Source organism: Oncorhynchus masou, chromosome 29 (assembly GCF_036934945.1).
Source record: "Oncorhynchus masou masou isolate Uvic2021 chromosome 29, UVic_Omas_1.1, whole genome shotgun sequence".
Classification (NCBI taxonomy): Eukaryota; Metazoa; Chordata; class Actinopteri; order Salmoniformes; family Salmonidae; genus Oncorhynchus; species Oncorhynchus masou.
In genome coordinates this window covers 66,753,212-66,815,456 of record NC_088240.1, presented here as the reverse complement: position 1 = coordinate 66,815,456, position 62,245 = coordinate 66,753,212, and the positions used below count along the sequence as shown (strand labels likewise).

Genomic DNA, 62,245 nt, shown 5'->3' with positions numbered 1-62,245 from the left:
GAAACGGGTATAACTGCTGATGATAGAAACGAAAAAGTAGAAGAGGAAACAAGTAGAAGATAAGTATTCAGCACTCTCACACACACCAACAAGGCACTCTGACAACCCACAAGGTAAGTTCATGTATTTTACAAATTGATGTTAAACCTGTTGCAATGCAAATAACATCACCTTGTGTCACGCCCTGACATTAGAGAGCCGATTTATTTCTCTATTTGGTGAGGTCAGGGTGTGATGTGGGGTGTTAGGCCGAGTGTGGTTCCCAATCAGAGGCAGCTGTCTATCGTTGTCTCTGATTGGGAATCATACTTAGGTAGCCTTTTTTCCCACCTATGTTGTGGGATCTTGTTTTTTTACAGCTCTTGTAGCCTATGGAACGGTACGGTCGTTTTGGTTTCACTTTGTTATTTTGTTGCTGGTTCTCATTTAAATAAATATGATGACCATAAATTACGCTGCGCCTTGGTCTCCTTCAAACAACGCACGTTACACCTTGAATCTAAATAAAATGGTCCGCTTTTTAGCATAAAGGGCAAATGTTTTTCATCACAGCTATGATAAATGGTACGTTACTGTTCTGCTCAGTAGCATAAAGGGCAGATGTTTTTCATATACATTAAGAAAGTTAATTAAGACAATAACCGTTTTTTTATTCTTACGAGATGGAGAAATTCCTACTAGTAATTGTGGTGATTACAACATGCTGTGCTGTACCTCAATGTAAGATAGTCACTGTGATAACTGCAATGAAATGTGACAGTAAATAGTAGATAGTAAAACTTATTCTGTTTAGATATGTTTAATGGTTTGTCTTTGATCACTAGTACTTAAACTTTTGGTAGAGTACACAATTTGCGCCTGTTTATTTTTTCAAGTCGAATGAAATGTAAGCTGAAAAATGCACATAGTCTTTTCTGCTTGAAAATAAAGCATCCAACATTGAACAGAACAAGAAAGCATTCCATTACGGAACACAACATGTTGCTGTTTCCTATTTCAAGATCAGGATTTGTTCAGCGGGCGTTTCAACCAGCATTCGTCATTTGTTGGCCTACTGACAGACGTCCACATTTGGGACTACGTGCTGTCTCCATGTGAGATCCAGAGGTACAGAAACCAGATGAAGTTGACCACCAGCGACATGCTCAACAGGCCTTGCCTTCCAGACTAAAGGCAGAACAGACAATCAGACTGTAACCATTAACCCTCAAACTAATTACAACCATGTATATTTTATGCTATCTGGTAACTTTCCATAATTGTGTAAATTGAAAAGGCCATGACACTAGATGTCGTTCAGCTGACAGTATACCATAAGAAACTGAAATGTCAATAAACGGTGAGCTTACAGTACATACTGTGTCGGTTGCGTGATTTAGCTGTCAGTGGTTCTATCATGCTAGGATAAATATAACCTTGTTACGAATGTCAGAGCTGCTCGAAGGCGTGAAATTAAACATTAATGCAAAGGCAGGATGTAAGCCAGTGTCTTTCACAATGTTGCTGGTGTCGTTACAACTTAATACCGTCCTGAAGATATGCACTGATATCTAATTTTGTAGATCAGCGTTCACCCATGCACTACACACACACACACACACAAATCAGAACCACTGACAGCCACATCTTATTTAGCTTACCTTGATTGGACTAAATTGTTTTTGGTGTCTTTTAGTTGTCACTGTTTTAGACTCATCAGAGGCAATTTGATGTTGGAATGGTGCTGGAATAGTGGAGGCAGCTCCTGTTTTCTTTGCGACTTGCAGTAGAATCACTCTCCGTGGTTGTAAATCAATGATTGTTTATTAGTCCGAAAACATTAAATTACTTGACCATGCTGTAGGTCATTTTACTGTTTGTTACATTTAATATGTTTTGTGGACTTCACTAGACAGAGGTTGCTCTCTGGTGTTGTGATGAAAAAAAGGTGTGGTTGTATATTATTCTGCCACTGTGTCTTCATATTGTCCCAAGGCAAATTAACTAACAGTTTATAACAGTTAATTATCACAACACAGGTTGTAATTTGGCTATTTTTTTACTGGCTTAGCTTCCCCAGTGATTTTTTTTTTTCTCCACACGCTGGTTTAATGTGACTAAGAAAACGTTTAAAAAATATTTTTGCATCTGAGCTCCTAGAGCGTGCGGCTCTCCTTTTATTTTAAGTGTTCCACTCCGCTAGCCAGCACCTCGCCTAAATAGGTATGCATTTCTTTCGCCTCTAGATTACTGTAAACTAAGCCCAGTCTAAATCTTGGGTTCACTAATTCTACTGTGCTCTGACCCCACCTCAAGCATTTTGATTGTTCTTACTTTCTTGAAACCAGTGTTTCAAGACACTGTTCGTGGTGATGTGACACAGTTTTTCTGGTATTTCACATTCTGTGCTTTTTGAAGATACAAGCTTATTGTTGCACAGTGGAATGTTGGCATCTTTGAACAAAAGCCATTAGAGGTTAGGTAGTATTACAACAAACCAAAGTGCATCTGATGGTGTGTTATTGTCATGAACTGTGGACCAGTGCTTGTGTGAACCCAGAAAGACCACAGTGATCTGGCATCTCTCCAGGTCTGGTATTCCACTATTATCTAACCTCACTGCTTCCCAGAAACCACTGGCCTCTCCTCAGAGACACTGAAGAGTGAGTGCCATGGGTTTCCTTCCCACCCACACACACACACACACATGCAAAAACACACCGCTCTTCTTCCAAAATAGTTTTCGGCATGGCAGAGAGACTACTCCCTTCCCTCCTCCCTCCAGGAGCAAGCCCAGACACAACTAAAGACTCACGTCTGTAGTGTCAGTCAGCCTTTCATCTGGAAAACTCAGAGGAGCTGCTCCAACTCTGAAGATTATTGTTTGGGACATGTAATGCCGAAAACATTTTAATGTCCTAGCATTTATTGACAATGGTCTGTCTGGACTGTAACTCCGTCTAGAGGAGGTGTCTGCTGAAGAACTTAGCGAAGTGAAAGGGACGTTCATCCTGCGAGCTCCATTTCTGTGGATGTACTTTTTCTGTGATTGCAACTTCAGGAAGGTATTTTCAATTCTTTGGTCTTTCTGACACTTTCTGTTGACTATCTACGACTCGAGGAGATCTTTGCCTGTCTCTGTTCAGGCATGACGGGTCAGGAGAGGAGTGAGGAGAAGAGTGAATGTGTGTCCCTGTCTCCGATGAGGGAGGCTGTGCCTGCCCCACCTGAGTGTGAGAGGGTGTGTGTGTTTGGGACGGGGGACCTGGGGCGCTCTCTGGGCCTGCGTCTGCTGCAGGCAGGGTACGGGGTGGTGTTCGGCAGCCGACGGCCCCACAGCAGCAGCAGCCTCATACCCCACGGAGCACAGGTACAAAATAAAATAGATCTGGTGACACGTTTTTACTGTGTTGTAATGTATTTCAATATATTTGTTTATGTTTGAAGGAGTATATGTGAATATACTGTATTTGTGTTTATGTGTGTATCAACATGTTGATGATGTATATGCAGGTCCTGGGCCATGCTGCTGCTGCTCAGTCAGCCCATCTGATCTTCATTGCAGTCCAGAGAGAACACTACGACTTCCTGGTACCACTGGCCAATCAGCTAAAGGGAAAGGTAGCATATATGTTTTATTACTTTTGCAATATGTATGAATGTCTGTTTTGTCAGCTTGTAACTGTAAAGTTTCCGAATATAATGTATATCCCAGCGTATTTACCCATTACATTTACATTTACATTTAAGTCATTTAGCAGACGCTCTTATCCAGAGCGACTTACAAATCGGTGAATTCACCTTCTGACATCCAGTGGAACAGCCACTTTACAATAGTGCATCTAAATCATTAAGGGGGAGGGGGGGGGGGGTGAGAAGGATTACTTATCCTATCCTAGGTATTCCTTGAAGAGGTGGGGTTTCAGGTGTCTCCGGAAGGTGGTGATTGACTCCGCTGTCCTGGCGTCGTGAGGGAGTTTGTTCCACCATTGGGGGGCCAGGAGCAACGAACAGTTTTGACTGGGCTGAGCGGGAACTGTACTTCCTCAGTGGTAGGGAGGCGAGCAGGCCAGAGGTGGATGAACGCAGTGCCCTTGTTTGGGTGTAGGGCCTGATCAGAGCCTGGAGGTACTGCGGTGCCGTTCCCCTCACAGCTCCGTAGGCAAGCACCATGGTCTTGTAGCGGATGCGAGCTTCAACTGGAAGCCAGTGGAGAGAGCGGAGGAGCGGGGTGACGTGAGAGAACTTGGGAAGGTTGAACACCAGACGGGCTGCGGCGTTCTGGATGAGTTGTAGGGGTTTGATGGCACAGGCAGGGAGCCCAGCCAACAGCGAGTTGCAGTAATCCAGACGGGAGATGACAAGTGCCTGGATTAGGACCTGCGCCGCTTCCTGTGTGAGGCAGGGGCGTACTCTGCGGATGTTGTAGAGCATGAACCTACAGGAACGGGCCACCACCTTGATGTTAGTTGAGAACGACAGGGTGTTGTCCAGGATCACGCCAAGGTTCTTAGCGCTCTGGGAGGAGGAAACAATGGAGTTGTCAACCGTGATGGCGAGATCATGGAACGGGCAGTCCTTCCCCGGGAGGAAGAGCAGCTCTGTCTTGCCGAGGTTCAGCTTGAGGTGGTGATCCGTCATCCACACTGATATGTCTGCCAGACATGCAGAGATGCGATTCGCCACCTGGTCATCAGAAGGGGGAAAGGAGAAGATTAATTGTGTGTCGTCTGCATAGCAATGATAGGAGAGACCATGTGAGGTTATGACAGAGCCAAGTGACTTGGTGTATAGCGAGAATAGGAGAGGGCCTAGAACAGAGCCCTGGGGGACACCAGTGGTGAGAGCGCGTGGCGAGGAGACAGATTCTCGCCACGCCACCTGGTAGGAGCGACCTGTCAGGTAGGACGCAATCCAAGCGTGGGCCGCGCCGGAGATGCCCAACTCGGAGAGGGTGGAGAGGAGGATCTGATGGTTCACAGTGTCGAAGGCAGCCGATAGGTCTAGAAGGATGAGAGCAGAGGAGAGAGAGTTAGCTTTAGCAGTGCGGAGCGCCTCCGTGATACAGAGAAGAGCAGTCTCAGTTGAATGACTAGTCTTGAAACCTGACTGATTTGGATCAAGAAGGTCATTCTGAGAGAGATAGCGGGAGAGCTGGCCAAGGACGGCACGTTCAAGAGTTTTGGAGAGAAAAGAAAGAAGGGATACTGGTCTGTAGTTGTTGACATCGGAGGGATCGAGTGTAGGTTTTTTCAGAAGGGGTGCAACTCTCGCTCTCTTGAAGACGGAAGGGACGTAGCCAGCGGTCAGGGATGAGTTGATGAGCGAGGTGAGGTAAGGGAGAAGGTCTCCGGAAATGGTCTGGAGAAGAGAGGAGGGGATAGGGTCAAGCGGGCAGGTTGTTGGGCGGCCGGCCGTCACAAGAAGCGAGATTTCATCTGGAGAGAGATGGGAGAAAGAGGTCAGAGCACAGGGTAGGGCAGTGTGAGCAGAACCAGCGGTGTCGTTTGACTTAGCAAACGAGGATCGGATGTCGTCGACCTTCCTTCTTTTCAAAATGGTTGACGAAGTCATCTGCAGAGAGGGGAGGAGGGGGGGGGAGGAGGATTCAGGAGGGAGGAGAAGGTGGCAAAGAGCTTCCTAGGGTTAGAGGCAGATGCTTGGAATTTAGAGTGGAAGAAAGTGGCTTTAGCAGCAGAGACAGAGGAGGAAAATGTAGAGAGGAGGGAGTGAAAGGATGCCAGGTCCGCAGGGAGGCGGACCTGTCTATGTCCCAGTGTGTTTCAAATCAAATTTGTATTGGTCACATACACATGGTTAGCAGATGATATTGCACATCGAGTGAAATGCTTGTTTATTTAGCCAATGTATTGTATGTACCAGTGCATTTAGCCAATATAATGTGAATTCCAGTGTTTTTGGCAAATATAAAGTATGAATCAGTGTATTTGATTCCATATTGAATTGCAGGTGTTGGTGGACCTCAGTAACAACCTGAGGAAGAATCAGTACCCAGAGGCCAACGCAGAATACCTGCAAAGGTGAGCGCTATACAGTAAATGTTGTTATTATGTATATGTTTTTTTTGTAAATTAGGAATGTTTTAATATGTTGATGTGTATGTTGATGTAATGTAAATGTGGTTATATGTACATGAACAGCCTGGTCCCTGGAGCTGAGGTGGTTAAAGGCTTCAACACCCTGTCTGCCTGGAGTCTGCAGAATGGACCTTCAGATGCCAACAGACAGGTACACACATCAAGGTTCAAGCCATGCCCATGAAACCAATTGGCTGCTAGATTCAAGTCTATATACACTGCATGTGTAGTGTATACACTACATGTGTACAAAAGTATGTGGACACATGCTCGTCGAACATCTCATTCCAAAATGATGGGCATTAATATGGCGTTGGTCCCCCTTTGCTGCTATTACAGCCCCCAGTCTTCTGGGAAGGCTTTCCACTAACATTGTTGCGGGGACTGGCTTCCATTCAGCCACAAGATCAGTAGTGAGGCTCTCTGTCAGTGTTCCAATTCACTCAAAAGGTGTTCAACGGGGTTGAGGTCAGAGCTCTGTGCAGGCCAGTCAAGGTCTTCCACACTGATATGACAAACCATTTATGTATGTAGCTCGCTTTGTGCACAGGGGTATTGTTATGCTGAAACAGGAAAGGGCCCCAAAGTTGGAAGCACAGAATCGTCTAGAATGTCATTGTATGCTGTAGCATTAAGATTTCCCTTCACTGGAACTAAGGGGCCAAGCCTGAACTGTGAAAAACAGCCCCAGACCATTATTTCTCCTCCGCCAAACTTTACAGTTGGCACTATGCACTGGGGCAGGTAGCATTCTCTTGGCATCTGCCAAACTCAGATAAGTCCGTCGGACTGCCAGATGGTGAAGAGGGATTCATCACTCCAGAGAACGTGGAGCCCATTGGTGGTCAGCTTTACACCACTCCAGCCGATGCCTTTTATTGAGCTTGGTGATCTTAGGCTTGTGTGCAGCTGCTCGGCCATGGAAACCCATTTCATAAAGTTTCCTACGAACAGTTCTTGTGTTGATGTTGCTTCCAGAAGCGAGGACAGATGATTTTTACTACGCTACACACTTCAGGACTCAGCCACCCCGTTCTGTGAGCTTGTGTGGCCTACATTATCACGGCTGAGCCGTTGTTAATCCTGGACATTTCCACTTCGCAATAACAGCACTTACAGGTGATGGGGCAGCTCTTGCTGGGCAGATATTTGATGAACTGACTTGTTGGAAAGATGGCATCCTGTGATGGTCCCATGTTGAAAGTCACTGAGCTTTTCAGTAAGGCCATTTTACTGTCAATGTTTGTCTATGGAGATTGCATGGCTGTGTGCAGATTTTATACGACTGTCAGCAACAGATGTCGCTGGAATTTCAGAATTTCACTAATTTGAAGGGTTGTCCACATACTTTTGTATAAATAGTTCATCTACAGTGCCTTCAGAAAGTATTCACATCCCTTTACATTTTGTTGAGTTACAGCCTGTATTTAATTTGATTTACATTTAGATTTTCTCTAACTGGCCTACACATTACCCCATAATGTCAAACTTCTACACTGTATCGGCAGCCTCTGGTAAGACAAGGGGTTGAGGTCTACGTATATTTGTAAACAACAGCTGGTGCACGATATCTAATGAAGTCTCAAGGTTTTGCTCGCCTGAGTTAGAGTATCTCATGATAAGCTGTAGACCACACTATCTACCTAGAGAGTTTTCATCTGTAATTTTCGTAGCTGTCTATTTACCACCACAGACCAATACTGGCACTAAGACCACATTCAATGAGCTGTATACCACCATAAGCAAACAGGAAAACGCTCATCCAGAGGCGGCGCTCCTAGTGGCCGGGGACTTTAATGCAGGAAAACTTAAATCCGTTTTACCTCATTTCTATCAGCATGTTAATAAATGTGGGGAAAAAAACTCTAGACCACCTTTACTCCACACTCAGAGAAGCATACAAAGCTCTCCCTCCATTCGGCAAATTTGAACATAATTCTATCATCTTGATTCCTGCTTACAAGAAAATATTTATCCAGGACGCACCAGTGACTCGATCAATAAAAAAGTGGTCAGATGAAGCAGATGCTAAGCCACAGGACTGTTTTGCAAGCACAGACTGGAATATGTTCTTGGATTCTTCTGATGGCATTGAGGAGTCCACCACATCAGTCACTGGCTTCATTAACAAGTGCATCGATGACGTCATCCCCATAGTGACTGTACGTACATACCCCAACCAGAAGCCATGGATTACAGGCAACATCCGCACTGAGCTGCCGCTCCTGTCATCCAGGACCTCTATACCAGGCGGTGTCAGAGGAAGGCCCTAAAAATTGTCAAAGACTCCAGCCACCCTAGTCATAGACTGTTTTTTTTACCTTACGGCAAGCAGTAACAGAGCGCCAAGTCTAGGTCCAAGAGGCTTCTAAACAGCTTCTAATCCCAAGCCATAAGACACCTGAACATATAATCAAATGGCTAACCAGACTATTTGCATTGCCCCCCCCCCCCCATCTTTTACGCTGCTGCTACTCCCTGTTATTATCTACATTTACATTACATTTAAGTCATTTAGCAGACGCTCTTATCCAGAGCGACTTACAAATTGGTGAATTCACCTTCTGACATCCAGTGGAACAGCCACTTTACAATAGTGCATCTAAATCATTAAGGGGGGGTGGTGAGAAGGATTACTTATCCTATCCTAGGTATTCCTTGAAGAGGTGGGGTTTCAGGTGTCTCCGGAAGGTGGTGATTGACTCCGCTGTCCTGGCGTCGTGAGGGAGTTTGTTCCACCATTGGGGGCCAGAGCAGCGAACAGTTTTGACTGGGCTGAGCGGGAACTGTACTTCCTCAATGGTAGGGAGGCGAGCAGGCCAGAGGTGGATGAACGCAGTGCCCTTGCTTGGGTGTAGGGCCTGATCAGAGCCTGGAGGTACTGCGGTGCCGTTCCCCTCACAGCTCCGTAGGCAAGCACCATGGTCTTGTAGCGGATGCGAGCTTCAACTGGAAGCCAGTGGAGAGAGCGGAGGAGCGGGGTGACGTGAGAGAACTTGGGAAGGTTGAACACCAGACGGGCTGCGGCGTTCTGGATGAGTTGTAGGGGTTTAATGGCACAGGCAGGGAGCCCAGCCAACAGCGAGTTGCAGTAATCCAGACGGGAGATGACAAGTGCCTGGATTAGGACCTGCGCCGCTTCCTGTGTGAGGCAGGGTCGTACTCTGCGGATGTTGTAGAGCATGAACCTACAGGAACGGGCCACCGCCATGATGTTGGTTGAGAACGACAGGGTGTTGTCCAGGATCACGCCAAGGTTCTTAGCGCTCTGGGAGGAGGACACAATGGAGTTGTCAACCGTGATGGCGAGATCATGGAACGGGCAGTCCTTCCCCGGGAGGAAGAGCAGCTCCGTCTTGCCGAGGTTCAGCTTGAGGTGGTGATCCGTCATCCACACTGATATGTCTGCCAGACATGCAGAGATGCGATTCGCCACCTGGTCATCAGAAGGGGGAAAGGAGAAGATTAATTGTGTGTCGTCTGCATAGCAATGATAGGAGAGACCATGTGAGGTTATGACAGAGCCAAGTGACTTGGTGTATAGCGAGAATAGGAGAGGGCCTAGAACAGAGCCCTGGGGGACACCAGTGGTGAGAGCGCGTGGCGAGGAGACAGATTCTCGCCACGCCACCTGGTAGGAGCGACCTGTCAGGTAGGACGCAATCCAAGCGTGGGCCGCGCCGGGAGATGCCCAACTCGGAGAGGGTGGAGAGGAGGATCTGATGGTTCACAGTATCGAAGGCAGCCGATAGGTCTAGAAGGATGAGAGCAGAGGAGAGAGAGTTAGCTTTAGCAGTGCGGAGCGCCTCCGTGATGCAGAGAAGAGCAGTCTCAGTTGAATGACTAGTCTTGAAACCTGACTGATTTGGATCAAGAAGGTCATTCTGAGAGAGATAGCGGGAGAGCTGGCCAAGGACGGCACGTTCAAGAGTTTTGGAGAGAAAAGAAAGAAGGGATACTGGTCTGTAGTTGTTGACATCGGAGGGATCGGGTGTAGGTTTCTTCAGAAGGGGTGCAACTCTCGCTCTCTTGAAGACGGAAGGGACGTAGCCAGCGGTCAGGGATGAGTTGATGAGCGAGGTGAGGTAAGGGAGAAGGTCCCCGGAAATGGTCTGGAGGAGAGAGGAGGGGATAGGGTCGAGCGGGCAGGTTGTTGGGCGGCCGGCCGTCACAAGAAGCGAGATTTCATCTGGAGAGAGAGGGGAGAAAGAGGTCAGAGCACAGGGTAGGGCAGTGTGAGCAGAACCAGCGGTGTCGTTTGACTTAGCAAACGAGGATCGGATGTCGTCGACCTTCTTTTCAAAATGGTTGACGAAGTCATCTGCAGAGAGGGAGGAGGGGGGGGAGGGGAGGAGGATTCAGGAGGGAGGAGAAGGTGGCAAAGAGCTTCCTAGGGTTAGAGGCAGATGCTTGGAATTTAGAGTGGTAGAAAGTGGCTTTAGCAGCAGAGACAGAGGAGGAAAATGTAGAGAGGAGGGAGTGAAAGGATGCCAGGTCCGCAGGGAGGCGAGTTTTCCTCCATTTCCGCTCGGCTGCCCGGAGCTCTGTTCTGTGAGCTCGCAATGAGTCATCGAGCCACGGAGCGGGAGGGGAGGACCGAGCCGGCCTGGAGGATAGGGGACATAGAGAGTCAAAGGATGCAGAAAGGGAAGAGAGGAGGGTTGAGGAGGCAGAGAAAGGTTGGAGAAGGTATGAGCAGAGGGAAGAGATGAAAGGATGGAAGAGGAAAGAGTAGCGGGGGAGAGAGAGCGAAGGTTGGGACGGCGCGATACCATCCGAGTAGGGGCAGTGTGGGAAGTGTTGGATGAGAGCGAGAGGGAAAAGGATACAAGGTAGTGGTCGGAGACTTGGAGGGGAGTTGCAGTGAGGTTAGTGGAAGAACAGCATCTAGTAAAGATGAGGTCGAGCGTATTGCCTGCCTTGTGAGTAGGGGGGGAAGGTGAGAGGGTGAGGTCAAAAGAGGAGAGGAGTGGAAAGAAGGAGGCAGAGAGGAATGAGTCAAAGGTAGACGTGGGGAGGTTAAAGTCGCCCAGGACTGTGAGAGGTGAGCCGTCCTCAGGAAAGGAGCTTATCAAGGCATCAAGCTCATTGATGAACTCTCCGAGGGAACCTGGAGGGCGATAAATGATAAGAATGTTAAGCTTGAAAGGGCTGGTAACTGTGACAGCATGGAATTCAAAGGAGGCGATAGATAGATGGGTAAGGGGAGAGAGAGAGAATGACCACTTGGGAGAGATGAGGATCCCGGTGCCACCACCCCGCTGACCAGAAGCTCTCGGGGTGTGCGAGAACACGTGGGCGGACGAAGAGAGAGCAGTAGGAGTAGCAGTGTTATCTGTGGTGATCCATGTTTCCGTCAGTGCCAAGAAGTCGAGGGACTGGAGGGAGGCATAGGCTGAGATGAACTCTGCCTTGTTGGCCGCAGATCGGCAGTTCCAGAGGCTACCGGAGACCAGGAACTCCACGTGGGTCGTGCGCGCTGGGACCACCAGATTAGGGTGGCCGCGGCCACGCGGTGTGGAGCGTTTGTATGGTCTGTGCAGAGAGGAGAGAACAGGGATAGATAGACACATAGTTAACAGGGTACAGAAGAGGCTACGCTAATGCAAAGGAGATTGGAATGACAAGTGGACTACACGTCTCGAATGTTCAGAAAGTTAAGCTTACGTAGCAAGAATCTTATTGACTAAAATGATTGAAATGAAACAGTACTGCTGGAGTAGGCTAGCTGGTAGTGGCTGCGATGTTGACACTACACTAATCATGCATAGTTACTTTAATAACTCTACCTTCAAGTACATATCAAATCAAATGTATTTATATAGCCCTTCATAGCCCTGTCTGTACAGGGTTTATGAGAACTGAGGATGGATCAACAACATTGTAGTTGAGTGAAAAGAAGAAAGCCTGTACAGAATAAAAATATTCCAAAACATGCATCCTGTTTGCAACAAGACACTAAAGTAATACTGCAATAAATGTGGCAAAGCGATTCACTTTTTGTCCTGAATACCAAGTGTTATATTTTTTACCACTCCATCTATTTTCAAGCATAGTGGTGGCTTCATTGTGTTATGAGTATGCTTGTAATCATTAAGGACTGGGACATGTTACAGGATAAACAATTAATGGAATAGAGTTAAACATCAAAGCCTACTTCATTCAAACATACCCTCGTAAAACTGACTATCATACCGATCCTTGACTTTTGTCATTTACAAAATAACTGCCAACACTCTACTCAGCAAATTGGATGTAGTCTATCACAGTGGCATCCGTTTTGTCACCAAAGCCCCATATACTACCCATCACTGCGATCTGTATGCTCTCGATGGCTGGCCCTCGCTACATATTCGCATATTCGTCACCAAACCCACTGGGTCCAGGTCATCTATACGTCTGTGCTAGGCAAAGCCCAGCCTTATCTCAGCCCACTGATCACAATAGCAACACCCACCTGTAGCATGCGCTCCAGCAGGTATATTTCACTAGTCATCCCCAAAACCAACACATCCTTTTGGCCACATTTCCTTCCAGTTCTCTGCTGCCAATGACTGGAACTAATTGCAAAAATCACTGAAGCTGGAGTCTTATATCTCCCTCTTTAACTTTAAGCATCAGCTGTCAGTGCAGCTTACCGATCACTGTACCTGTACACAGCCAATCTGTAAATAGCACACCCAACTACCTCATCCCCATATTGTTATTTATCTTCTTGCTCTTTTGCACCCCAATACCTCTACTTGCACATCATCATCTGCACATCTATCACTCCAGTGTTAATGCTAAATCTTGCAACTGAAAGGTTGTTAGAGCGTTGGGCTAGTAACTGAAAGGTTGCTAGATTGAATCCCGAGCTGACGAGGTAAAAATCTGTCGTTCTGCCCCTGAACAAGGCAGTCAATTAACCCACTGTTCCTCAGCCGTCATTGATAATAAGAATTTGTTCTTAACTGACTTGCCTAGTTAAATAAAGGTTAAAAAAAGATAAATATAGATTTTTCCTGTTGTGTTATTGACTGTACGTTTGTTTATGTGTAACTCTGTTGTTGTTTTTGTCACACTGCTTTGCTTTGTCTTGGCCAGGTCGCAGTTGTAAATGAGAACTTGTCCTCAACTGGCCTACCTGATAAATAAAGGTGAAATAAAAATACAATAAATAAAAGCATGAGCAAAATCCTACAGGAAAACCTGGTTCAGTCTGCTTTCCACCAGCCACTGGTAGCTGAATTCACCTTTCACCAGGACAATAACCTAAATCTCAAGACCAAATCTACACTGGAGTTGCTTACCTAGAAGACAGGGAATGTTCCTGAGTGGCTGAGTTATAGTTTTGACTTAAATCTGCTTCAAAATATATGGCAAGGCCTGAAACTGGTTGTCTGACTTTCTCTCCTCCGTGCTGAATAAGTACAGCTTCATTCTGGAGCTAGAAACCTGTATTGTGCATTGTGGGGGACAATTAACCAATTCTTGGTGGATTTTATTAGTGCTTGGGGTTATTGTCTTGCTGGAAATACACTTTCATCCGAGTTCCGGCGTCCTGGTAGAGGCAATCAAGTTAATTGTAAAAAAAATCCAGGTACTAGGTAAAGTTAATGATGCCATTGACCTTAACAAGGACCCAAGGACCAGTGTAAGCAAAATATCATCTCGATTCTGTCTTATGTAGCAACATTTGAAATTGTGTTTTTTTACATTTTACAAAGTAGAGGCTCAGAGCTAGAAAATAGTATATCATACAATACAGTTGAGAAACAATGGGAAATTAATTCTGCTTTGAAACCTCAGTTTTAAGAAAGAACACCCATTCAGCATCATTCACTTAAGCCTTAGCCCCACCCATCTCTTTTCGGATTCACGCGAGGCCAAAGATTTCAAGACTAAAGGTTAGTCTATCTAGTCTAAGTCTATCGACAGTTGTTGCATTGACATCAGGAACATTCTATTGTCGTCCGGCATCAAACCTGTCGTTGTCGTTAGGAAAAAGTATAAACACAAAAACGAAAGGCTGCCTTAGCAGCTTGGTGGTCCAAAATAGCATAACTAATGTATTTAAATAACTTCTTAGGGCTAGGCCTCTTTTTTTTCTCAATTTCCGCCTGAATGACATGCCCAAAGTAAACTGCCTGTTGCTCAGGGCCTGAAGCCAGGATATGCATATAATTGGTACCATTGGAAAGAAAACACTTTGAAGTTTGTAGAAATGTTATAGTAATGTAGGAGAATATAACACAAAAGATATGGTAGGAGAAAATCCTAGCCTAGCCCTTAACACCAATAAACCCACCCATTTAAAAATGTATTTAGTATACGTCAATCTAGCAAACCAGGCAACTAAAAGCAACTTTCCAAACAATGTTTTGACCTGTTTCTAGCTTGTTAGCTAGCTAGCTAATATTAAGTTAGCTGGCTAGCCAGTTCAAATAATGACCATATCATAAAGCTGACAACATCTTAGCTTATTTGTCTTCATTATTACAGGAAAAGAAACTCGCAACAAGATCGTTATTTACAAGTTGATGGCGAGCCAATTACAGAAAATAGCTTACGGTTGTGAGTGTGACAAAATAAAAGCAGGTCATTCTACCGTAGCATTTTAGTACTTGGACAATGTCTCGTTGGCCTAACATTATACCCTAATTTGACTTTGGTGCAGGTCATGTTCTTCACATTACCATCTCTGTTAAAAACATACAATATCAATTAAAATCAAAGCTACTTGCATAGTGGAGTCTTCTGTTTAGACATGTAGTGAGCCAGCCAGCTAACGTTAGCTAAACAATGAACCATAATCCCAACTCATAATGTCCCGACCCTTCATGAATCTGCAGGTAGCTAACCAACCAGGTTCAATATTATCTAGCTAGCTAATGTTAGGCTATAACTAGCAATGCAAATGGCTCAGAGATACAAATAATAATACTACACATAACGTTAGTAAGCTAGCCAGCCAGCCAGCTAAAGTTAAAGTTAGCTAAAGTTAGCTAGCTAGCTAAATATACGCTTTCATTTGAAATGAAAACAACTTGACAAAATAGAAACATATAATATCTGAAAATGTAGCTAGCTAGAATATCTTACCTGGATAGATGGATAGACACTTCCCCCTCTCTGTCACGGATACCATGGTTGTCCTTAGTTTTAAGATGCATTTTATATGTGTTCTCTTTTCGACTCCCTCTGCATATTTGCAATCAAATGCCAGAATTTACTCCATCTCCTTCGCTATCATAATCTAATTCCACTGGCATTCCACTGATTTTAAAACTCGGTCCTCCAGAAAGTGGTGAACAACACTTTTGCAGTTCTACATGTACTACGTGATATCTTTTTTAAAAAGCCACATTCGAAAGGATTACCTACACAAACTGACCAGATCATGTTATAGACAGAAGCGCTACATGGCAACCAATCCGAATAATGGATGGGCATGTCCAGCCCATCCATTATCTCAGCCAATCATGGCTGGCGGGAAGGTTCCTGACTTTTCCATAAAGAAATCAACTAGGCAATTGTATTTGTATTTACTGATGGCATACACATTTGTTATTAAGGCACATGAAAGTTCATATGTTCCAGAAGGCATTTCTGACTAAAAAAGCATTTGGAATTCTTTCATAAAAATTATATTCAAATGTTTCTCCTGTGAAGTAGTGACGTGCAACATACGCCTAGTGTCTTGAAATGAGTCAAATATTTAACAGTGGGTTTGAAGTACATTTCTGCATATGCTTGTGTTTTTCAATGCCAAATCCACAACTGGTGTGCTCAGCCTTGATTTGGTCTTATGTAGCAACATTTGAAATTGTGTTTTTTTTACATTGGATAAAAGCAGAGACACAGAGCTACACAATGGTATATCATATACTGCATTTGAGGAACAATGGGAAAGTACTTCTGCTTTGAAAGTTGATTAACTTGTAACCTCACTTTTGAGGAATTGTTTTGGTACATACTGGAGAGCTCTAGTTGAGGTTTGCCTAGTTAAATAAAGGTAAAACAAATACTGGAGAACTGTTCTTTGTCTACGCCCATTCAGCACCTTTCACACCCTCTTAAGCTTTAGCTCCACCAATCTCTTTAAGGGTTGATCTGAGCATTCTGTCCAAACAACAGCAGTCAAGCACCCAAGCTAACTGGCTAACAGTTGTCGCAGTGACATTCTATTAAAATGGACACTTGCATAGTAGAGTCTTTTGTTAAGACATGTAGCTAGCTAGTTAACCAACCAGGTTCAATATTAGCTAGCTAACATTAGGCTATAACAAGCAAAGCAAATTGCTCTGAGATATTAATAATAAGATCATACATGTAATGTTAGCTAGCGATCCAGCCAGCTAACATTAGCTAGCTAGCTAACAGTATACTTTATGAAAATACTTTATGTCAAAATTAGACACGTGTAATATCTGAAAATGTAGCTAGCTAGACTATTTACCTATGGTCTAAAATCGGAGTAGATTGCCAGAGCGAATTTACCAGCTACTTCTATCAGCCGTTGTCACAGTGACATTCTAGTGAAATGGATACTTTCATAGTGGAGTATTTTGTCAAGGCTAGACTAGCTTACCTGTGTATACATTATGGTTGGATGCTTCTCCTTGTCATGGATGCTTAAAGATGTAATCCGGAGACAAGTGTTTTCTCTATCTCCTTAGCTATCATACTTCCACAGATTTCAAACTCATACTTCAAACTCTTATGCAGTTCTGTTTTAGAAGCCGCGTTAGACAGGATTACCTACACATACTAACCAGCTCAAGTAGACAGAAGCGTGCTATATGGTAGTCCAATCCAAACTCATCTCTCAGCATATCCAGCCCACTCGTTATCTCAGCCAATCATGGCTTGCGGGAAGGTTGCTGACTTTTCAGTGGCTAAACCAACTAGGCTGGTAATTAAAAATATATATATTTGGTATTTACAGATGGCATACAAGTTTTTTTTATTAAGGCACATGAAAGTTCAAAGTTCTTCCAGAAGGCATTTCTGCCAATAAACGCATTTTGCTTAAAAAAAGATTACATTCAAATGGCTCTTGTGTGTAGTTGTGTACCCACAACATACACCTAGTTTTCTGAAACGGGTCACATTTTAGAATAAGGCTCAATGTCGTTAACCTCGCAAAGTGAGGTATTGAAAACAGGGGTGTCAATACCTTTTTTAAAGAGTATTACTTGTTAAACAAAATATCTTTCACTAAGCACAAGTATTAGTATAAAATAATATAATTTCCCAAATTTTTGGAACATACATTATAGCAGTATTTGAATGATTTATTTTATGTAGGTATTTTTGTGCATATTTATAAAGGGTGTCAATAATTTCGGACTCCACTGTATGTGCATAAATATATGTCAGGTGTATATCTGCGGGGAAAGTGTGGAGGCCAAGCAGGCGGTGATGGAGGTAGCCACCAAGCTGGGTTTCAGTGCCCTGGACCGGGGCTTTCTCTCAGTGGCCCGGGAGCTGGAGGACTTCCCCCTGCAGCTGTTCCCCCAGTGGAGGCTCCCCCTGTACATCGCCACTGGCCTCAGTGCTGCCTTCTTCTTCTACCTGCTGATCAGAGACATCATCTATGCATACGTCACCCAGGGCAAAGACATCTCCTTCAGAATCATGGTCTCACTGGCTAACAAGGTACTGGCCACAGGCCCTCGATGTGTTTGTGTTTCTGTGTGTGTTATCAGCTGTTCAAGGTGTATGTGTGTGTGTTCTCGCCAGGTGTGTCCCATCGTGTCTCTGATCATGCTGTCTCTCTGTTACCTGCCTGGTGTCCTGGCTTCCTTCCTGCAGCTCTACAGAGGCACCAAGTACAGGTCAGACCTCTGTGTGTATGTGATTGTGTTTGCATACATGTATACAATACAATGTATGTATATGTGTGCATCTACACTACATGACCAAAAGTATGTGGGAACCAGCTTGACAAACAGCTCATTCCAAAACCATGGGCATCCACCCTATGCTACTATAACAGCCTCAAATATTCTGAGAAAGCTATCCATTCGATGTTGGAACATTGCTGCAGGAACTTGCTTCCATTCAGCCACAAGAGCATAAGTGAGGTCGGGCACTGATGTTGAGCGATTAGGCCTGGCTAGCAGTTGGTGTTCTAATTTATCCCAAGCGTGTTCCATGGGGTTAAGATCAGTGCTCTGTGCAGGCCAGTCAAGTTATTCCACACCAATCTCGACAAACCATTTCTGAGTGGACCTAGCTTTGTGCACGGGGCATTGTCATGCTGAAACAGGAAAGGGCCTTCCTCAAACTGTTGCCACAACATTGGAAGCACAGAATCATCTAGAATGTAATTGTATGCTGTAGCGTTAAGATGTCCCTTCACTGGAACTAAAGGGCCTAGTCCGAACCATGAAAACAGCCCCAGAAAATTATTCTTCCTCCATCAAACTTTACAGTTGGCACTATGCAGTCGGGCAGGTAGCGTTCTCATGGCATCCACCAAACCCAGATTCGTCCGTCAGACTGCCAGAGAACGCATTTCCACCGCTCCAGAGTCCAATGGTGGAGAGCTTTACACCACTCCTGCCAACACTTGGCATTGCGCATGGTGATCTTAGGCTTTTGTGTGGCTGCTCGCTATGGAAACCCACCTCATGAAGCTCCAGACGAACAGTTATTGTGCTGACGTTGCTTTCAGAGGCAGTTTGGAACTCTGTTGTGAGTGTTGCAACCGAGGACAGACGATCTTTACGTGTCACACGCTTCAGCACTCGGCAGTCCTGATCTGTGAGCTTGTGTGGTCTACCACATCGCGGCTAAGCTGCTGTTGCTCCTAGACATTTCCACTTCACAATAACAGCGTTTAACTTTGACCGGGGCAGCTCTAGCAGGGCAGACATTTTAGGAACTGACTTGTTGGTAAAGTGGCATCCTATGACAGTGCCACCTTGAAAGTCACTGAGATCTTCAGTAAGGCCATTCTACTACCAATGTGTGTCTTTGGAGATTGCATAGCTGTGTGCTTGATTTGATACACCTGTCAGCAAGGGTGTGTCTGAAATAGCCCAATCCACTAATTTGAATACCAGTCAAAAGTTTTAGAACACCTACTCATTCAAGGGTTTTTTTTATTTATTTTTTACTATTTTCTACATTGTAAAATAATAGTGAAGACATCAAAACTATGAAATAACACATCAGGAATCATCTAGTAATCTAGTAGTAATCATGTAGTAATCCAGAAATTGTAATCCAGAAATTGTAACCATCTCAATTTGGTAGAGGCCAGGTCATCTGATGCAGCACTCCATCACTCTCCTTCTTGGTGAAATAGCCCTTACACAGCCTGGAGGTGTGTTGGGTCACTGCCCTGTTGAAAAACAAGTGATAGTCCCACTAAACCCAAACCAGATGGGATGGCGTATCTCTGCAGAATGCTGTGGTAGCCATGCTGGTTAAGTGTTTCTAAATAACTCGCAGACATTGTCACCAGAAAAACACCCCTACACCATAACACCTCCTTCTCCATTCCTTACGGTGGGAAATATACATGCTGAGATCATCCGTTCAAACACACTGCGTCTCACAAAGATACAGTGATTGGAAACAAAAATCTCCAATTTGGACTCCAGACCAAAGGACAAATTTCCACTGGTCTAATGTCCATTGCTTGTGTTTCTTGGCCCGATCAAGTCTCTTCTTATTATTGGTGTCCTTTAGTGGTTTCTTTGCAGCAATTCAACCACGAAGGGCCTGATTCACGTAGTCTCCTCTGAACAGTTGATGTTGAGATGTGTCTGTTACTTGTACCCTGTGAAGCATTTATTTGAGCTGCAATTTCTGAGGCTGTTAACTCTAATGAATTTATCCTCTGCAGCAGAGGTAACTCTGGGTCTTCCATTCCTGTGGCAGTCGTTATGAGACCCAGTTTCATCATAACACTTGATGGTTTTTGCGACTGCACTTGAAGAAGTTCTTCAAATGTTCTGTATTGACTGACCTTCATGTCTTAAAGTAGTGATGGACTGTTGTTTCTCTTTGCTTATTTGAGCTTTTCTTGCCATAATATTGGTCTTGGTCTTTTACCAAATCAAATCAAATTGTATTAGTCTCATGCGCAGGATACAACAGGTGTAGACCTTAGAGTGAAATGCTTACTTACTAGACCCTAACCAACAATGCAGTTAAAAAATAAAGAATAAGAAATAAAAGTAACAAGTCATTAAAGAGCAGCAGTGAAATAACAATAGCGAGACTATATACAGGGGGGAACCAGTACAGAGTCAATGTGTTGGGGCACCGGTTAGTTAATATGTACATGTGGGTGGAGTTATTAAAGTGACTATGCATAGATGATAACAACAGAGAGGAGCAGCGGTGTAAAAGCGGTGGGTGGGAGGGGGACTCCGGTACCACTTGCCATACGGTATCAGAAAGAACAGTCTATGACTAGGGTGTCTGGAGTTTTTGACCATTTTTAGGGCCTTGCTCTGACACTGCCTGGTATAGAGATCCTGGATGGCAGGGAGCCGAAAGGTTCACAGCGATGTAGCAGTTGCCATACCAGGCAGTGAGTAGGTGTTCTAAAACTTTTGACCAGTAGTGTACTTTTGTGTGGATATATATATATATTGTATTGTATTTTTGTTGATTATAAGTGTTTATGTATGTTTAACATCAGGCGCTTCCCTGATTGGCTGGACCGCTGGATGCTGTGCAGGAAACAGCTGGGTCTTCTGGCACTGGGGTTCGCCTTTCTGCATGTGCTCTATACACTTATCATACCCATACGGTCAGTGGAACATTCACTCAAATGCACACGCATGCACGTGCACACACACACACAGTGGAATGTGTCTTCCTTTGGATTTTAGTAAAGAAAGTATTGATTTTGTTCCCAGGTACTATGTGAGGTTCAAGGCCGCTGAACGCACTGTCTCTATGGTAAGAACACCTACACATTTTCAAACAGTGAACAATGGATAGACAAAATAGTGTACAGATTTAAGATCTTAATTTGATCACTCTGTTGTCGCTGAGATTTTTATGCGCTGCAGGGTTTACATAAATTCACACTAATACATTATATTAAAGAGATTCTCTGGAACTTTTTGTATACTTTTTGGCCAGTAGCTCTGAAAGTAGCACTCACGAGCCAAAAGTGGCGAAAAGGAATACTTCGTGACACCACGTCATTGCTTTCTCTGTATCTGCTGTGGCCACTGAGTCGTTGGGCCAGCCCTGCAACCTCATTGGTTAATGCTGGGCTGGCCTCTTGCTAGCTGTCACTCAAATGCGAGGGGCTGAAGATCTTTGGCTAGAACTCAAATTGCTAGGGGGCTGGCCCACATGGGGGAAATGTAGGGAAAATGGCGATGCACAGCTTCAAGAAAACAGTCACTTTTCAAGTATTTTGTGGCTAATTAAGGTAAGAAAGAAATGTATGAACCACATATTGAGCCATCCAGCCAAATGCAGGAGGTTTAAAAAATCAAGTATTATCTTAGTCGCCAACATACTCAAGCATGTCTTAACAGTATAGCACTTTTCATGTAGCCTAATTTTGGCCAGCTAATAGCCTAACCACCAATCAAGTAACATTACATTGGTGGAAAATGTGAACGGACTAAACGTTCAAATGCTGTTGCTGAAGGATTATTTTTTTGCTTTGACAACACTGGTCATATTAAGATCCTACATCTGTATATTGGACACACAACTACAGTATATAGCAGTATTCAGGCACTGGTTTTGATTATAAACACTGGTTTACACCTCTCTCTTGCTCGCTCTCTCTCGCTCAGATCAGAGAGAACAGGACCACTGAGTTTGATACAACGATGGCCTGGCGTGGAGACTCCTACTTATCTCTGGGAATTCTAGGATTTAGCCTGTACGTCCTATTGGGAATCACATCTCTTCCCTCTGTCAGTAACGTTCTCAGCTGGAGGGAGTTCAGCTTCATACAGGTGGGATTACCAGGACGAAACACACTGAATGCTTAGACCAGACATTTTTACTAGCGTTGGGTGAATAAATCGATACATTTACATATCGCAATAATATTGCGTACAATATTATATTGATACTTTGATTCCAAGTATCTATTTGCCTAGGTAGCGTTAGCTAGCGCTAGTCAGCTGTGCCCCTGGTATTTTTCATCCTATAGCTTGTTCTCCATCTTCTTTTTAAATAGTGAGCCAACATGTTTTCAGCACTTTTATTTCCATGACTGATAAAAAAAAACGTTTTTCTCACCCTCTCTAGTCTTTCTGCAGCAGACATACCGTATCGCACCTAAGTATCGTGATAATGTCGCATTGTGAGGTCCCTGGCAATTCCCAACCCTAATTTGTACACTTATCTCCTTCAGTGTTTCCCTTATTAACGTATTCATGCGGGGTGCAGAGCCAACATCCAGGCCAGAATGCAATAAAACTCCAGAAAAGTAATCTGATTTTCAGCAGACAAGCCAGAGGTTATGCGCTGGGGATAATAAGCTGTGTTTCCATCGCTACAGGGAACACACACACTCATTCATAAATGCAACTGGGTCAGGAGAAACTCTGGCTCATTCTCTAATTCATTCATTTCCCTCAAATTGATGCAGTGATTTAAATGTTAAATTATTCATCAGATGTAATTTAGGAGGAATATATTACAACAGGCCAGGAAAATTTGTGTGCGCGCAGGGGTGGAATGCACCCCAAAAAATCTGAGGGGCACAAGGTACGTGAGGATAGCTGGGTGATGGCTAAGCCCCCCCATTTGGAAGTTGGAGCATTTTGCATTTGTCAAACACCTGAAGCAGCTTTTTCCTGTAATCTAGAGCCATAATCATTATGCTTAATTCCATGTATCCTCCTGACTGGTTGTTCTTTTTTTAAAGAAACTAAGTATTCTTCTCTGCATCTCTGCTAAAATCTGGGTAAAAGCTTGAAAGGAATGTGAGTCTTATTCAGTACATTTAGTAACTGCTTGCTTTTTTCAAGTCTACCAACCTTGCCAGCAGACTTGCCAGCTAAGATAGTTATACAAGCTAGCTACTTTAACTTGATTGATAGCCAAGAATGGCTTCTTGGCAGCTAGGGTGGGGAAACTTTCCAAGATAAAAACAATTATAAATCAACTAGTTAGATGGGCAATTCACTTAGATAACAATCAAGAAAATAGACACAAATTTACACAAAAAAAGTTTAATTTCTCATGGGATGGCAAAAGGGCAGGTGCTCAAGCTCCCTTAGACCTCTATCTGTGCACGTGCCTGGCATGTGTGTGGTTCATGTGGGGCGGCAATGTAGCCTAGTGGTTCGAGTGTTGGGCTAGTAACCGGAAGGTTGCAAGTTCAAACCCCCAAGCTGACAAGGTACAAATCTGTCGTTCTGCCCCTGAACAGGAGGCAGTTAACCCACTGTTCCTAGGCCGTCATTGAAAATAAACATTTGTTCTTAACTGACTTGCCTAGTTAAATACGGGTAAAATAAAATAAAAATGTGCTTAAGTGTTCTTTTCTCCCCCACCAGTCCAAGCTGGGTCACCTGACTCTGCTGTTGTGTACGGCTCACACCTACCTGTATGGCTGGAACAAGTTCCTGAGTTCCTCCACCTACAAGTGGTACACCCCACCGGGCTACATGCTGTGTCTGGTGCTTCCCTCTGTGGTGCTGCTGCTCAAGCTACTGCTCATCACCCCCTGTGTGGACCGAACCATCACCCGCATACGCCAGGGATGGGAGAGGGGGGCAGATCAGAGGAACCCTAAAGACAGCCAACCACTGATACCTTAGACACAGACACACACAAAATAACACCCTCAGTGTGATGACAGCTTTGTCTTCAAGGCATGAACTCTTGTTTCTTTGCTATTATACCCTCAAAGGTTGGCTACCATTCAATCATCGTTTGCAATGTTTCTGGGATAAAAAAAAACAACAGCAATAACATTTAATTGATATACAGTCATATTTATTTTTGTATTACACTGTAAACATTGTTGCATTGTAATGCATATTTTTAACCATACGTAAACCAGACACTATCTTTCACTGGTGAAATATCTCTCTCTCTGTCTCTCTCTCTCTCTCTCTCATCCTCTCTCTTACTGTATATCCTCTCTCTTCTTTGACTGATTGTACAGTTATCCCCACATGAAACACTGGTTTCAGAGACGTATAAAAGTGTTTCAATTTATATTTTGTGTCTGTCTGATACATCTCCAGTTGCAGGTCAGACACATAAAAACACATTTATCAGTGTGATCCTCTCTGGGGCTGAGTGTTTTTATTTCCTCCAGAAAACAGACTCTCTGAAACCCAGCAACAGGCTTCCCTTTCATCACTAGATAGACAAAGTGGCCCACAGTGTCTAATGTTATGGGGAACACTTCCTTTGTGGTGAATATAACTGGCTGTTTGTGTAAATGCCAAATATCTAAATGCATAGATGAAGAGGCAAAACACAAAGACATACTCCCATAAACAGCTTGAACCAACACTAAAAACACAGGAACAATGTGAAAACAATGTTGATTCAACCAGTGTGTGCCCAGTGAGATCTATTAGACATGATTGAAGTGACAAGGTTAATTATTTGTATTGCATCAATAAAATAAATGGCTATATATTTTTCCTCACTTAATAAAATACTACACACACAAAATATTGAGTGAAGTTCCATTAGCCTATTAGAAATTTGTGATTTCTTCATGAAAGAACAGTTAGTGGCAAAAGTGACACACAATCAGTGGCAACCCATCATTCAGCCCCACCTGTTTATCTAAATAAATGTAATGTTTTTGTTGACTGTTTTGCATGTTATTTTAATAATAATTATGTAAAAAAATATATAATTGAGTTAATAAAGCCGCATACAAAAATCTTATCTAGCAAGTTAGACAGGCAGTCATCGTCATGATTCCAGTCGATAATCTACTGGCTAATCCTTTTCAATCCTTGTCGTATGAAGAGACATTCTAGATAAAACGTATCGGTGCTCATCGGCCATTCAACATACAGTTGAAATCGGAAGTTTGCATACACTTAGGTTGGAGTCATTAAAACTAGTTTTTCAACCATTCCACAAATTTGTTGATAATAAACTATAGTTTTGGCAAGTCAGGTTAGGACATCTAATTTGTGCATGGCACAAGTAATTTTTCAACAATTGTTTACAGATTATTTCACTTATAATTCACTGTATCACAATTCCAGTGGGTCAGACGTTTACATACATTAAGTTAAATGTGCCTTTAAACAGCTTGGAAAATTCCAGAAAATTATGTCATGGCTTTGGAAGCTTCTGATAAGATAATTTACATAATTTGAGTCAATTAGAGGTGTATCTGTGGATGTATTTCAAGGACTACCTTCAAACTCAGTGCCTCTTTGCTTGACATCATGGGGAAATCAAAAGAAATCAGCCAAGACCTCAGAAAAACAATTGTAGACCTCCACAAGTCTGGTTCATACTTGGCAGCAATTTCAAAACACCTGAAGGTACCACGTTCATCTGTACAAAAATAGTACACAAGTATAAACACCCTGGGACCACGCAGCCGTCATACCGCTCAGGAAGGAGACGCGTTCAGTCTCCTAAAGATAAATGTACTTTGGTGCGAAAAGTGCAAATCAATCCCAGAACAACAGCAAAGGACGTTGTGAAGATACTGGAGGAAACAGGAACAAACGTATCTATATCCACAGTAAAACGAGTCCTATATCAACATAATCTGAACGGCCGATCAGCAAGGAGGAAGCCTGTCTCCTAGAGATGAATGTACTTTGGTGCGAAAAGTGCAAATCAATCCCAGAACAACAGCAAAGGACCTTGTGAAGATGCTGGAGGAAACATGAACAAATGTATCTATATCAAGAGTAAAACGAGTCCTATATCAACATAACCTGAAAGGCCGATCAGCAAGGAGGAAGCCACTGCTCCAAAACCGCCATAAAAAAGCCAGACTATGGTTTGCAACTGCACATGGGGACAAATATTGTACTTTTTGGAGAAATGTCCTCTGGTCTGATGAAACAAAATTAGAACTGTTTGGCCGTAATGGCCATCGTTATGTTTGGAGGAAAAAGGGGGAGGCTTGCAAGCCGAAGAACACCATCCCAACCGGGAAGCACAGAGGTGGCAGCATCATGTTGTGAGGGTGCTTTGCTGCAGGAGAGAATGGTGCACTTCACAAAATAGATTAATCACGAGGAATGGAAAATGATGCGGATATATTGAAGCAACATCTCAAGACATCAGTCAGGAAGTTAAAGCTTGGTCGCAAATGGGTCTTCCAATTGTTAAGATATTTTATCAAGGTTTAAGATAAATGATTAAATAACTCTACCCAGAAACTTAACCATTAGGGATTAGAGTTTGTCTAGCATAAACAAAGAGTAATTAAAAATAATAAACACAGCTCCAACTACAGTGGGGAGAACAAGTATTTGATACACTGCCGATTTTGTAGGTTTCCCACTTTCAAAGCATGTAGAGGTCTGTAATTTGTATCATAGGTACACTTCAACTGTGAGAGACGGAATCTAAAAATAAATTTAAAAATCCAGAATCCAGAAAAAATCCAGAATCAAAAATCCAGAAAATCACATTGTATGATTTTAAAGTAATTAATTTGTATTTTATTGCATGACCTAAGTATTTGATACATCAGAAAAGCTAAACTTAATATTTGGTACAAAAACCTTTGTTTGCAATTCCAGAGATCATACGTTTCCTGTCGTTCTTGACCAGGTTTGCACACACTGCAGCAGGGATTTTGGCCCACTCCATACAGACCTTCTCCCGATCCTTCAGGTTTCGGGGCTGTCGCTGGGCAATACGGACTTTCAGCTCTCTCCAAAGATTTTCTATTGGGTTCAGGTCTGGAGACTGGCTAGGCCACTCCAGGACCTTGAGATGCTTCTTACGGAGCCACTCCTTAGCTGCCCTGGCTGTGTGTTTTGGGGTCGTTGTCATGCTGGAAGACCCAGCCACTACCCATCTTCAATGCTCTTACTGAGGGAAGGAGGTTGTTGGCCAAGATCTCGTGATACATGGCCCCATCCATCCTCCCCTCAATACGGGCAGTCGTCCTGTCCTCTTTACAGAAAAGCATCCCCAAAGAATGATGTTTCCACCTCCATGCGTCACAGTTGGGATGGTGTTCTTGGGGTTGTACTCATCCTTCTTCTTCCTCCAAACACGGCGAGTGTAGTTTAGACCAGAAATCTCTATTTTTCTCTCATCAGACCACATGACCTTCTCCCATTCCTCCTCTGGATCATCCAGATGGTCATTGGCAAACTTCAGACGGGCCTGGACATGCGCTGGCTTCAGCAGGGGGACCTTGCATGCGCTGCAGGATTTTAATCCATGACGGCGTAGTGTGTTACTAATGGTTTTCTTTGACACTGTGGTCCCAGCTCTCTTCAGGTCATTGACCAGGTCCTGCCGTGTAGTTCTGGGCTGATCCCTCACCTTCCTCATGATCATTGATGCCCCACGAGGTGAGATCTTACATGGAGCCCCAGACCGAGGGTGATTGACCGTCATCTTGACCTTCTTCCATTTTCGAATAATTGCGCCAACAGTTGTTGCCTTCTCACCAAGCTGCTTGCCTATTGTCCTGTAGCCCATCCCAGCCTTGTGCAGGTCTACAATTTTATCACGGATGTCCTTACACAGCTCTCTGGTCTTAGCCATTGTGGAGAGGTTGTAGTCTGTTTGATTGAGTGTGTGGACAGGTGTCTTTTATACAGGTAATGAGTTCAAACAGGTGCAGTTGATACAGGTAATGAGTGGAGAACAGGAGGGCTTCTTAAAGAAAAACTAACAGGTCTGTGAGAGCTGGAATTCTTACTGGTTGGATTTTTGTTTTAGATTCCGCCTCTCACAGTTGAAGTGTACCTATGATAAAAAATTACAGACCTCTACATGCTTTGTAAGTAGGAAAACTTGCAAAATCGTCAGTGTATCAAATACTTCTCCCCACTGTAGGTTGGAGGGGGGAAGAGAGGAATGCATGTGTGTGCCTAACGAAAACAAAGAGGATCCTTAAGCAGTCCTCCAGGACTGTTTCCAGGTCTGGTCGTTTCAATTAGTGTTCAGTGGACATATTCCCCGCAAAGTGGAGTGGTCGTTCGCAACGACGTGATGTGTCAATTCTGTTCAAGATGGAAGCAGATCGACTTTTCGAAGCGTTTGTTGATGGTTGAAACACAAAGCCTGTGTTTGATGGTTGATTTTGGAGAGTGTTCACAATTTCGGCTGTTTTTTCTGCTAATGGCATAATTAGGGTTGGTATCGCTGCTGAGGTCAGAGATCAATCCTTTTATGGGTGGAGGTTCACTAATTAGCGGAGGAGTGGTGACCACCTCCTTTGATAGCTTGCACATTATTAGAAAAATGTTGAGGAAAAATGTTGGGAACATTCACAACTATGGTACACTCCTCCCTAAGGCCGAAGCCACATGGGATTCCCACTGGGGCGGGACTTCTGTCAGTACTGGATTACTGAATGGGTTTTGCAAAAACCTAATTTTACTGATTGATCAATTTAATGATAAATCAAACCTGTATAGGCTATTTTGGAATTAAACTTTAATTAACCTGAGAAGTTGCTTCATCTAGGTTAGTTTGTAAAAAGTTTACAATGTCTTATTTAGAAAACTCACCAAATTGGATATTATTTAAAAGATCTATTTGAGAATGTAAATCTGGCAATTTCACTTATTAGTTCAATTGAATAAGACATTGATATCTGTCTGGAACGAACCACGAACTGCACCGTGGTCTACTCGCGTGGAAACATAATAATAGATAATTATCGCTGGTCAAGCTAATATTTCCTGAAATTCAATCGGCTGGCTCTTTGTCCTCGCTCGAGAAATGAATAATGGCCAAGCCTACACGCGTCTGAAACACGAGAGGCAGAAATAGCCCTGCGTTTGGCCAAACGCTCTATTTCTCAGATTTCCATAATTAGCTTTATCAGCCCAAATACAGAAATGTATTCGCTTACAGTACCCACTGTCTAGGTCAGAACACAACACAGGGAATCTTTCCAGAACACACACAATAATGCTGCTTGTCTACCACTCCAAAAATGTGTATAATAAACTTAGTATATTATGTAATCTGCTTTTCAATTTTATACAGGCTGAATCAAAATGAAAGCTTCTTCCTATTTTAGACTCCTCGCACGGGGGCACCAATAATGTTCATGTTCAGACCGTTTTCGGATCATCGAACAATGTTAAATTCTTGGTTATCTTCACGAACCCTGGCTAACAAGTTGAATCAGCAATACAAAATTGGGTTTAATTATTTATTTACTAAATACCTAACCAATCACACAGAATTACATATACACAGAATTAATCATACCTTGATGACAAATTACATCATAAAGGAAAACGTCCCTAGCGGACGGAACAGATATGACAGCTCGTTACGCAAAAGAAAAGGGGGCTGGGTTTGAGTGAAAGAGCGGGATTGTCACGACTCCCACCGAAGGTGGCTCCCCTTCCTGTTCGGGCGGCGCTCAATGGTCGTCGTCACCGGTCTACTAGCTGCCACCGATCCGCTTTTCCTTTTCTATCGTAAATACAGTATCTTATGCATTCTAAATTACCGCCCATTTGGAAAAGGAAAATGCAATAAATATTTACTCTGAGCTGCGCTTCAGTAGGTTGGCCCAGCAGAGTCTGTTGTCCTTTGAAGAATGTCTCTGGTGGTAAATTGGATACATTGTAGTGTCGTCGTTGGGTGGTAGACGGAACACACTGTCTGTTCTTTCCTAGCCCACGTTTGCAGCTGCTGTTGCTAACTCAACGGCTAGGAAGTATCACTTCATTAGTGAATATGAGTTCAAAGTTCATACCATTCACAACCAAATCTCACGCTGAGGTTGGCTTAGTTCTGTAGTTGACATGTTAGTCCTTTTTAACTTCTTGACGCACCCATCCCGTTAGCGGGATCATTTTCATCAACATCCACTGAATTACAGAGCGCCAAATTCAAATTAAATTACAAAAAATATAATCTACCTGGCGTATCAGATTTCAATCAAGCTTTTCGGCGAAAGCTATCCAAGCGTTTATGTAAGCACATCTATCTCAGTAGACAAAATATTACAAACAGCTAGCAGCCAAGTAGATTGGTCACGAAAGCAATAAATTCAATCGCTTACCTTTGATGATCTTCAGATGTTTGCACTCACGAGACTCCGTTACACAATAAATGTTCATTTTGTTCCATAAAGATTATATTTTATATCCAAAATACCTCCATTTGTTTGGTGCGTTATGTTCAGAAATCCACAGGCTCGAGCGGTCACTACATCGCAGACGAAAATTCCAAATAGTATCCGGGAAGTGCGTAGGAAGATGTCAAATATTTTTTATAATCAGTCCTCAGGTTGTTTTTACAATATATAATCGATAATATGTCAACCGGGACGTAGCTTCTTCCATAGGAGAGAGAGAGAAAATTGCTGTTGCGCATGAAAAACTCTGCTGGCACACAGCCATCCACTGATGCGATGGGTTTTTTCTCGCTAATTTTTCAAAATTAAAGCCTCAAACTATTTCCAAAAGACTGTTCATAGCTTGAGGAAGCCATAGGAAAAGGACTCTTGTTGATATCCCTTTAAATGGATGGAAGGCATCCAATGGAACAGAGATCTTTCAGGAAAAACAGCACTTCCTTGTTGGATTTTCCTCAGGTTTTTGCCTGCAATATCAGTTCTGTTATACTCACAGACAATATTTTGACTGTTTTGGAAACTTTACAGTGTTTTCGATCCTATTCTGACAATTATATGCATATTCTAGTTTCTGGGCCTGAGAAATAGGCAGTTTCAAATGGGTACATTTTTTTTTGCCAAAAATGAATACTGCCCCCTACACTCAGGAAGTTAACGTATGGACCGTCATCCTCACGTCCTTGGAACAGGAGGTTACATTTTCGTCAAGGCTTTATATAGTGGAGGGAGAAGGGTGTGTTTTCATAGTTTTATAACCCATGTCTCTTCACAGGGGTGGGCCACTGATTGAGCAGAGCCTTATCCTTATGAAAACCCAAATCTCTCATTTGGAAGCTAAAACCTTTTCACCAATAATTTTATACTCAAACATTTAAATTGCCCAACAATTTCATGTGAATCTGATAACTCTAATGTGTAGACTTTCCACTATAGGGTTTATGTCATCCTATAATTGATGAGAATGTCTCAGAAGACAACCGAACTGACATCATATTCATTAAGTACCAACCCATATGTTCAACTGGTTGGTTTACCAAAATATGGTTAATTTCCCCCATTTTCTGATGTTCCCAGAATCTCTATGTTAACCAAGGGATTTTCAAATGTCACATCAGTAGGGTAGAGAGAGGAAAGGGGGGGTATTTATGACTGTCAAAAACCTACACCCAGGCCAACGTCATTACATTGGTATAATGCTATTTTTATGAATGTGTTTTGTGAGTGTTTGTAAAGTACTTAGGTATGCAGGTTTATCAATGTTATATCAAAACCTTTGACTGCTATTGTTCACCTGGATCAAATAAATATTTATATTGTTATGTTCTTCAAAACATATCTACAGTATTAATGAAAACCATGATGTAAAATTCTCGGTTTAGGAATCATTTCTTGACGAACTCAAAAAAATTAAGATCTATAAAAGTTCAAGTTGTCTATTATGCTGATGTTTCCTCTTGTGTGACTGAGTCAATATTTCTATAAGTAAGGGAACTGGGGAATAATAATACCTGTTTAGGTCAATAATGTCTGTCAAGTTTGCATTATACACCTGTTTCCTTTTTGTGTCATAACTGCTGGTGATAGAAATGAAACAAGTAGAAGATAAGCATTCAGCTCTCTCACACACACCAACAAGGCACTCTGACAACCCATAAGTTAAGATCATGTATTTTACAAATTCATGTTAACCATTGCCCTGTGTAATGTGCCGTCTTTTGTGTGGGACGTCAAACGGGTGTCCTGACTCTGTGGTCACTAAAGAACCCATGGCACTTATGGTAAAAGTAGGGGTGTTAACCCCCATGTTCTGGCTAAATACCCAATCTGTCCCTCATACCATCATGGCCACCTAATCATCCCCAGCTTCCAATTGGCTCATTCATCCACTTCACCCCTGTACCTATTCCCCAGGTCGTTTCTGTACATGAGAACGTGTTCTCAGTCAACTTAAAAAAGCTTATTTAAAAAAAAAAATAAACAGCACCATGAATCTAACTTAAATGGTCTGCTTATTAGCATACAGGGCAAATGTTTTTCACACAGCTATGATAAAGGGTATATTACTGTTCTGCTGTTCTGCTGCTCTGCCTTGCCTTCCAAACTAAAGGCAGAACTGACAATCAGACTGTAACCATTAACCCCCAAACAAATTACAACCAAGTGTCTTTTATGCTATCTGGTAACTTTCCATAATTGTGTAAATTGAAAAGGCCATGACACTAGATGTTGTTCAGCTGACAGTATACCATAAGAAACTTACAATGTCAATAAACGGTGAGCTTACTGAGTATGTTGCGTGATTTAGCTGTCAGTGGTTCTATCATGCTAGGATAAATATAACCTTGTTACGAATGTCAGAGCTGCTCGAAGGCGTGAAATTAAACATTAATGCAAAAGCAGGATGTAAGCCCGTGTGTTTCACAATGTTGCTGGTGTCGTTACAACTTAATACCGTCCCGAAGATATGCACTGATATCTAATTTTGTAGATCAGCGTTCACCCATGCACTACACACACACGCACACGCACGCACACGCACGCACACACACACACACGCACACATACACACACACACGCACACACAACCTGCTGCAACCTAAAGCAAAAAGTAACAATCTAATATTAACATCAGCAACCTGATAATATGAAAATAACACACACACACACACGCACACACGCACACACCACACACACGCGATATGGTAATATGAGAGTGAAAACTGTTGCCCAAAGCAGAACATTTCACAGACAGGAGGCATCCTATTACCCAGCGTCTAACATGTGTGTGTATGTGGATAGGATTGGTTTTCAACATCTGAGACCATACTAAGATAATGTTTGTTGCCATAGCTATAACCATAGTTACAACTTATAATCCTCTGTAGACTTCTGGAAAGTTTAACAGTAGAAAAACAACAACCACAGGTCATATATCCCAATACTCACATTTTATTCCCAGATGTTGATACAGAAACACCACTGAGGATTCTAATACTACACACGAAGTTTAGAGAACATTCATCCCTCGTCATTTTCTTATCAAACCCTAAACTGTGTTTTCTGCCTATTTAATTTATTAAATGGCAGTTATTCATGTTCTGTGGCAATACTTGCCTTGGTGTGAATTCATTCCACAGTCATTTTGTGTTTAAAATAATTCCTTGTGGCAGGAAATTCTGCATCAGCAGAGGAATGCTGATGTTTTACTGTAGTCTGTCTGGCTGGAGTGAAGATGGTGGTTGTAGGGACTGCGCACCCATACCATCCCCTTCATCTACTCCCTGCACAGGCTTTTTGCTCCACCCCCACCCCCATCCGCACAGAAGGCCAGCCCTCATGGCCCAACGACCATCAAGAGCACCATCAAGAGCATAATGTCGGGCTGCATCACAGCCTGGCACAACAACTCCACCGCCACGGACCGCAGTTTACCGCTGCACTCCAGAATGTCAAAGAACAGTAGCCTAAATCTATTTATTTATTTATTGTTTAATTGTACACTAATAATGAATTATCCCGACAATTTTCCTTGTTCGTATGTTTAACTGAAATCGTTAATAACTAATTGTTTTGGAACATGTTTTATTCAAATGGAAACTTAATTAACACAAATAACACAAACACATAAATACGTGTGTGGTTGGGTATTCATGTGTGTGTGTGTGATTGTAGAACAGATGCCTTTGGGGGTTTGGGGCAAGGGCAGGGGCAGGGACAAGGGCAATGGGGGTCTCCACTGGTATTTCCTCCGTTATCACTTCATGGATCAGGGCCAAGTTCTGGAGAACACATGCACTGGCAATCCCATGGTACTTTGTTAAGAAGGCACATGTCCAAGAATAGCAGTCTCCTCCACTTGGATATCCCAAACGCCCTCTAAATGTGTCCACGTGTTGAACTGTGGACCTGGTTGAAATGCTTTTGTTCATCTTCAAGGTGGCCGTTGTTTCTGAATGGGACAATTAAGTCCACGCTCAGGGAGTATGCAGAATCCCAGAGCAGATGAAATTGGGTTGGTCTCCAGGTGGGCCTTGAGGTCGCTGGTCCTTTACACTCTTACACCAGCATTCCCGGTGTAGATGTTTGTCAAAAATGAGCTGGCTGTCAGACACTACCAAGAGATCCTGTGGCCATCAGCCACAGGAAGGCCAACACCCTATTTTTAATGGGTCCACCTCTATGAGACACCAGAGGAACCAGGTCTTCACACAGTATCTGGAACAAAGCAAAATAAGAATATGTTAGCTCTGTCCATCAGCTGAGAACACTTAACAATCTTGAGTAATCTGCTATTCATTGATGTTGTTGATTTACTGCACAATTGCTATGCAAAATCTGCCAGTAGATGGCAGCAGTAGCCTATTGATAGTCAGTTTACAAAGGTTTACAGTGCAGAATATCTTAAATAGTAGGCTGTAATTTATGAGGTTAGTGTTACTAAATTAATTAATGATTGGTAAATCACTACTTTTTAAATCTGGACACTGAAACATCATGTATTTGCCTATGTTTTGATATATATAGAAATATATATGTTTTTTTATAATTCTTTTAATTCAGTTGCATAAGAGGCAATTCTACTAACCAAACAAACAGCAAATGGAGACTGCAAAGCTGTGGTTGGCTAGCTAGATAATTTTTATTTTTTATTTTGTTTCACCTTTATTTAACCAGGTAGGCCAGTTGAGAACAAGTTCTCATTTACAACTGCGACCTTGCAATGAGACTGGGCTTGTTTGTATTATGATTGATTTTATTTTATTCAGGAAATCAGACAGCGTTCAGACTTGTTTAAAGAGGAGTATGCACATATCATAAATGGTACATATATAATAATACTTGCAAAATATAATGTGCAAATGTGGTGCAAATTTCCTGGAAGGTCTTCTGACCCATCTGAAAGTGATCCCGAAAGGAGTGGTCACTGTATGTTAGGATTACCTCCTTCACATAATTCAGTATTCTACCGGACTCATCTTCAATCCCATATATAGCAACTGCTAGTAGGGGAAACGGTGCTTCAATAGGATCGGGAACAAAATCTAAAAAAATCTTCCACAATTGCTCCAGCTGCAGCAAGAACAGCTGCTCTTCTTGCTACATCCATTTTGTTTTGCCAAGAACTAACAGAAATGGAACATTGAAAACGTTCAACAAACTCTGTTCAAAACAATCTCATAGTTCGCCATGAGCATTCACAAACAAAATCCTTGTGGAACACACTTCTGGTCTCCTCCTTCTACCTCTCTGTCGGCCTCCAAGTCAATACCCAGAAAACAGAAATACTTGCTTGACTCATCTACAGTACCCCAGTGTGCCCTTCAAAGTGGTACCCCATTTCATCTACCTTGGTGCTGCCCTCTCCCCTACATGCTCCTTTGGCAACAAAATCCACACTCTATTTAGAATCCATCTATCCTAGGAGGACAGATTACCCAACATCGAGATCCTCGACAACACCAAGTCTTCCAGCATTGAGGCAAGCATGGTTAAACAAATCCTTCACTGGCTCGTCCCCACGTGATGCGCATGCCTGATCACCGCCTCCCCCGCTGAGTTCTCTACCGCCAACTCGATGCAGCCAAATGCTCCGCAGCCAAATGCTCCACTGGAGGTCAGAAAAAAAACTTTGACTAAATCCCTCCAGCCTGGAAACCTTAGCACTGGTCAGGTGCACCTAGCAGTATACCTGTGCAAGAGGGATTCAGCGCCTGGAAGACGCTATCTTACAAATGAGATACAAGAGACTCACCCCAATATGCAGCTGGGATAAGGCAATCCGACTCCCAACACAGCTGCACCAGTATGATGCTCTCGCATCGGCCTCCACAACCAGACGAAGTGACACAAGCACCAAAATATATAACCCACCCCTACCCCAGCGTCCCCAAGGGGAGCACCGTCATCATCGTCTTCGATGGACGACCAAGATGGTGTGTGTGCGTGTATGTGTAGGCATGTGTTTGTTTATGTGCGTGTGTGTCATACTAATTTAAAAATCAACGAATAGTGGGAAACTACGCAATCACGCATGACATATTCTCAGTATGCAAAAATATGTTTTATAGTGTGTGGATTTTTTAAAATCAAGTGTGGTTTAAATGCCAGGATGTTATACTCATTTCGGCTCTTCATCTAGTAGAATTCGATGCACACTTTTCCACATTGCATTGGAAGAAGTGGGCTGCAAATGATAGGCCCAAGTTCTCTTCAAGAAGCCAAACAACAACCCTAGGCTACATAATTGGGAAGATGACGAATAGCAAAGCTTCTGCAGTGGTGTTTAAATGTAGGTGTCACGCCCTGACCTTAGTTTTCTATTTTTTATGTATTATTTTGGTCAGGGCAGGGTGTGACGAGGGTGGGTATGCTTGTTTGTCCTGTCTAGGTTTTTTTTGTATACCTAGACCTATAGGTCTATGGTGGCCTGAATTGCTTCCCAATCAGACAGCTGTTTATCATTGTCTCTGATTGGGGATCCTATTTAGGTTGCCATTTTCATTTTGGTTTGGTGGGTTATTGTCTATGTGTAGTTGCATGTCAGCACTCGTGTTTATAGCGTCACGTTTGTTTTGTTATTTTGTTAGTGTTCTTCATTTAATAAAGAAGAATGTATTCATCTCACGCTGCGCCTTGGTCTCCTCACTACGACGAACGTGACAGAATAACCCACCAAATAAGGACCAAGCAGTGTGTGAATGAGGAGCGGACATCCTGGACCTGGGAGGAGGTAATGGCAGGGGACAAGACCCTGCCATGGAAGCAGGTGGAGCACAGGAGGAAAGGAGACGATACGAAGAGTCAAGGCAACCACAGAAACCCCAAGATAATTGTTTGGGGGGGCACATGGAGCAGTCGGCGGAGCCGAGGAGTAAACCAGAGCCAGTCTGGGAGAAGGAGAATTCGGAGGAGAGAGAAATGGGGTAGTTGTTGAGTTGGTGGACGACGCACGGATTTGGAATAAAATAATGTGTTATCAGTTTGGTGCCACCTGAGTCAGCTCTCCGTACTCGTCCTGAAACGTGTGTTAAAGTTCCAGAACAATTGATGCCGGCTATACACACCAGGTCTCCAGTGTACCTTCACAACCCAGTGCGTCCTGTGCCAACTCCTCGCACTCTCCCTCAAGTGCGCTTTCTCAGTCAGGTGTGTCCTGTTCCTGCTCCTCGCACTCGACCCTGAAGTGTGTGTCCCCAGCCTGGTACCACCAGTGCTGGCACCACGCACCAGGCCTACTGTGCACCTCGGCAGTCCAGAGCGTCCTGCGACACTACCCAGTCCAGAGCGTCCGGCGAGAGTACCCAGTCCAGAGTGTCCGGCGACAGTACCCAGTCCAGAGCGTCCGGCGAGAGTACCCAGTCCAGAGTGTCCGGCGACAGTACCCAGTCCAGAGCGTCCGGCGAGAGTACCCAGTCCAGAGTGTCCGGCGACAGTACCCAGTCCAGAGCGTCCGGCGACAGTACCCAGTCCAGAGCGTCCGGCGAGAGTACCCAGTCCAGAGCGTCCGGCGACAGTACCCAGTCCAGAACGTCCGGCGACAGTTCACAGACCAGAACCTCCGGAGACGGGGCACAGTCCGGAACCTCCAACGACGGGCCACAGTCTGGGGTCTCCAGCGACGGGCCACAGTCTGGGGTCTCCAGCGACGGTCCCCAGTCCGGGGTCTCTAGTGACGGTCCCTAGTCCGGGGTCTCTAGTGACGGTCCCCAGTCCGGGGTCTCCAGCAACGGTCCCCAGTCCGGGGTCTCTAGTGACGGTCCCCAGTCCAGGGTCTCCAGCGACGGTCCCCAGTCCAGAACATCCGGCAACGATCCACACAGCGAGGGTCCCCAGCCCGGGGCCTACGGCAAGGATCCGCAGTCCAGAGCCTCGGACGATGATCCACGGGTCTGTGCTACAAGAGCGGACTCAGTGTAAAGAAGGGGGGCGGTGTCCAGAACCAGAGCCGCCACAGAGGCTAGATGCCCACCCAGACCCTCCCATATAGGTTTAGGTTTGCGGCCGGGAGTCCGCACCTTTGGGGGTGGGGGGGTCCTGTCACGCCCCCCCACCCTTTCACGCCCCCCACTCTTTATTATTTTGGTTAGGTCATGGTGTGACGAGGGTGGTATGTGTGTTTTCGTCTTGTCTAGGGTTTTTTGTATCTATGGGGTTTTGGTATTGTCGAGGTAAATGTAGGTCTATGGTGGCCTGAATTGGTTCCCAATCAGAGACAGCTGTTTATCATTATCTCTGATTGGGGATCCTATTTAGGTTGCCATTTGCCATTTTGGTTTTGTGGGTTATTGTCTATGTGTAGTTTCCTGTCAGCACTCATGTGATATAGTGTCACATTCGATTTGTTTCTTTGTTAGTTTGTTTAGTGTTTTTCCTTCATTAAAAGAAGAATGTATGCTTATCCCGCTGTGCCTTAGTCTCATCAATATGACAAACGTGACAGTAGGTTAAGTCATTTTTTTTCTCTTTAAAATGATCACGAGTAGCCTTTTGCGACAGACTACAGCTTTGAAAACAGAAGTGGGGGTTTTTCTAATTGAAAAGTGTGGCTTTCATCAGAGATTTTAAACTAAACACCAAACCCTCTTTTGATTTCTGAATGTGTCTGCACCTGGGACTCGGGATGTGGCTGCGTTACTGATATCATGTTAATCAGGCCTTTTGATTTGAACATATGGATTGTTTTACTTTTGTAGGCTAGTCCAGGGTTTCCAAAACTCGTGGATTAAGCCCCAGCAGTCGTTCTGATCTTGTTCCCGGAGTTTTAGTTTATTATGTTGCTGTCCAGCGGTTCTGAATTTGCCATGCAACCAACTGTCCAAGGTTGTCTATGCACTAGCCTTCTGATTTTAATATTTGAAAAGTTTTGGTGTGTGTACTAGGATATTATTTAATTTATACATGCACTTTGGTTTCACTAATGAATATGTTGAAATTAGACATAATTATCTGTTTCTCTCTTCAGTCTTTTTTTTAATAGGATAAATGGGCTACATATATACAGTATGGACTACAGTATATGCCTGAGTAGCCTATAACTCCATTCCTTTTCTAGTCAGAGTTTAGATAAATTAATCCAATTGGAAATGAGCTATTATCAGGGATGGATGTCTGTTAAATTTGGAAAAATCCACCCTCACTCGACCTCGCCCCACCTACTCATCCAGTCAGGAGTTGCTACTGCTTTGTTGCGGCTGTGGCATAATGCATGCTTTTTACTAAACAGTACTTGTTAAATAGTATATGAAGATGAGTACATAAACTCAGCAAAAAAAGAAACGTTCTCTCACTGTCAACTGCGTTTATTTTGTGTGTAAATATTTGTATGAACATAAGGTTCAACAAATTATACATAAACTGAACAAGTTCCACATACATGTGACTAACAGAAATTGAATAATGTGTCCCTGAACAAAGAGGGGGGTCAAAATCAAAGCCACCAGCTGCAGTGCATCTCCTCCTCATGGACTGCACCAGATTTGCCAGTTCTTGCTGTGAGATGTTACCCCACTCTTCCACCAAGGCACCTGCAAGTTCCCGGACATTTCTGGGGGGGAATGGCCCTAGCCCTCACCCTCCGATCCAACAGGTCCCAGACGTGCTTAATGGGGTTGAGATCCGGGCTCTTCGCTGGCCATGGCAGAACACTGATATTCCTGTCTTGCAGGAAATCACGCACAGAATGAGCAGTATGGCTGGTGGTATTGTCATGCTGGAGTGTCATGTCAGGATGGGCCTGCAGGAAGGGTACCACATGAGGGAGGAGGATGTCTTCCCTGTAACGCACAGCGTTGAGATTACCTGCAATGACAACAAGCTCAGTCCGATGATGCTGTGACACACTGCCCCAGACCATGACGGACCGTCCACCTCCAAATTGATCCCGCTCCAGAGTACAGGCCTCGGTGTAACGCTCATTCCTTCAACAATAAATGCGAATCCGAATATCACCCCTGGTGAGACAAAACCACGACTCGTCAGTGAAGAGCACTTTTTGCCAGTCCTGTCTGGTCCAGCGATGATGGGTTTGTGCCCATAGGTGACATTGTTGCCGCTGATGTCTGGTGAGGACCTGCCTTACAACAGGCCTACAAGCCTTCAGTCCAGCCTCTCTCAACCTATTGCGGACAGGTGGTTGGCTGCAGGAGGGACTGGTGCATTTCACAAAATAGATGGCATGATGAGGTAGGAAAATTGTGGATACATTGAAGCAACATCTCAAGACATCAGTCAGGAAGTTGAGGCTTGGTCACAAATGGGTCTTCCAAATGGACAATGACTCCAAGCATTCTTCCAAAGTTGTGGCAAAATGGCTTAAGGACAACAAAGTCAAGGTATTGGAGTGTCCATCACAAAGCCCTGGCCTCAATCCCATAGAACAGGTATGGGCAGAACTGAAAAAGTGTGTGCGAGCAAAGAGGCCTACAAACCTGATTCAGTTACACCAGCTCTTTCCGGAGGAATGGGCCAAAATTCTCCCAACTTATTGAGGGAAGCTTGTAGAAGGCTACACAAAATGCTTGACCAAGTTTAAATTGTTTAGGGCGATGTTACCAAATACTAATTGAGTGCATGTAAACTTCTGACCCAATGGGAATGTGATGAAAGATATGAAAGCTGAAATAATAATAGTAGAGAGAATGATTTCTGACATTTCACATTCTTATATGAAGTGGTGATCCTAACTGACCTAAGACAGGTGTATTTTGATTGAACATATGGATTGTTTTAGTTTTGTAGGCCAGGGTTTCCGAAACTCGGTCCTTGTGTTGCAACAAGTTAGGGGTGGTATACAGAAGATAGCCCTATTTGGTAAATGACCAAGTCCATATTATGGCAAGAACAGCTCAAATAAGCAAAGAGAAACGACAGTCCATCATTACTTTAAGACAGAAAGGTCAGTCAATCCGTAAAATTTCAAGAACTTTGAAAGTTTCTTAAAGTGCAGCCCCAAAAACCATCAAGCGCTATGATGAAACTGGCTCTCACGAGGACCGCCACAGGAAAGGAAGACCCAGAGTTACCTTTGCTGCAGAGGAAAAGTTCTTTAGAGTTACCACCATCAGAATTTGCAGTCCAAATAAATGCATAACAATGTTCAACTAACAGACACATCTCAACACCAACTGTTCAGAGCAGACTGCATGAATCAGGCCTTCATGGTAGAATTGCTGCAAATAAACCACTATTTAAGGACATCAATAAGAAGAAGAGACTTGCTTGGGCCAAGAAACACGAGCAATGGACATTAGACCGGTGGAAATCTGTCCTTTGGTCTGAGTATTTCTGAGACACCAAGTAGGTGAACAGATTATCTCTGCATGTGTGGTTCCCACCTTGAAGCATGGAGGAGAAGGTGTGGGGTGCTCTGCCGGTGACACTGTCTGTGATTATTTATTTATTTTAAGTCAAGGCATACTTAACCATCATGGCTACCACAGCATTCTGTAGCAATGTGCCATCCCATCTGGTTTGTGCTTAGTGGGACTATCATTTGTTTTTCAACAGGATAATGACCCCAAACATACCTCCAGGCTGTGTAAGGGCTATTTGACCAAGGAGAGTAATGGAGTGCTGCATCAGATGACCTGTCCTCCACAATCACCTGACCTCAACCCATTTGAGATGGGTTGGGATGAGTTGGACCGGAGAGTGAAGGAACAGCAGCCAACAAGTTTTCAGCATATGTGGGAACTCCTTCAAGACTGTTGGAAAAGCATTCCAGGTGAAGCTGGTTGAGAGAATGCCAAGAGTGTGCAAAGCTGTCAAGGCAATGGTTCCCTACATTGAAGAATCTCAAATCTCAAATATATTTTGATTTGCTTAACACTTTTCTTTTGGTTACCATATGTGTTATTTCATAGTTTTGATGTCTTCACTATTATTCTACAGTGTAGAAAATAGTCAATTAAGAAAAACCCTTGAATGAGTAGGTGTGTCCAAACTTTTGACTGGTACTGTATGTTGAAATTGGACATAATTATCTGTTTCTTTCTTCAGTCTTTTTAAATAGGATACATGGGCTACATATATACAGTATGGACTACAGTATATGCCTAAACCAGCCTGAGTTGGCCTATAACTCCTATTCTATTTAGAGTTTAGATAAATTAATCCAATTGGAAATTAGCAATGGATGAATTTTGATCCACCCTCACTCAACCCCACCCCACCTTCTCAGCCAGTCAGGAGCCGCTAATGCATTGCGGCTGTGGCATACTGCATGCTTTTTACTAAACGGTACTTGCTAAATAGTATTCCACGATGAGTACATAGTATGTAGTACACTAGCTTGGGTATTCGGACACAGCAACCCTCAGGAAACAGAAAAGCTCTGTCCATGTTTGTCAAAACTACTTTTATCTCACCCGAAGATAGCTGTCCATTTCTTCTGCAGTCAGTGAAACAGGATGAGAGAGATGGCAACCTATTCCCTATATAGTGCACTACTTTCCCTGGACAAAATACCCTAGTTTCACTTCTAGTAATTATTATCCTTACACCTCTGAAGACTAGACACTTCCATGGCAGTTGGAATTATCTACAGCCTTTTATCTCTGAACACTATCCCCCACATTCACCCAATGGGACCTGGTCAAAAGTAGTGCACTATAAAGGGAATAGGGTCCGATTTGGGATGGACACACACAGTATGCCTTCAGGACAAAATGAATGTTTGAAACCATTCACTTCATCCAGGGAGTACCTATGTCTGTTATCCATCTACATAGAAACAATATATCCCCAAGTGCAGGATGAAGTGTATCCTTGGCACTGCAGTCAGTTTAGCATTTATTGCCCTAGTGTTTCAAAAGTTAGGATTTCGGAAGGCTAAACACATCCTAGATATGCACCGGTTCTACGGCAAGTAGAAGATTAATAGCATACAGGGCAGGCTATGCAACAGAAAAAGTGAATAGATGGTGCTAATAATGAACTTAGAGGACTCATCATGGATATAACCCGTTTTGTATGGACATTGCCATTGGGGGCTTCCACCACCAATATTAGTTTTATACTTTTTTCAAATACAAAAGAAGAAAATTACTACTTTAAAAACGAGATGGCCTCAATGGCACTGTCCTTGTTCAGATGCCATACTGAAACATACAAAGATGGGTCCCCTAACTGACTCTATGGACCAGACTTAAACGTAACTCTCAACTAGCTGCCTTGAACACCGCTCCTCCATTACCTCAACATGAGCTGCTACTCATTGCCAATCAGCCTCCATCAGTCCTCACTCTCCTTAATCACCATGACTTATACCTGACCAAACTAACATTCCTCCTCTCTGTTCTGCAGTGCATGACACTGTAATATAAACAGTTAATTTAAATTAATTACAATTATCCTTACCCAATATGGAGAACTTATTACTAGTGCTTGTGGTAATATAGTCACTGATAACGGTAATGAAATTTGACAGGAGCAGGAGCAGCGACCACCCCTCTCCCCACTATGGAGGAGCGCGTCCATCACCACACAGCTGTCCTCCATCGGATCGGTACAGCGATGGACCAGATGATGGAGAGGATGGAGCGATGGGAGAGGAGTGGTCTACCGACGTCTACCCCAGCTCCCCAACTACCGACACCACCTACTCTACCTACGTCGTCCTCTGTGTCCAGCGCACTGCGTCTCTCCCCCCCGAGGGAGTACAATGGAGCGGCGGCTGGGTGCCAGGGATTTTTGCTCCAGCTAGAGCTCTACCTGGCTACTGTGCGTCCGACTCCCTCGGGTGAGGAGAATGTGAGCCTCCTCGTCTCCTGTCTAACGGGCAGGGCCCTGGACTGGGCTAACGCGGTCTGGAACAGTCCGGACTCGGCTCGGGACAATTACCTGGAGTTCACCCGCCGTTTCCGAGCTGTGTTCGACCACCCACCAGAGGGTAAAGCGACGGGTGAGCGACTGTTCCACCTCAGACAGGAGACGAGGAGCGCGCAGGACTTTGCGTTGGAGTTCAGGACCCTAGCTGCTGGTGCTGGGCGGAATGACAGGGCCCTGATGGACCATTACCGGTCTAGTCTCCGGGAGGACGTCCGCCGGGAGCTAGCTTGCAGGGACACAACTCTCTCCCTGGATGAACTAATAGACATGTCTATTCGATTGGACAACCTGCTAGCTGCCCGCGGGCGTTCAGAAGGGGTCCTGTTAATTCCACCTTCCAGCTCTCCCACTCCCACTCTGATGGAGTTGGGAGGAGCTGCATCTAGGGGGATCAGAGAGGGGGGGGCTCCTCCTGCTCCTATTGTGGACGGAGAGGACACACTTCGGACCGGTGCTGGAGGAGTTCCTCTGGGAGTCGAGATGGTCGGCGGAACAATCCTCGGCCACCCCAGGTGAGTAAGCACCAAACTCACCCAGAGCTCCTTGTTGGTCACATGTTTTTGTTAATTTTTTCCCTGCGTTTTTCCCCTCTCTTCAGCATAAGGCGCTAGTCGATTCAGGCGCAGCTGGGAGTTTTATGGATCGCGGACTCGCCCGTAAATTGGGTATTCCGTTAGTGCAGATAGACCCACCTGTCCTCGTGCACTCCTTAGATAGCCGACCGTTAGGGTCAGGGCTGGTCAGGGAGGCCACGATTCAGCTGGACATAGTAACGCAGGGGAATCCTAGGGAGAGGATCAGTTTCTATCTTATTGATTCACCTGGGTTTCCAGTGGTGTTGGGGGTTCCCTGGCTGGCTATTCACAATCCCCTTATTTCCTGGAAACAGGGGGCTCTTAAGGGGTGGTCAGATGAGTGTTCAGATAGGTGTATAGGAGTTTCCATCGGTGCCACGACGGTGGAGAGTCCAGACCAGGTTTCCACCGTGCGCATTCCCCCAGAATATGCCGATTTGGCTATCACTTTTAGTAAGAAGAAAGCGACCAAATTACCACCCCATCGACGGTGGGATTGCGTGATAAACCTCCTGGAGAACGCTGCTCTTCCCCGGAGTCACGTGTACCCACTGTCACAGGAGGAGACGCTGGCTATGGAAACATATGTCACGGAAGCTCTGAGACAGGGGTACATTCGGCCCTCCATGTCACCCGTCTCCTCAAGTTTCTTTTTTGTGAGGAAAAAGAGGGGAGGTCTGCGTCCGTGCATTGATTATCGAGGTCTCAATTCGATAACAGTGGGTTTTAGTTATCCGCTACCTCTCATCGCTACGGCGGTGGAATCATTCTACGGAGGGCGTTTCTTCACAAAACTGGACTTCAGGAGCGCGTATAATCTGGTGCGTATTCGGGGAGGAGACGAGTGGAAAACAGCGTTTAGTACCACATCAGGCCACTATGAGTACCTCGTCATGCCGTATGGGTTGAAGAATGCTCCAGCCGTCTTTCAATCCTTTGTAGATGAGATTCTCGGGGACTTGCACGGGCAGGGTGTGGTAGTCTATATTGATGACATCTTGATTTATTCTACCACACGCGCCAAGCATGTTTCCCTGGTGCGCAAGGTTCTTGGGCGACTGCTGGAGCATGACCTATACGTCAAGGCTGAGAAATGTGTGTTCTCCAAACCAGCCGTTTCCTTCCTGGGTTATCGCATTTCCAGTTCGGGGATGATGATGGAGTGTGACCGCGTTAACGCCATGCGTAATTGGCCGACTCCGACCACGGTAAAGGAGGTGCAGCGGTTTTTGGGATTTGCCAATTACTACTGGAGGTTTATCCGGGGTTTTGGCCAAGTAGCAGCACCCATTACCTCACTGCTGAAGGGGGTGCCGGTGCGTCTGCGGTGGTCAGCAGAGGCTGATGGAGCTTTCAACCAGTTGAAGGCACTGTTCACTGGGGCTCCCGTGTTGGCGCATCCGGACCCTTCGTTAGCATTCATAGTGGAGGTGGATGCGTCCGAGGCTGGGGTTGGAGCCGTGCTGTCTCAGCGCTCGGGCACGCCACCGAAGCTCCGTCCCTGCGCTTTCTTTTCTAAGAAGCTGGGTCCGGCGGAGCGGAACTATGATGTGGGGGAGCTATGGTATGGTAAAGGCCCTGAAGGTGTGGAGACACTGGCTAGAGGGGGCTAAATACCCTTTCCTCATATGGACTGACCACCGTAATCTGGAGTATATTCGAGCAGCGAGGAGACTGAATCCGGGTCAGGCTTGGTGGGCCATGTTCTTTACACGTTTTAGATTTACGATCTCTTACAGACCAGGTTCCCTCAACACTAAGGCCGACGCGCTGTCCCGTCTCTATGACACTGAGGACCGGTCCATCGAACCCACTCCCATCCTTCCAGCCTCTCGGCTGGTGGCCCCAGTGGTATGGGAGATGGACGCGGACATCGAGCGGGCGTTGAGGGTTGAACCTGCGCCTACACAGTGTCCGACTGGTCGAAGTTACGTACCGCTTGGTGTCTGTGAATAATTGATTCGGTGGGCCCACACACTACCGTCTGCGGGTCATCCGGGGATTGATAGGACAGTGCGGGGTCTTAGGGGGAAATACTGGTGGCCCACCTTAGCTAAGGATGTGAGGCTCTATGTCTCTTCCTGTTCGGTATGCGCCCAGAGTAAGGCTCCTAGGCACCTTCCAAGAGGGAAGTTACAGCCCCTCCCGGTTCCACAACGGCCATGGTCGCATCTCTCGGTAGATTTTCTTACTGACCTTCCCCCATCCCAGGGGAACACTACCGTTGTGGTCGTTGTGGATCGGTTCTCTAAGTCCTGCCGTCTCCTCCCATTGCCTGGTCTCCCTACGGCCCTACAGACTGCAGAGGCTCTATTTACCCATGTCTTCCGGCACTATGGGGTTCCAGAGGATATCGTCTCCGATCAGGGTCCCCAGTTCACGTCCCGGGTTTGGAGGGTGTTTATGGAGCGTCTGGGGATCTCGGTCAGCCTTACCTCTGGTTATCACCCTGAAAGTAATGGGCAGGTGGAGAGAGTAAACCAGGAAGTGGGTAGGTTTCTGAGGTCGTATTGCCAGGACCGGCCAGGAGAATGGGCGAGGTACGTCCCGTGGGCAGAGTTGGCCCAGAACTCTCTTCGGCATTCATCTACGAACATGTCGCCATTTGAATGCGTACTGGGCTACCAGCTGGTCCTGGCTCCATGGCATCAGAGTCAGACTGAGGCGCCTGCGGTGGAGGAGTGGGTACAGCGCTCTAGAGAGACCTGGCGGGCAGTCCAGGATTCTCTCAGGCAAGCCAGTGAACGGCAGAAGAGAGACGCTGACTGCCACCGCAGTGAGGCCCCGGTGTTCGCACCGGGGGACAGGGTCTGGCTGAAACCTGCCCCTCCGCCTGCCCTGCCGGAAGCTGGGGCCGCAGTTTGTGGGGCCATTTAAAGTCCCGAGGAGGATAAACGAGGTGTGTTTTAGATTGCAACTTCCCTCTTATTATCGCATTAACCCCTCGTTTCATGTGTCTCTCCTCAGGCCGGTGGTAGCTGGTCCCCTACAAGGCAGTGAGGTACCGGAGGTCCCTCCACCCCCTCTGGACATCGAGGGGTCCCCGGCATACACAGTACGAGCGATTCTGGACTCGAGACGCCGGGTGAGGGGCCTGCAGTACCTCGTGGACTGGGAGGGGTACGGTCCGGAGGAGAGGTGCTGGGTACCGGGGAGGGACATTTTAGATCCTTCCCTCTTGAGGGATTTCCACCGCCTCGTCCTCCGGGTCGTCCTCGAGGCCAGGGTCAGCGCGGTGCGGGAGCCATCGATTCCCTTTCCGTTTGTTTTGGTAATTGGGTAATTGGGTACACCTGTTTTATATTAGGGTTTGTTTGTAGGTTATTTAAGGGCACTAGGCCCGCTGGGTATTTGTGTGGGCTTGTTTTTTGTTACTCTGTGTTGGATGGTGTTATTTTGTTCATATCCTTATTCGCCGGACTATTTCTGTCCTATTGTTTGGACTGGCAACTTATATACGCCCTGTGTGTTGGCGTAACCGTTTTTGTTGCGCTGGGGAATAAATTTGACAAATCGACTGAACCCTGCTCTCTGCGCCTGATTCCACCCACCACTCCTAGTTATCGTAACAACAGTAAATAATAAACTTATTTTGTAATGTTGGGGCTTTTGTTTGCTCATTTTACAAGCTCTCGCTAGAGTGCACACTTTGTAGCAGTTTTTCTAAATTGGGTGAAATGTAACTTTTTAAGACTACATAGACCAAAGGTGAAATTAAAGATTTTTTGATCAGGAAAAATTTGTTCACTACAATCTGTCTGCAGACCCTTCAGGTAAAAATGTTGCCCTTTCCACAAGAGACCGACACAGCTCATGTGAGACTAATTACTTAGAGAAATCTCACACACTGAAAACAAACTGAAGTTTTTTTTATTGACTAATGTTCAACTTATTAAAACAAATTGAAATTTTTGCAAGTTGTATGATGTATGAACCATAACCATTTCTCACCATGTTTCTCCCTGTCCCTCTACATGTGTCTCCAGGTTTTTCACAAATCTCAGAAGGAACCACATCCTGTTCTCCCTTGCCACACTTATAGATGACGCTTTTGTCATCTTCAAGAGGACGGTGGCAGGTGAGATCGAACAATGTTCCAAGAACGGCGCTGCAATCTTTGATGGCCAGGACTACACCCTCAACACCTGGCACTCTCTGCACCTCTGCGACAGACCTTGGACAGCTGTGGCTAGATGGCAAACCCAGCACCAGGAAATTCCTCCAATCTGAAGCCATCAAAGGAAAAAACATCATTCTTGGACAGATAGAATTAGTACAAAACCACGGCTGTTTTAAATGAAACCCTATTCCCCATACAGTGCTACTTTTCTCCACATACTGTAATGCTCTTGTGAAATAAAGCATTAAACACTGAAAATAACACTATTTTAATTTTTAACTAGGTAAGTCAGTTAAGAACCCACAAACAAGAAGGCATTCTATTACTGAACACATTTTCCTGTTTCAGGAGCAGGTTAAGTTTGGCTGGCTTTTCGACCGGCAGCAGTCGGCCTGCTGACGGATGTCCACATGTGGGACAACATGCGGTCTTCCTGTGAGATCCAATGGTACACTAACCATACAATCTTCACCCCTGGAAACGTTCTCAACTGGGGGGCCCTGGACTTCCAGACCACAGACCGAGTACTGCTGGAGAACAAGCAGTCCCACTAACCGTTCAATCAATCAAATAAATTGTCAAATGACGTTATGCTATTGGGTAATGTTCTGTAATTGACAATTGCAATGCCATACCAGTCTTTCAGTTGTGTGGACAATATACCATACACTGTCATGCACCCTACAGCAGACAAAAATGAACACCAGCAATCTGAGAATAACACATCCTCCAGCAATATGTCAATGAGTAATATACAAACTCTTGCCCAAGCAGAAAATGTAACCAGAGGCATCCTATTATCCATCATCTACAGCAATATTTATCTGCAATTTTAGGCAGGTAGGATTGGTATTCAACATCTAAGACCATATTAAGATAATGGCTGTGTTCGAGCAGCTACATTTTGTCCCCATAATGCAAAATGCTTTGAAAGTTGGTGACAAAGATGAAGAGTTCATGCAGGGTGTTTACCATTAGGGTGGCAAAATAGTCAGTTCCTGTCTACTTAATGGAATGGCTCTTCCACAAACCCCAATGTGATAGCAGCTGGGTCTGGTCTATTTAGTTAATTGACTTCAATTAAACCAGCAAGTGGGGTGTTTTGCTTCCTCTTCAGTCTCTGGCGGTGACCAACGATAGATGTCACTGCCTTTCAAAGTGTTACATTATCGGAATAAAAACCAACTGACTTGCACCTATATTTCGACTTTCATAAACTTCAGAAAATCCTTGTGATGAAAGGTCGTAGTTTTTTATATTCTCCTTCAAGTCACTGCAGTTGCTTCCCAGCAATATGCAGTCATCACCTGTATTGTGGTTAGCACTATTTGTCAACAAATCAATTAGGGGTGTTTTGGTTGAGCAATGCAAATGTGACAAACGGGAACCAACTTTGCTGCAACTCTAAAGCCACAGGGAATACAAATGAGTGATATTTGAGACTGCTTTAACCAATTTAATTGTACACGTTTCAATAGAAAGTTTATTTCCTTTATATTGAAACATATAAACGCAAAACATGTAAAGTGTTGGTCCCATGTTTCGTGCTGAAATAAAGGATCCCAGAAATGTTCCGTAAGCACAGAAATCGCATTTCTCTCAAAGACTGGCCACATTTGTTTACATCCCTGTTAGTAAGCATTTCTCCTTTGCCAAAATAATCCATCCACCTGACAGGTGTGGCATATCAATGAGCTGGGGACAAAAGGTCACTCTTAAATGTGCAGTTTTGACTCAACACTCAGCTGTTGCCAGATATTGAAAGTTAATTTCTCTACCATACATACATAAATTTGAGAAAATTTGGCAATACGTCCAACCGGCCTCACAACAGCAGACCGCATGTAACCACGCCAGCTCAGGACCTCCACATCCAGATACTTTACCTGCTGGATTGTCTGAGGCCAGCCACCCAGACATCCTTGATATGTTTCTACAACTTGATTGGAGTCCACCTGTGGTAAATTCAGTTGCTTAGACATGATTTGGAAAGGCACACACCTGTCTATATACAGTGCCTTGCGAAAGTATTCGGCCCCCTTGAACTTTGCGACCTTTTGCCACATTTCAGGCTTCAAACATAAAGATATAAAACTGTATTTTTTTGTGAAGAATCAACAAGAAGTGGGACACAATCATGAAGTGGAACGACATTTATTGGATATTTCAAACTTTTTTAACAAATCAAAAACTGAAAAATTGGGCGTGCAAAATTATTCAGCCCCTTTACTTTCAGTGCAGCAAACTCTCTCCAGAAGTTCAGTGAGGATCTCTGAATGATCCAATGTTGACCTAAATGACTAATGATGATAAATACAATCCACCTGTGTGTAATCAAGTCTCCGTATAAATGCACCTGCACTGTGATAGTCTCAGAGGTCCGTTAAAAGCGCAGAGAGCATCATGAAGAACAAGGAACACACCAGGCAGGTCCGTGATACTGTTGTGAAGAAGTTTAAAGCCGGATTTGGATACAAAAAGATTTCCCAAGCTTTAAACATCCCAAGGAGCACTGTGCAAGCGATAATATTGAAATGGAAGGAGTATCAGACCACTGCAAATCTACCAAGACCTGGCTGTCCCTCTAGACCAGGGGTGTCAAAGTCAAATGGACGGAGGGCCAAATAAAAATTTTAGCTACAAGCCGAGGGCCGGACTGTTCGAATGTTCATTGAAAAATTTTTAAATGACGCATATAGTCTAGTGAACCTAATTGAACCTACTGAAAACCTAACAAATATATTCCAATATGATCAGATAAATAAAGCAATATTTTCTTATGGCTCTGTCAGTAATCTTTAATTTTCAACAGACACAAAAGACAAATTTCCTTTATATAAAAATCCCCATAACATGAACATTAAATGAAAGAAACCGGTATTCAAGGCACCATCAGTAGCCTATATTTTCTATTTTAGCAAAAGTGGGCTAAATTTACTTCAAAGAAAAAAAGTTAATAGCAATTTTCTATCATCCACTCAACTGAAATATTTTTAAAATATAATTGGATTGAAATACAATAAAATAAAGTGCAAAAATCTATTAATCAAAAACAACACTTTGTTTAAGGAGAAGTAACATGCAGTGAAAACAAATATTAAACTTTAACTTTTAAACTTGAACTGAGTAAAAACTCTAAATATGTGATTGCACAGTAATGTTCACTTGTTTGAGGTTGAGGGTGATACTTGGTGGTGTCCCATCTTTTCCACAAGTTCATCAATGTTCGGGGTATAGCTGAAAATCCTCAGAATTGAGTGGAGGTGTTCAGCAGTAAGTCGACTTCTGTGTGATGTTTTGTTCAGGTTCATCAAAGAAAAAAGTTGTTCACACAGGTATGTGCTGCCAAACATAGACAACGTTTGAGCAGCCTGGATGCGCAGCTGGGGCATTGTGTCGGGGAGGAAACGGGCGAACTCCGCAGCACCCACTGCCGCATATTTTGCCCTCAGTGCATCATTGCATTGGAGGTCAATCAACTCCATTTGGAGGTTTGGTGGTGAGCTTTCCACGTCAACAGCAAATGGGTTACCGAGCAGTTCCAACCTGCTTTTTTGTGCTTCAAAGTCAGCAAATCGGCGTCGAAAGTCAGCGGCAAGCATACCTATTTTATCAGCCAACTGTGCGCTCGGGAACGCACTGGTAGAGAGCTTCTCTTTCATGGTCTGGCAGCTGGGAAAGTGGCTCAAATTTTCTTTCCGCATCTGACAGAGTCAGTTTGGTTTTAAATGCCTTCACTGTACTGTACATATCAGAGATGACATGATCCCGACCCTGCAGCTGCAAGTTCATTGCATTCAGATGACTCGTAATGTCACACAGAAAAGCCATTTCACACAGAAACATTTCGTCTCGGAGTTGTGTTGTGTCTTTCCCTTTGCTGTCCAAGAACAGACAAATCTCCTCACGAAGCTCGAAACATCTTTGAAGCACCTTTCCCTGGCTTAGCCATCGCACCTCTGTGTGATAAGGCAAATCACCATGCTCCGTTTCTAACTCCGTCAAAATGCCTTGAACTGGCGGTGATTCAAACCTTTGGCTCTGATAAAGTTAACTGTGCGCGTGATGATGCTCATTACATGCTCCATTTTCAAGGCTTTACCGAAAACGCTTCCTGGTGTATGATACAATGATAAGCTGTCAGCTCACCTGTCGCAGACCTCTTGCATCTTTTCCCGTATCTTCGCCACCAGTCCGCTCCTGTGTCCACACATCGCAGGTGCTCCGTCGGTTGTCAAACCCACGAGTTTTTCCCAAGGCAGCTCCATCTCATTTACACATCTTGACACCTCTTCATACAAATCATGCCCCGTAGTTGTGCCATGCATAGGACGTAAAGCCAAAAACTCCTCTGTCACGCTTAGGCTGGAGTCCACTCCGCGGATGAAAATTGACAACTGGGCAATGTCAGAAATGTCGGTGCTCTCATCCACAGCCAAGGAATATGCAATGAAATCTTTTCCCTTTTTCACAAGCTGCTCTTTTAGATTGATGGACAACTGGTCTACTCTCGGCAATGGTGTTTCTGCTCAGACTCACATTTAAAAAGAGTTGCCTTTTTTCTGGGCAAACTTCGTCACAAACTTTAATCATGCAGTTTTTGATGAAATCCCCCTCCGTAAATGGCCGGGCTGATTTAGCGATCTCTTCTGCCAAAATAAAACTGGCCTTGACAGCAGCCTGGCCTTGTGATTTGGCTTTTTTGAACAGAGCCTGTCGAGATTTGAGGCCTCGTTTTAATTCCTCTGCCTTTTGTAGCCTTTGTTCCATGTCCATATTCTTGTTTTTGTCCGCGTGTTTCGTTTCATAATGTCGTCTCAGATTATACTCTTTCAGTACCGCCACACTTTCTCCACACAGAAGACACACAGGTTTTCCAGCTACCTCCGTGAACATATACTCCGACTCCCACCTTGTTTGAAACCCCCGGTTCTCAGTGTCCACCTTCCGTTTTGCCATTTTTGATGGGTATCTGAAAGTTAATTTTACTGTGATGCTGACGACTGCTGTGCCAATAAATATTGAAATGAAGCCGCCTACTGCTCGGTGCGTCACCGTTGCATTGTGGGAAATGTAGTATTGGTGCGTGTAAAAGATCTGCGGGCTGCCGGCTTGCTGCGGTCTGCGGGCCGGTTCTAATAATAAATCAAGATCATCCCAGGGGCCGTAAAAAACCTTCTCGCGGGCCGGATGTGGCCCGCGGGCCTTGACTCTGACATATGTGCTCTAGACTTTCAGCTCATACAAGGAGAAGACTGATCAGAGATGCAGCCAAGAGGCCGATGATCACTCTGGATGAACGGCAGAGATCTACAGCTGAGGTGGGAGGCTCTGTCCATATGACAACAATCAGTCATATATTGCACAAATCTGGCCTTTATGGAAGAGTGGCAAGAAGAAAGCCATTTCTTAAAGATATCCATAAAAAGTGTAGTTTAAAGTTTGCCACAAGCCACCTGGAGACACACCAAACATGTGGAAGAAGGTGCTCTGGTCAGATGAAACCAAAATTGAACTTTTTGGCAACAATGCAAAACGTTATGTTTGGCGTAAAAGCAACACAGCTCATCACCGTGAACACACCATCCCCACTGTCAAACATGGTGGTGGCAGCATCATGGTTTGGGCCTGCTTTTCTTCAGCAGGGACAGGGAAGATGGTTAAAATTGATGGGAAGATGGATGGAGCCAAATACAGGACCATTCTGGAAGAAAACCGAGAAAGAAAATGGAGTCTGCAAAAGACCTGAGACTGGGACGGAGATTTGTCTTCCAACAAGACAATGATCCATAACATAAAGCAAAATCTACAATGGAATGGTTCAAAAATAAACATATCCAGGTGGTAGAATGGCCAAGTTAGAATGGCCAAGTCAAAGTCCAGACCTGAATCCAATCGAGAATCTGTGGAAAGAACTGAAAACAAGGGGGCCGAATACTTTCGCAAGGCACTGTAAGGTCCCACAGTTGACAGTGCATGTCAGACCAAAAACCAAGCCATGAGGTTGAAGGAATTGTCCGTAGAGCTCGGAGACAGCACTGTGTCGAGGCACAAATCTGGGGAAGGGTACCAAACAATTTCTGCAACATTGAAGGTCCCCAAGAACAGTGGCCTCTGTGAGGGGAAAATTATGTATTCACCATATTTCCTGGCTATGTAACAATTATTTACTTAACGAACAGTAAGATCTTTCTGTCCTGTAAATGCTGTGTTTTATGGTCTCCACACTAGCACCATGCAGCTAGTCTGGGTGTTGAGGACATGGGTTTTTACTAGAGATAGCTTGAAGCTGACAATTGATTTGTGTTGGTGATAAAAACCTAAAAACTAGCATTATATAGACAAGATGTGGTGTGTGTGACTCAAGATAGAGAGAGCATGGAAGAGTTAAGAACAATGCCTCATTGTCTCATCTTCCTGGCATCTGGGAAACTAAATCAAATACCATCCTGTGTAGATAACCAAGGTGGCTTATGGGAAGGTTAGAAGTGACTGACTAAGCAATCTTAGTATCAGCTAAAATAAAACTGTGCATCGTCTGTAACGGCTAGACTCTCAGCCTAACAGTCAGTCAAGACTGGTGGGATGACGGTCTCATTATTGCAATAATTAATCAATATTAAATAAAGATGATTGTTTGAAGAAATTACCAAGACCAAGTCTCTCTCAGTACTGAATTTCCACAACACCTCCATCATTCTTAAATGGAACAAGTTTGGAACCACCAAGACGATTCCCAGAGCTAGCCGCCCGGCCAAACAGCAATTGGGGAGAAGGGGCTTGTTCAGGTAGGTGACCAAGAACCCGATGATCACTCTGACAGAGCTCCAGAATTCCTCTGTGGAGATGGGATAACCTTCCAGAAGGACAATCATCTCTGCAGCACTCCTCTGTAAAAGGCACATGACAGCCCACTAAAAGACTCTCAGACCATGAGAAACAAGATTGAACTCTTTGGCCTGAATGCCAAGTGCCACGTCTGGAGGAAACCTGGCACCATCCCTACAGTGGAGCATGGTGGCAGCATCATGCTATGGCAATGTTTTTCAACGGCAAGGAATGGGAGACTAGTAGGATCAAGGGAAAGATGAACGGAGCAAAGTACTGAAAGATCCTTGATGAAAACCTGCTCCAGAGCGCTCAGGACCACATACTGGGCAAAGGTTCCCTTCTAACAGGACAATGACCCCAAGAACACAGCCAAGACAACGCAGGAGTGGCTTCGGGACATGTCTAAATGTCCTTGAGTGGCCCAGACAGAGCCCCGACTTGAGCTCTATCAAACATCTCTGGAGAGACCTGAAAATAGCTGTGCAGGGACGCTCCCCATCCAACCTGACAGAGCTTGAGAGGATCTGCAGAGAAGAACGGGAGAAACTTCCTAAATCACATGTGCCAAGTACAACAGATGGAGACCTTAGGGTGAAATGCTTACTTTTTTTCACCTTTATTTAACCAGGTAGGCAAGTTGAGAACAAGTTCTCATTTACAATTGCGACCTGGCCAAGATAAAGCAAAGCAGTTCGACACATACAATGACACAGAGTTACACATGGAGTAAAACAAACATACAGTCAATAATACAGTATAAACAAGTCTATATACGATGTGAGCAAATGAGGTGAGATAAGGGAGGTAAAGGCAAAAAAGGTGATTGTGGCAAAGTAAATACAATATAGCAAGTAAAACACTGGAATGGTAGATTTGCAATGGAAGAATGTGCAAAGTAGAAATAAAAATAATGGGGTGCAAAGGAGCAAAATAAATAAATAAATTAAATACAGTAGGGAAAGAGGTAGTTGTTTGGGCTAAATTATAGGTGGGCTATGTACAGGTGCAGTAATCTGTCAGCTGCTCTGACAGTTGGTGCTTAAAGCTAGTGAGGGAGATAAGTGTTTCCAGTTTCAGAGATTTTTGTAGTTCGTTCCAGTCATTGGCAGCAGAGAACTGGAAGGAAAGGCGGCCAAAGAAAGAGTAGGTTTTGGGGGTGACTAGAGAGATATACCTGCTGGAGCGCATGCTACAGGTGGGAGATGCTATGGTGACCAGCGAGCTGAGATAAGGGGGGACTTTACCTAGCAGGGTCTTGTAGATGACATGGAGCCAGTGGGTTTGGCGACGAGTATGAAGCGAGGGCCAGCCAACGCGAGCGTACAGGTCGCAATGGTGGGTAGTATATGGGGCTTTGGTGACAAAACGGTTTGCACTGTGATAGACTGCATCCAATTTGTTGAGTAGGGTATTGGAGGCTATTTTGTAAATGACATCTCCAAAGTCGAGGATTGGTAGGATGGTCAGTTTTACAAGGGTATGAGTGAAGGATGAGTGAAGGATGCTTTGTTGCGAAATAGGAAGCCAATTCTAGATTTAACTTTGGATTGGAGATGTTTGATATGGGTCTGTAAGGAGAGTTTACAGTCTAACCAGACACCTAAGTATTTGTAGTTGTCCACGTATTCTAAGTCAGAGCAGTCCAGAGTAGTGATGTTGGACAGGCGGGTAGGTGCAGGTAGCGATCGGTTGAAGAGCATGCATTTAGTTTTACTTGTATTTAAGAGCAATTGGAGGCCACGGAAGGAGAGTTGTATGTCATCGAAGCTTGCCTGGAGGGTTGTTAACACAGTGTCCAAAGAAGGGCCAGAAGTATACAGAATGGTGTCGTCTGCGTAGAGGTGGATCAGAGACTCACCAGCAGCAAGAGCGACCTCATTGATGTATACAGAGAAGAGAGTCGGTCCAAGAATTGAACCCTGTGGCACCCCCATAGAGACTGCCAGAGGTCCGGACAGCAGACCCTCCGATTTGACACACTGAACTCTATCAGAGAAGTAGTTGGTGAACCAGGCGAGGCAATCATTTGAGAAACCAAGGCTGTCGAGTCTGCCGATGAGGATGTGGTGATTGACAGAGTCGAAAGCCTTGGCCGGATCAATGAATACGGCTGCACAGTAATGTTTCTTATTGATGGCGGTTAAGATATCGTTTAGGACCTTGAGCGTGGCTGAGGTGCACCCATGACCAGCTCTGAAACCAGATTGCATAGCAGAGAAGGTATGGTGAGATTCAAAATGGTCGGTAATCTGTTTGTTGACTTGGCTTTCGAAGACCTTAGAAAGGCATGATAGGATAGATATAGGTCTGTAGCAGTTTGGGTCAAGAGTGTCCCCCTTTGAAGAGGGGGATGACCGCAGCTGCTTTCCAATCTTTGGGAATCTCAGACGACACGAAAGAGAGGTTGAACAGGCTAGTAATAGGGGTGGCAACAATTTCGGCAGATAATTTTAGAAAGAAAGGGTCCAGATTGTCTAGCCCGGCTGATTTGTAGGGGTCCAGATTTTGCAGCTCTTTCAGAACATCAGCTGAACGGATTTGGGAGAAGGAGAAATGGGGAAGGCTTGGGCGAGTTGCTGTGGGGGGTGCAGTGCTGTTGACCGGGGTAGGAGTAGCCAGGTGGAAAGCATGGCCAGCCGTAGAAAAATGCTTATTGAAATTCTCAATTATGGTGGATTTATCAGTGGTGACAGTGTTTCCTATTTTCAGTGCAGTGGCAGCTGGGAGGAGGTGTTCTTATTCTCCATGGACTTTACAGTGTCCCAGAACTTTTTTGAGTTAGTGTTGGAGGAAGCAAATTTCTGCCTGAAAAGGCTAGAATTGGCTTTTCTAACTGCCTGTGTATAATGGTTTCTAGCTTCCCTGAACAGCTGCATATCATGGGGGCTGTTTGATGCTAATGCAGAACGCCATAGGATGTTTTTGTGCTGGTTAAGGGCAGTCAGGTCTGGGGAGAACGAACTATATCTGTTCCTGGTTCTGAATTTCTTGAATGGGGCATGTTTATTTAAGATGGTTAGGAAGGCATTTAAAAAAATATCCAGGCATCCTCTACTGATGGGATGAGATCAATATCCTTCCAGGATACCCCGGCCAGGTCGATTAGAAAGGCCTGCTCGCTGAAGTGTTTCAGGGAGCGTTTTCCAGTGATGAGTGGAGGTTGTTTGACCGTTTACCCACTACGGATGCAGGCAATGTGGCAGTGATTGCTGAGATCTTGGTTGAAGACAGTAGAGGTTTATTTAGAGGGCAAGTTGGTTAGGATGATATCTATGAGGGTGCCCGTGTTTAAGGCTTTGGGGAGGTACCTGGTAGGTTCATTGATAATTTGTGTGAGATTGAGGGCATCAAGTTTAGATTGTAGGATGGCTGGGATGTTAAGCATGTTCCAGTTTAGGTCGCCTAGCAGCACGAGCTCTGAAGATAGATGGGGGGCAATCAGTTCACATATGGTGTCCAGAGCACAGCTGGGGGCAGAGGGTGGTCTATAGCAGGCGGCAACGGTGAGAGACTTCTTTTAGAGAGGTGGATTTTTAAAAGTAGAAGTTCAAATTGTTTGGGTACAGACCTGGATAGTAGGACAGAACTCTGCAGGCTATCTTTGCAGTAGATTGCAACACTGCCCCCTTTGGCAGTTCTATCTTGTCTGAAAATGTTGTAGTTTGGAATTAAATTTTCAGAATTTTTGGTGGTCTTCCTAAGCCAGGATTCAGACACAGCTAGAACATCCGGGTTGGCAGAGTGTGCTAAAGCAGTGAATAGAACAAACTTAGCGAGGAGGCTTCTAATGCTAACATGCATGAAACCAAGGCTATTACGGTTACAGAAGTCGTCAAAAGAGAGCGCCTGGGGAATAGGAGTGGAGCCAGGCACTGCAGGGCCTGGATTCACCTCTACATCGCCAGAGGAACAGAGGGTGCGGCTAAAAGCAATAAGAATTGGTCGTCTAGAACGTCTGGATCAGAGAGTAAAAGGAGGTTTCTGGGGACGATAAAATAGCATCAAGGTATAATGTACAGACAAAGGTATGGTAGGATGTGAATACAGTGGAGGTAAACCTAGGTATTGAGTGATGAAGAGAGAGAGATATTGTCTCTAGAAACATCATTGAAACCAGGAGATGTCATTGCATGTGTGTGTGGTGGAACTAATAGGTTGGATAAGGTATAGTGAGCAGGACTAGAGGCTCTACAGTGAAATAAGCCAATAAACACTAACCAGAACAGCAATGGACAAGGCATATTGACATTAAGGAGAGGCATGCTTAGTCGAGTGATCAAAAGAGTCCTGTGAGTGGAGAGGTTGGTTGGGGGTCACGGCGATTTAGACAGCTAGCCAGGCCATCCGTAGCAAGCTAGCATAGGATGGAGGTCTGTTATTAGCCACCTCTTGCGTTCCTTAGCCACCTCTTGCGTTCCGTCAGTAGATTAGTGGGGTTCCGTGTGGTAGAGGGGATTAATCCAAATCACACAACAACAACAAAAATAAAAACAATAGATATAGTTATAGAGGCCCAAGAAGAAAAATAAATAAATAAATAAATTGTCCGATTGTCTATTCAGATAGCAGCCGATAAGACAGCTAACGGTTAGCAGGCCGCAGATGGGCGTTCAGGTAACGTCGCAACGGAGGAGCCAGCCGGATAACTCCTTCGGGTAGATAACGTTGGCAGTCCAGTTGTGAAGGCCCGGTGGGGCTCCGCGTAGGCAGTAACTTAACTGTCATGAACCGGCTCAAAGCCCGTAACAAAGGGGAGACAACGTGGAGATCAGGAGTAACAAAATATATATTTATTAACTAAAGCAACTAAGGAAATTATACAATGGTGTGTGTAATCAGTAATCAGTAGTGTAAGTGAGTGTTTTGCATGCATGAATGTGATAATGCAGGGTTTTGAAAGGTGCTAAGGCAAACAACCAAAAACCACCAAGAAACACAACAAAAACTATCAAAGTGTCTGCATGGAGAGAGTCTCCTGCATGAATGGGGAAGTGGTGTATTTATCCTGGGAGATACCGGGCCCAGGTTTTTCCCATGTAGCTGACGACCCTCCCAACTCCGCCCACCAGCATCCTAATAAGGAAACAACAAAGAGAGAATACGGCAGACAGAGTGGGAGGGTCGTCACATAACCAACAATGCAGTTTTAAGAAAGATAACTTATGTAAAAAATAGATAAGTAAAAAATAAAAGTAACAAATAATTAAAGAGCAGCAGTAAAATAACAATAGCGAGGCTATGTACAGGGGGTACTGGTACAGAGACAATGTGCGGGGGCACCTTGTTAGTCAAGGTAATATGTATATGTAGGTAGAGAAAGTGCCTATGCATAGATAATATACAGAGAGTAGCAGCAGCATTAAAGAGGGGGGCCAATATAAATAGTCTAGGTAGCCATTTGATTAGCTGTTCAGGAGTCTTATGGCTTGGGGGTAGAAGCTGTTAAGAAGCATTTTGGATCTAGACTTGGTGCTCCGGTACCGCTTGCCATGCGGTAGCGGACAGAACAGTCTATGACTCAGGTGGCTGGAGTCTTTGACAATTTTTAGGGCCTTCCTCTGACACCGCCTGGTATAGAGGTCCTGGATGGCAGGAAGCTTGGCCCCAGTGATGTACTGGGCCGTACGCACTATCCTCTGTAGTGCCTAGCAGTCAGAAGCCGAGCAGTTGCCATACCAGGCAGTGATGCAACCAGTCAGGATGCTCTCAATGGTGCAGCTGTATAACTTTTTGAGGAGGTGAGGACCCATGTCAAGTCTTTTCAGTCCTCTGAGGGGGAATAGGCTTTGTCGTGCCCTCTTCACGACTGTCTTTGTGTGTTTGGACCATGATAGTTTGTTGTTGATGTGGACACCAAGGAGCTTGAAGCTCTCAACCTACTCCACTACAGCCCTGTCGATGATAATGGGGTGTGCTCGGTCCTCCTTTTCCTGTAGTCCACAATCTCCTTTGTCTTGATCACATTGAGGGAGAGGTTGTTGTCCTTGCACCACATGGCCAGGTCTCTGACCAAGTCCGTATAGGCTGTCTCATCATTGTCGGTTATCAGGCCTACCACTGTTGTGTCATCGGTAATCTTATTGATGGTGTTGGAGTCGTGCCTGGCCATGCAGTCATGTGTGACCAGGGAGTACAGGAGGGGACTGAGCACGAACCCCTGAGGAGCCCATGTGTGGAGTATTAACGTGGCGGGTGTGTTGTTACCTACCCTTACCACCTGAGGGAGGCCCGTCAGGAAGTCCAGGATCCAGTTGCAGAGGGAGATGTTTAGTCCCAGGGTCCTTAGCTTAGTGATGAGCTTTGAGGACACTATGGTGCTGAACACTGAGCTGTAGTCAATGAATAGCATTCTCACATAGGTGTTCCTTTTGTCCAGGTGTGAAAGGGCAGTGTGGAGTGCAATAAAGATTGCATCATCTGTGGATCTGTTGGGGCAGTATGCCAGTTGGAGTAGGTCTAAGGTTTCTGGGATTATGGTGTTTATGTGAGCCATGACCAGCCTTTCAAAGAACTTCATGGCTACAGCCGTGACTGCTACAGTTTGATCGTTTTTTAGGTTACCTTTGTGCTCTTGGGCACAGGAATATGG

The 62,245-nt window shown here is 44.5% G+C and overlaps 1 protein-coding gene across 2 annotated transcripts; it reads left to right on the top strand.

Moving 5' to 3' along the window:
* Positions 1–2,708: 2,708 nt before the first annotated feature.
* LOC135520349 (metalloreductase STEAP4-like) lies at positions 2,709–23,913 on the top strand. Of its 2 annotated transcripts, XM_064945822.1 has the most exons (10): positions 2,709–3,349; positions 3,493–3,600; positions 5,950–6,020; positions 6,141–6,228; positions 17,442–17,720; positions 17,805–17,899; positions 20,725–20,835; positions 20,945–20,987; positions 21,848–22,012; positions 23,567–23,913. In XM_064945822.1, the coding sequence occupies exons 1-10, from the start codon at positions 3,128–3,130 to the stop codon at positions 23,828–23,830; spliced, it is 1,446 nt and encodes a 481-aa protein (XP_064801894.1). In that variant the 5' UTR covers positions 2,709–3,127; the 3' UTR covers positions 23,831–23,913. The 2 variants fall into 2 exon arrangements, with proteins under 2 accessions (XP_064801894.1, XP_064801895.1); XM_064945823.1 differs by lacking the exon at positions 17,442–17,720 and having other exon boundaries at positions 2,721–3,349.
* Positions 23,914–62,245: the final 38,332 nt, after the last annotated feature.

Bases quoted from the DNA above. Each gene is read 5' to 3' on its own strand.
- LOC135520349 (XM_064945822.1), top strand. From the start codon at position 3,128: ATGACGGGTCAGGAGAGGAGTGAGGAGAAGAGTGAATGTGTGTCCCTG. The intron at 6,229-17,441 runs GTACACACATCA...AATATATGTCAG, and splicing joins CTTCAGATGCCAACAGACAG to GTGTATATCTGCGGGGAAAG. The intron at 20,988-21,847 runs GTAAGAACACCT...TCTCTCGCTCAG, and splicing joins CTGAACGCACTGTCTCTATG to ATCAGAGAGAACAGGACCAC.